The sequence below is a fragment of the Triticum dicoccoides genome, chromosome 1B (assembly GCF_002162155.2).
Source record: "Triticum dicoccoides isolate Atlit2015 ecotype Zavitan chromosome 1B, WEW_v2.0, whole genome shotgun sequence".
NCBI classification, from domain to species: domain Eukaryota; kingdom Viridiplantae; phylum Streptophyta; class Magnoliopsida; order Poales; family Poaceae; genus Triticum; species Triticum dicoccoides.
The window spans coordinates 696,236,317-696,307,599 of NC_041381.1; the positions used below are offsets into that span (position 1 = coordinate 696,236,317).

Here is a 71,283-nt window from a genome sequence, read left to right on the forward strand (position 1 = left end):
GACTCCAAACACTCGCTTCAGTGTGCCTAGCATCGGAATTTGAATTGCACAACCAGACAGAGACACGTCAAAAATATATAAACTTAAGACTTAAGACATACAAAACTGGCACATTCGTGTTGCAGGAGTCCATACACTACCTAGGCGGCTAGGCACCTACTCCCTCCGTTCCGAATTAATTGTCTTGGATTTGTCTAGATACGGAGGTATCTAGCACTAAAATGAGTCTAGATACACCCGTATCTAGACAAATCCAAGACAAGTAATTCGAAACGGAGGGAGTAGCAGTATAAGAAACTTCAACTGAAAAAGGAAAAAAGAAACTGGGGATATTGGTAGCAAGAACCAACGTACAAAAATGACTTGCACAAAGGACAAAAATACACATTCACTTTAGAGAACCGTTAATGCATAATCACCTGGAACTGGAAACACCGTAGGGCAGGAACATTTTCAGAGTCTTCGTGTGGCATTTTGTCAAGGGAGCTGACAGTATACATGATCACTGCTAAGCAAAATTCTCTAGACTGCCATCTTGTCCGCAAGGTGATCACACCTCCACGCTACCGAAACCACGATCAAACTCAAAAAGCTGATCTGATGACGAGTCCATCAAACCTATACAAACAAGATGAAAAGCTCAGACATCATATAATATTGTCTGCCCGAGTTTTGCGAGATGAAAGGATCAAATTTTAGGTAGATCTTAGCTGAATTCGAAACATGTGACTGCAGACACTCACTTCAGTATGCAGAGCATTGTAATTTGCAATACAAGTTGGGATACATAGCCAGACAGAGAGGCACGTGAACGAATGCAATCAGCCTGAAAAGCTCATACAGAATTGGCACCTTTGTTCTGCTGGAGTTCATTTACTGCCTAGGCACCTAGCAGTATAAGGCTGGTCACAGTGGGGAGGAACTTAGGAGTAACATCACACACTCCAATACAACTTTGCTTATGTGGCACGTATTTAATGAAGAGAGAGGTGCTTGTGGTAACTAGCTAAGTTACCGGAACATCACACACTCCAAGAAACAATGAGTCTATAACCTAATAAATACATCATTGCATGACACTACATAAATGTTCCTACCCACTATGGTGGTAGACTGGTAATAACATAGTCTAGGGAAGTGTGTAAGTTACTAGCTTATGTTCTTGCCCATTGTGACCAGCCTAACAAACTTCTAGCTAAAAATAAAAGAACCTGGGGGTTGGTAGCCAGAACCAACACCCTAGGTGCCATCTGCCATCCCAGCACAAAAATGAGCGACAACCATGCATGATATGAGGTTGATTTCAGTTGCATGTGCAATGAAAAACACCCCCTTGATCTTATCAGGTTGGTTTCAGATAAAACAGCTTGTGAGCACAATCTGTTCTTATTATTTACTCCCTCCATTCCTAAACATTTGTCTTTTTAGAGATTTCAAATGGACTACCACATATGGATGTATATGTTAGATCCATGGGATCGACTAGGCCATGATATTCGGAGTAGATCGGTGTGTCTGTGATATGTACATGAGGGAGTACAGAGAGATGGAAGGAGGAGGAGCAGCTACCTTCTCCTTGGCTCTAGAGGAGCTCCCGGTGCCGGTGGTGAACGGATGGGAGCTCGGCGTAGAGGTCGACGGTGAAGTGGATGGTGGCGCTTCCCATCGCTTCAGTGCCTCCTCTGGATCGGATTAAGGTTAGGAGTGGGGAACAGTGGCGGCGACGAACCTCGTACCTCGTGCCCCTGGTCCCCACCTCCTCTTTATAGCACTGCGCGACAGGGGCCCACCAGCCTTGCTTGGGCTGGACGCGCCCGATCAGGGCGTCGGTCAAGGGCCCAATGAGCCGTTGGGCCCATTGGTGGAGAGATCAACCTAACATTCTCCCCCTTGATCTCATCATTATACTTTTAACTTTATACTTTGAAATAACTCTTTTCAAAGTACTCGTTCCATCACAGATTTGCATGTAGACCATATCTCATCATCACGGTTCATTCCCGATAGAATCAACACCTACAACACACTCCTCTGTTTTGAAACAGATTCTTTAACCTTGGGCCCTTTTATTGTCCGGAAATCTTAGACTATACCATAAAACCCATGTCGACTGTGTGTTCTCCTAACACACGGGGCGGTAAGCCTTTAATAAGCAGATCTGCAAGCACTTCTCTGTTGCTTTTATGCTTCAAGCATTTCTACATAATTCCGGACTTTCTCCTTTACGCACAACTCTGTGTCAGTGTGTTTGGCCTCAACACTTGACTCGTTGTCATAGGAGCGAAAAACTTAAAATAGTTATCGCTGTTGTCAACCATTATCAATTCCGGGCATATGTTTCTTTAACCTTTTCGCCTGTTCCTCGGCCTCATATCATGCTATACATTATCTTTACATCATATTAATGATAATTGATTCATTTTTTTAGAGTTTTTCCACACAAAAACTCCAAGTGTGAAAGTCAACGACAATTGTGGATTTCGCTGTATATTTCACGAGTCCTGTCTTTGTACTCACAATCTTTTCAGAGCACTTATTTCTTTCAGCATGAGGCCAATATCCTTGACTCCATTCCAGTGATATATATCTGGACTGGACATTACCTAAACAACCCGGTTACGTGAATTGTGTCACGGTAATGTTATACTTTAGCATTCATTAAGCTTCCAACAGCTGAAGCATATGGTACCATATTCATTTGACCTATTTCGTATTGACTTTTGGAACACTAAAGTTCCCAAAATCATTACCCTTTACTATAAGAACAGGTGTAGGTTTTCTCGTGTGCATACTTTAGAAACTTTCCTTAGCATGCCCATGCGACACTCCTAATATCCCTTTTATTCTTTTCTCGGTGAATCTCGATCCTTATAACGAGAGTCATTCTTTTGAACTTTGAGGACAAGAACTTCTTTTCCTCCTGCAGTCGAATTAACATCACTACTAACAAGCAGAATGTTATCCGCATGTACAAGATATAGGAAATGAAATTCCCATTCTATAACTTTATACAAACACAATTGTCCTCTCATTTTCTTTAACCCAAAACAACATTTGATTGCTTTAGTACATAAAAGACTTCTTCAGGCAGTATCCCCTGTGTTCTTTACTTTCATCTGATGTAACTCAGATCATAATATCTTTCATCTGATGTAACTCAGATCATGATGTGCTACCAACACTCATTGTAATCTATTTAGTGTAAAATGCGCAAAAACCTTTCGATTTTAGTCGTGTTTTACACCTTTACATATTTCCTTTGGAGTCACATTATCCTTGTAGACTCTTTACAACCTACTGTATAGGCTCCATTGGAAATTACTCACGAGTCCCGAACATCATCAAAATTCACCAATTTCATTTCATCTCACATAGTCTCTTATCATTTAGATAAGCAGAGACTTCTCAAAGCTCGATTGAGCGCTTTAAATGAGGTGGGATCAACCTCCATTTGATTTCACTTACATAGACTTTATAGTAATCAGAAGTATCTGATTTTCTCATTCCTTGAGACCATCTGCGTCTCAAGTACTGGCACTTCTTTCATATGGGGCCGTTGTTGCTCTGTCATTGCCAAGAGGCAAACTAATTGTATAGTCTTTCACTTCTAAGAGGCAATAGGTTTTACAGGGACCTTTATCAAAAGATCCATGTTTAATCATTCCTCCTTTATAGAGCTAACAACGGGTGTTGTATAGGTCATACAACATGCTCCCCCAGATACAATCTATTTGAGTCGTAGGTATCTTCATACCATGCTCCCCCAGATTACTCCTGTAAGGACATATTTATCCCGTAGGTGTTTTGGTGATTGATGACAATACGTTTGCGGACTAATCATGTGCCTTGAGTTTCTCAGATACTTCATCACTAGGCACGAGACGATTCGGTGCCCCTCGGAGACTATTGAAGTCGGCGTTGTTCTACGTTTCTCTTTGGTGGATTTGAGTCGTAGGAGAGCCGTACTATTAAGAGGGGGTCCGCATCGGAAAGGTTTGGGTGGAATCAACACATACACTTGTCCTACCTTTCCTTGCACTTTGGAGCTTCCCTTCGTTATCTTGGTTGTGCTGAAATCTGACGACTACTGGTGTACTTGCGGTAGTACCGCAAGTACCAGTGGTAGTACCGCTGCGGTTCACGGTAGTACCGCTCACCTTGAGCGGTAGTACCGCGACTCCCAGGCCTAGTGCCGCTTCGGTACGGTAGTAGGGGCGGATGTAATTTTTTACATCCGCGCCACCCACGGTAGTACCGCTCGACTAGCGCGGTAGTGCCACGGGGGCCCACGGTAGTACCGCTCCCTAGGAGTCGTAGTACCGTGGCCCTCCTACCTAGTACCGTAGTGTCACGGCAGTAGCCGCGGATGTAATTTTTTTACATCCACGCCCGCACGGTAGTACCGCGCCTCGCAAGCGGTAGTACCGCGTCGGATTTTTGTACCACCTCAGTTTCAGCGGAAGTAGGCACGGATGTAATTTATTTCATCCGCGCCCTTCCCAGGCCGTGATTTTCCTGCCTTGCGGTAGTACCGCAAGTGGATGCGGTAGTACCGCGCAAGCGGTAGTACTGCCCCCTTGTCAGGCTAGTTCCGGCCTGTGCTGCTGTCGCGGGAGTACTGTGATCAGCCACGGTAGTACCGCACAGCCTCGCGGTAGTACCGCTACCCTGGAGCGGTAGTACCATGTGTCGCGGGCTGAACATGTGGATAACGGTTGGATTTTTTCCACGACTATATAAGGGGTGTCTTCTCCCTCTAGTTGACCACCTCTTCTACCTCTAAGCTCCATTGTCTCTCCCTAGCCAATCAAACTTGTTGATTTGCTCGGGATTGGGTGACAAGGGTCCGATCTACACTTCCACCACAGGATATTTGATTCCCCCCACTTATCCCTAGCGGATCTTGTTACTCTTGGGTGTTAAGCACCCTAGACGGTTGAGGTCACCTCGAGGCCATATTCCATTGTGGTGAAGCTTCATGGTTTCGTTGGGAGCCTCCAATTGTTGTGGAGATAGCCCCAACCTTGTTTGTAAAGGTCCGGTTGCCGCCTTCAACGGCTCCAATAGTGGAATCACGGCATCTCGCATTGTGTGAGGGCGTGAGGAGATTACGGTGGCCCTAGTGGCTTCTTGGGGAGCATTGTGCCTCCACACCGCTCTAACGGAGACGTATTTCCCTTTAAAAGGAAGGAACTTCGGTAACACATCCTCGTCTCCACCGGCTCCACTCTTGGTTATCTTATCCCTTTACTTTTGCAAGCTTACTTGTGCTATCCATTGCTTGCTCTTGTGCTTATTGTCTTTGCATCATATAGGTTGTCCACGTAGTTGCACATCTAGACAACCTATTTCATTGCAAGGTTTAAATTGTTAAAGAAAAGTCTAAAAATTGTTAGTTGCCTATTCACCCGCCCCCTCTAGTCAACCATATCGATCCTTTCAATTGGTATCAGAGCCTCGTCTCTTTATTAAGGACTTTGTCGTCCGAAGAGTATGGTTGACACCAACGACGGTGCGGAGGAGCACTCCGGCGTGAATCCCGTCTCGTCTTCGGCCGAAGGGGGAACCTCGGTCTCTCGTGAGGAATTCAATGTGGCTTTAGACACATTGAAAACCTCCATGACGGCCGAGGTTAAAAGCATGTTTTCTGAATTCCTAGAGGGACTCAAACTATCTACCTCGCCGATGAAAGTGGGTGATCCCACTAACAAGGTGACGGATGCTGACCCCGACAAGGGGGAAGCTAATAGTGAAAAGAGTCCATCTACTAGTGGTAGAAATGGCACCGGCATCTTTGGCAATGTGGAACCCCCGGTGTATAGAGGACCGATCCCCTCTACTCATTTGAATCATGCCGGTCCTCCTCCTAAATATGTGAAAAATGAAGATTATGATTCTTGGGTTTATCGCTTCAAGCGTCATTTAAAACATGGGAATACTAACCTTTGGAGAATTATTGAAGAAGGTTTCTATCCTCATGATCCAAGCAACTTCACCCCTCGAGAAGAAGTGGACGATCAATTCAATGAGAGTGCTCTCTTCATCATCCAAGATGCAATCCTTCCCGAAGATCTCCCTCATCTTCGACCTCATGTCATGGCTAAAGAACCATGGAAGTGTGTCGAGCGTATGTATCGAGGAAGTGCTAGCATCCAACGCTCCAACTATGAAGTGGTGCAAGATGAAGCCGATGAGTTTGCAATGAAAGAGGATGAAGAACCTCGTGAGCTCTTTCGAAGAGTGACCAAACTTGCGGTCGCACTCCGAGGTCATGGAAGCAAGGACACGGATGATAACTGGATCAAGCGCAAGTTCCTCAAGGCCATGATGCCCTACAACAAGGCCATGTCCTCCGTCATCCGCCAAAGACCGGACTTCCACTCCATGACCTCTGGTGAAGTGTTGGATGAGTTTGTTGCAATGAACATCTTGGATAAGACCGCCGACAATGCGGTGCTCCGTCCTCAAAGGGCAAAGAAGCCCAATCTTGCCTTGAAGGCCAAAGTTAGTGTGGAAGAAGAAGAAGAAGAGGAAGATGAGGAGAGCAACCCCGAGGACACGAAGTATGATTATCATGAGCACATGGCTCTTGCCTCAAGACAGTTTTGGAGTAAGAAGAACACAAGACCCAACTTCAACAAGAACAACTCAAGTGGCCTCAAAGGGAAGCAACGAGTTAGAACTTGTTTCAACTGTGGCAATGTTAGCCATTTCGTTGTGGATTTTCCATACGAGAAGCGGGAAGACAATGGAGGCAAGTTCATCCGAAAAGACAAAGCCAAGTCCTTCCCCAACAAGAACAACCTCACCAAGAAGACTCCTTCTCGCGGGTTGGTGGTTCAAGAAGAATACCGTGAGGATGACGATGATGATGAAGATGGTGAAACAATGGCCATGGCATCCGTTGCCATTGTCACAACTCCTCGGGTGTCTCTCTTCGATGCACCTAACGAGAACATCACCGCCAAGTGCCTCATGGCTAAGGCCACCAACAAGGTAACCCCCAACATCAAAACCACCATTATTCCTAACCCTCCTTCAACAGATGACTTGGATAATGGTAAGGGGTCTAATGAGGAGATCAATGAATTTGAGTCATTTATGAGTATAAGCTCAAGGGCAAATCCAAGAAGCACTTTGTTGCTCTCTTGGAACAACTTGGTGAAGCCAATGACATGATCGAGGCTCATGAAGAAACCATCCTTAAGATGGAAAGTCATAGTCGTGACTATGCCGATGAGATATCGGATCTCTCTAATGCTCTTGAGGAAGAGCGTGGGCATCGTTTGGCTCTTGAGGAGTCACACAACGATGGTCATGCTAAACTAAAGAAAGATCTTGATCATGCTCTTGTTGTGTCTCGTGTTCTAGCTTCCGAGAAGGCTAAACTTGGGGTTGATCAAGTTAGACTCACGGAGAAGTTTGATGTACTTGACAAGGCCCACAAGGTCTTGAAAGGTGCTCATGCCACCCTCAAGGAGTCTCATGCTCAACTCCAAGTTAAGCTAACCAAGGAAAAGGCCACATTTCCTCACATGGTCTTAATTGATAATGCAAATGCAACTAACCCATGTTGTGAGCATGTGCATCTTGTGGAGGAAAATGCCAAGTTGAAGGAACAACTCGAGAAAGGTCTTGTGTCATGCATACAAGGCGAGAAGAACCTAAATGACCTTTTGAGCAATCAAAAGGAAGTTGTGGGCAAGGAGGGAGTTGGGTTCTCACCCAAGTCCAAGAACAAGGAGAAGAAGAGTAAGACCAATCGACCTCCTCCGCTCACGCAAACCTTTGTGAAGGAGGGAGAAGGTGCTCCTAAGGAGAAGAAGAACAATGGGAAGAATGGTGAAGCCAAAGAGCGCAACGCCATCTCTCCCAACAAAGCCGGCGACTTTAACCCCTCTTATGTGTTGTGCCGTGCTAGTGATGGACATGTTTATGCTAAATTTGTTGGTTCTCCTTATGAGTACATTGAATGGTCTATTTGGGTTCCCAAGACCCTTGTTACTAACATCAAAGGACCCATTACTCAATGGGTACCTAAAACCAAGCATTGATCTCTTGTAGGTGTTTGCTTCCGGTGGGGGATCATGGTTTCTCGATAGTGGAGCAACAAATCATATGACCGGGAGCAAGGACTTGGTGGTGGACTTACACAAGATCCCATCTATGCCCACCAATGTCGAATGGGGTGATGCCTCACATTCTAAGGTATTGGGTCTTGGCAAGGTTGTCATTTCTCATGATCTAACGATCGATAAAGTCATGCTTGTTGAGTCCCTTGCGTTCAATTTACTTTCCGTTCGTCAACTCACACTCATGGGTTTTGCCACCTTCTTTGATATCGATACCGTGGCCCTCTTGTGGAGCAAGACTCTTAAAGTAGCCTTTGTTGGGCATGTCGAGAACGGTCTCTATGTGGTTAACTTTTCGGAGCAACCCACTAAGACCGCGACATGCCTAATGGATAAAGTTGATGTGGGATGGCTTTGGCATCGCCGTTTAGCCCACGTCAATATGAGATCTTTGCAAAGTCTTCTCAAGGGGGACCATGTTCATGGACTAACGAATGTTAGTTTTGCCAAAGATCGTGCTTGCAGTGCTTGTATCGAAGGAAAGCTTCATGAGACGGCTCACCCTCCCACGACTATCATCTACTCGAAGAGACCCTTGGAGCTCCTGCACATGGACCTCTTTGGGCCTCCATCCTTTGATAGTCTTGGGGTTAGAAAGTATTGCTTGGTGATAGTGGATGATTATTCAAGATACACTTGGGTATACTTCTTCAAGAGGAAGAGTGAGACTCAACAAACCGTCATCAACTTTGCAAATGAAGCTCAACGTCAACACAATGCAAAGATCTTGACAATAAGAAGTGACAACGGCACCGAGTTCAAAAACTACACCTTGGATGAGTTTCTTAGTGATGAAGGGATCAAGCATCAATATTCTGCACCATATACCCCTCAACAAAATGGTGTTGCGGAGAGGAAGAACCGGACGTTGATGGATGCGGTAAGGACCATGATGGCGGAGTTCAAGTCTCCATACAACTTTTGGGCCGAAGCCATCAACGCAGCTTGTCATGCATCCAATCGGCTCTATCTCCGCAAAGGCTTGAACAAGACTCCGTATGAGATACTCACCGGGAACAAGCCAAATCTCAAGTACTTCCGAGTGTTCGGGTGTAAGTGTTTCATTCTCAAGAAAGGTGTTTGTTTGTCTAAATTTGAAGCTAGAGCTCATGAGGGCATATTTGTTGGTTATGCTACAAACTCTCATGCTTACCGTGTTCTCAACAATTCCAACAGACTCATTGAGGAGACGTGTAACGTAGAGTTTGATGAAAATAACGGCTCCCAAGTGGAGCAAAGTGGTACTTGTGATGTAGGTGATGAAATTCCTCCCCAAGCCATAAGAAGAATGGGTATTGGTCATATCCTACCCATTGAGGAACCCCTTGTGGCCGAAGGAGAAGGACAATGCTCCACTCAAGTGGAGCCATCACCTCCCCAAGACCCACACGCTTCCGAAGAACAAAGTGAAGGCCCTCACCCTCATGAACAAGACCAAGGGCAAGATCAACCTCAAGATGGTGGTGAACCACTAAATGATGCCCAAGGTCAAGTTCTCCCCCTCGAGCAAGTTCAAGATCATGAACAAGCTCAAGACGACGCTCAAGATGATCAAGTTAACCTTCCTCCTTCCACACCCGAGGAGGAATTAGAGCGTCGTGCCGCGAAGATTGCTTCCAAACTCACCACCCAAGGCCATCTCATGGAAAACGTGGTTGGAAGCCTAAGAATGGGGGTAAGCACTCGTAGACAATTAGCTAACTATTGTGAATATCATGCGTTTGTCTCTTGTGTTGAACCCCAAAAGGTATATGAGGCGCTCGAAGACTCGGATTGGCTCAATGCCATGCATGAAGAACTCAACAACTTCGAGTACAACAAGGTGTGGAGATTAGTGCCAAGACCTTCGGGGAACCACAACGTCATTGGAACCAAGTGGATCTTCAAGAACAAGCAAGATGCTCATGGGAACATCATTCGCAACAAGGCAAGATTGGTAGCACAAGGCTACTCCCAAGTCGAGGGTATCGACTACGGTGAAACCTTTGCTCCCGTTGCTCTTCTTGAATCCATTCGTTTGTTGATTGCATATGCTTCCCATCACAACTTTAAGTTGCAACAAATGGATGTGAAAAGTGCTTTTCTTAATGGTCCCATTAATGAGTTGGTTTATGTCAAGCAACCCCCCGGGTTCGAGGACCCCTACTTCTCGGATCATGTGTATCAACTCGATAAGGCACTCTATGGCCTTAAACAAGCCCCACGTGCGTGGTATGACCACCTTACCGAGTTGCTACAAGATCGTGGATTTGAAGTAGGACAAATCGATCCCACTCTTTTTACTAAGAAGGTCAAAGGGGAGTTGTTTGTATGCCATATGTTGATGATATTATCTTTGGTTCTCCTAACAAAGCTTTCAATGAGGAATTTGCCGCTCTCATGACCTCCAAGTTCAAGATGTCTTCGATGGGAGAGTTGAAGTTCTTCCTTGGTTTTGACATCAAACAAAGAAGAGAAGGAACCTTCATCAACCAAGCCAAATACACTCAAGACATGCTTAAAATATTCAAGCTAAATGATGTCAAGCTGGCTTCTACACCAATGCCTACCAAGTGCCAACTTGACATAGATCCCAATGGTAAAGCGGTGGATCAAAAGGTATATCGCTCCATGATTGGCTCCTTGCTTTACCTTTGTGCATCTAGACCGGATATCATGTTGAGTGTGGGGATGTGTGCACGGTTTCAAGCCGCACCAAAGGAAAGCCACTATGTGGCGGTCAAGCGAATCTTTCGATATTTGGCTCATACCCCAAACTTTGGCTTATGGTACCCAAGAGGAGAAAATTTCAAGCTTGAAGGTTTCACGGATTCCGATTGGGCGGGGGACAAAGTGGATAGGAAGTCCACTTCCGGAGGGTGCCAATTTCTTGGTTGCTCTTTGGTAAGTTGGTCTTCCAAGAAGCAAAGTTGTGTGTCTCTCTCGTCCACCGAAGCGGAGTATGTGGCGGCCGGTAGTTGTTGTGCTCAACTCCTATGGATGAGGCAAACTCTAAAGGAGTACGGTGTCATTTGTGACAAAGTGCCTCTTTGGTGTGATAATGAAAGTGCCATCAAGATTTCCCTCAACCCGGTACAACACTTCAAGACGAAGCACATAGAGATTCCGTATCACTTCATCCGGGATCACATTAGGCGAGGGGAGATCGAGCTCAAGTATGTCAACACTCATGATAACCTTGCAGATATTTTCACGAAGCCCTTGGATGAAGCAAGATTTCGCGAGTTAAGGCATGAGCTTAATATCATTGATTTGAGCAATGTGACTTGAACCCGTACACCCCCCACCACACTCAACGTGTTGTATAGTTTAGGTGTAGGCATAAACATAGGGGGAGTGTTGTTCTCTCAATGAACTCTTCCTCCCCCCATCATGCATAAATCGATCACCTCTTTCACATTAGCCATTTTTGATGGTACTTGTGCTTCAAAGACGAGTTTTGGTCATGGGCCCAAGGATAATTCTTCGCGGTGCCATACCATCCAACTCAAACAAAGGTGGCTTCGGCCACCGCCCTCTCTCCTCGAGAGGCTTTGTCTCTTGGTGGTTTCTTGTTGTCTTTTGCCTCTGGTTTGTGCGTGTTCTTGTGGTTTCTTGAGTGTGAAAAGTTTCCGTGCAAAGGCTTTTTCTTCTCGTGTTGAAACTTGCGGTGACTTGAGCTCACGGTACTACCGCGGCCAGCTACGGTTCTACCGCAGCCAGCCATGGTACTACCGCTTGCGGGAGCACGGTACTACCGTCACCACGTGGCAGTAATTTTTTACTGCCGCCTGGTTGAGCGGTACTACCGCGTCGGCGTGGTACTTCCGCCCGAGCAGTACTACCGCGATGATACGTGGTACTACTGCGCCCGTTCGAGCGCGTGGGGATAAGGACGGGCAGGGGGAGGTTAACTCCCCATACCCATTCGCTGTCCTCTCTCTCCACGTTGCCTCCTTCTCTCCCTCGCTCAAGAACGGAGCCGACGTTCGTCGCCGGATCTCCTCCACCGGCTGCCCTCCCGTGATTCCGACCGGTGGGATCGTTCCCCACCACGTGCTCTTGCTATGGACCAAGGTTTTTCCCCAGTCCCTCTCCGTGTTGCTTGTGTTTGGTGTTTCTAGGTTTTGGGGCAGGCTTGTGTGATCTTGAGATTCTTAGGCTTAATCTCTGCAAGAGTAGGATGAAGGAGCATGGTATTGCATAGGATTTATACTTGTTTTGTTGTCTTGCGCTAGATCTGATCACCGTAGCACCGCCATTGTTTCGCGGTTGTTTTCAGATTCAAATCTCCAGTTAGATCTGACGCGACGCGGTACTACCGCCCGTATGGCGCGGTACTACCGCCTGCATGGTACTACCGCCCTTCTAGAGCGGTACTACCGCGCTCTGTGCTACTTCCGCTCCAATCACGGTACTACCGTGACCTCGCACGGTACTACCGCGTTTGGCGCGGTACTAATATTTTAGTACCGCAGACAGTGGCAGTTCTACCGTGGCTCTTATCTATCGCATGCCAACTTTCTCGTATGCCTTCTATGTGTTTCTTGTGCTTTCTCATGGCCTTTGCATTGATCTTTTTCGCGTCTTTGGTGTTTTGCGTGTGTGTCTCAGGTGGTGGCTCTCGCCGGTCCAATCCCAGTCGTGACACTGGCTCCAAACGCCTGTGCAACCCAGGTGAAGTACCAGAGGGCTCGTCTGCCTCCAAGCGCAATGTCAAGCACTCAGCTAGCAAGCAGAAGGAGCCCGCTAAGGGCATGGATGAGATAGCCCAAGCTGATTATGTCCGTCTCAGGCAGCTTCACCCTTATGTGCACCCGCATTCCACTGTCAGAGGCTGTGAGCTGTTCTGGAACAAGCAATAGACCAACATGTATCTGGATGTCATCAAGAACAAGAAGAATACCTATGTGGAGGTGAAGTGGATTGATATGCATCACATGAGGAAGGACAAGTTCCGTGACTACTTTGGAGAGGCTCTGGACTTGGAGCAGTTTGGCATTGAGCATGTGTTAACCTTCCACCTCGACTATGACCCCGATCTTATCTGTCAGTTCTTTGCCTCAGTCTACTTTCACTCCAATGAGGAACGGAGGATGACCTGGATGACCAATGGTCGTAAGCTGACTGCTACCTGGAAGGAGTTCATGGATCTTCTCCAGGTTCCTGATGATGGGCTCGACACTCCAGTGGGTGTTCGCCCCCATGCTAATCCTGAGTCTGCCAACAAGGACAAGCTTACACCATTCATGGTTGAGAAGGTGCTCGCCAATGGCAAGACAACCTTGGTGCTCAACTCCTTTCTGGATATCATGTATCGCATCTTCCGCAACTCCTTGTTCCCTCGCATCGGTGACAAAGACAAGGTTCATGCTTATATGGTGGATATGATGCTCATTTGCGAGGAGGCTCGTTCGACTCAGTCTCAGCCACTTGATATCTCACACATCATGTGGTGTGAGCTCCGGTTTGCAGTGTTCAATCGCAAGGTGCCTATCTATGGGCCCTATCTGTTTCTGCTGATTTCAAAGACTTGGGAGAAGTTGTTCCCTGATGAGGAGTTCCTTGCTCCAGACTGGGTTCGCCATGAGCCTATCTGTCTGCGTATCAAATCCAACTGGGCCAACACCACTACTCGTGCCGAGGCGACTGCTGCTAGGGCTGCTGTTGATGAGGAGGATTCTGGCGCCGAGGATGTTGCTGAGGGCCGTGCTGCTAGGCCTTCCCAGAGTGCCTCTATGCCATCATGGGCCAAGAAGCTGAAGGACAAGATGAAGACTCTTTTCTGCATGCAAGCCAAGGGGCAGTACAGGGCTCACGTCGCGTCCAAGGAGAGTCGTCGTCGGGACAACAAGATCTTGCAGGTCTATGGTGAGGCAGTGTCTGGCGGGTCTGAGGAGCACATCACTCCAGAGGCCGAGTGGATGGAGAAGCAGGGATACAGGTGGACTGAGTCTGAGGAGGATGTCGAGGAGACCATCCCTGCTGCTGAGGAGACCGACGGAGAGGGCTTGGACGAGTTCCCTGCTTGAGCCACCTCTTGTGTGTAGGTGTCCTCTCTGCCTTTTTGGCGTCTCGATGCCAAAGGGGGAGAGAGTGTAGGAATTTGCGAGTGTGTCGTGTGTTTGCTGCTTTCTCGTTTGTGTCATGTGTTTGCTGCTTTCTCGGTTGAACCTCGGTAGCTTTACTTCGTCTGGTGTAAGACGTTTGCACTCTATCTTTTATAGCGAGCTTGTGTTATATTGTGCTATCTTTATGCTATGCTATGTTATTTATCGTGCCTTGGTCTCTAAAATATAGGGGGAGTGTTGATCCTAGTCTGTGTGCTACGCAGTCCAAAGCATTCATTTAGAGTGCACACACCTAGGGGGAGCCCGTCTATATTTTAGAGAGGTGGGGTTTGCCCTTGCTCTAAATCATCTTATCTTTGTGCAAATCCCGTGTTGTCATCAATCCACCAAAAAGGGGGAGATTGTAAGGACATATTTATCCCGTAGGTGTTTTGGTGATTGATGACAATGCGTTTGCGGACTAATCGTGTGCCCTGAGTTTCTCAGATACTTCATCACTAGGCACGAGACGATTCGGTGCCCCTCGGAGACTATTGAAGTCGGCGTTGTTCTACGTTTCTCTTTGGTGGATTTGAGTCGTAGGAGAGCCGTACTATTAAGAGGGGGTCCGCGTCGGAAAGGTTTGGGTGGAATCAACACATACACTTGTCCTACCTTTCCTTGCACTTTGGAGCTTCCCTTCGTTATCTTGGTTGTGCTGAAATCTGACGACTACTGGTGTACTTGCGGTAGTACCGCAAGTACCAGCAGTAGTACCGCTGCGGTTCACGATAGTACCGCTCACCTTGAGCGGTAGTACCGCGACTCCCAGGCCTAGTGCCGCTTCGGTACGGTAGTAGGGGCGGATGTAATGTTTTACATCCGCGCCACCCACAGTAGTACCGCTCGACCAGCGCGGTAGTACCGCGGGGGCCCACGGTAGTACCGCTCCCTAGGAGTCATAGTACCGTGGCCCTCCTACCTAGTACCGCAGTGTCACGGTAGTAGGCGCGGATGTAATTTTTTACATCCGCGCCCGCACGGTAGTACCGCGTCGGATTTTTGTACCACCTCAGTTTCAGCGGAAGTAGGCACGGATGTAATTTATTTCATACGCGCCCTTCCCAGGCCGTGATTTTCCTGCCTTGCGGTAGTACCGCAAGTGGATGCGGTAGTACCGCGCAAGCGGTAGTACTTCCCCCTTGTCAGGCTAGTTCCGGCCTGTGCTGCTGTCGCGGTAGTACTATGGTCAGCCACGGTAGTACCGCACAGCCTCGCGGTAGTACCGCTACCCTGGAGCGGTAGTACCGTGTGTCGCGGGCTGAACATGTGGATAACGGTTGGATTTTTTCCACGACTATATAAGGGGTGTCTTCTACCTCTAGTTGACCACCTCTTCTACCTCTAAGCTCCATTGTTGCTCCAAGCTCCATTTTGCTCGATCTCTCTCCCTAGCCAATCAAACTTGTTGATTTGCTCGGGATTGGGTGACAAGGGCCCGATCTATACTTCCACCACAGGATATTTGATTCCCCCCACTTATCCCTAGCGGATCTTGTTACTCTTGGATGTTGAGCACCCTAGACGGTTGAGGTCACCTCGAGGCCATATTCCATTGTGGTGAAGCTTCGTGGTTTCATTGGGAGCCTCCAATTGTTGTGGAGATAGCCCCAACCTTGTTTGTAAAGGTCCGGTTGCCGCCTTCAAGGGCTCCAATAGTGGAATCACGGCATCTCGCATTGTGTGAGGGTGTGAGGAGATTACGGTGGCCCTAGTGGCTTCTTGGGGAGCATTGTGCCTCCACACCGCTCTAACGGAGACGTACTTCCCTTTAAAAGGAAGGAACTTTGGTAACACATCCTCATCTCCACCGGCTCCACTCTTGGCTTATCCCTTTACTTTTGCAAGCTTACTTGTGATATCCATTGCTTGCTCGTGTGCTTATTGTCTTTGCATCATATAGGTTGTCCACGTAGTTGCACATCTAGACAACGTATTTCATTGCAAGGTTTAAATTGTTAAAGAAAAGTCTAAAAATTGTTAGTTGCCTATTCACCCCCCCCCCCCTCTAGTCAACCATATCGATCCTTTCAACTCCATCTTCACTAAGAATGGCGTATCTTTAAACTTTATTATTTGGGTTTATTATGTTAAAATTTTCTTCTTTATGACACTTTAAGCATCGTCTTAGTATTCCTTAGTTTTCTTTTCTTTAGGGGTATTATTATGATCATCGTAATCCCCCAGACGATCACATTCTTCATTAATGAATATCTCATATTTCTTTCTCCCCCTCAAAATGTGGCAAGAACTTTTCTGCCACAATTTCGAAAAACCATTCACAACTCTTATGAATTGAGGGAACTTTGAGTATCTACTTCATTTATCTGATTACTTCATTTGTAATGAAGTTATCTATAACGGGTATGGGAATACTTTTTCCTTATTCCATATCAAAAACTCAACAGAGTTCTTTATCATTAGTACTTTTGCAAGTCACACTTGCATATCATTCTTATCTTTAGGTTCGTCTGTAACTTTTATTCTCTTCGGAGTCATTGAGTGCAAATCTTCTTTGAAATATGCATACAAATACAAGGCTATTACTTAAGTCTGTTCACATAATTTTGCAAAGCTTCTAGTGCATAGTACTTGATTGACTGAGTACATGTATGTTGTGGCATGCATATTACTCTAAATATTCTGTTGTGCAAAATTAATCACACAAGTCTAATGATTTAGTGAAAATGGATTTAGCCAATACTCCCTCCGTTCCTAAATATTTGTCTTTCTAGTGATTTCAACAAGTGACTACATACGAAGCAAAATGAGTGAACCTACACTCTAAAATATGTCTATATACATCCGTATGTGATAGTCCATTTGAAATCTCTAAAAAGACAAATTTTTAGGAACCGAGGGAGTAGTATTTTGACCATTATATTAATGTACACAAGTAACACAACTCATAGCTAATTTTGTCAAATTATGTCCACTGCACATATTTGCTACTTGTAAACTTCGTTGGGATTTTTCCCGAAGAGGAGGGATAAAGCAGTACAATAGAGATAAGTATTTTCCTCCATGAGAACTAAGGTTATTGAACCAATAGGAGAACCAAAAAAATCCTTTCAACATCACCTACACACACAAAACCAAATGCTTGCACTCAATGCGGGCAAGACGGTTTTCAATCCCCTTAATGAAGGTATTGACATTTGAATGGGCACACTTGATTTGAGAATGTAGCTTGTCTGGCTCTCTTTATGGATGACAAGAAATATAATATGACGATGTCCACAGATGCTTGTACGTGGCGGTCCGATGACCCGCCTTCTGCCACGGTCGTCCTCGATGTCGTGATCCACGTCCCGGCATTCTCGAGCATCGCCTCGGCGTCAGGGCCGGCCATGGCGTCTTGCATGGTGTCGCGCATGGCGTCTCTCCGCACAGGCACGCGGATGCGTACACGCGCCTATGAGAAAAAAGATATATTGTTTTTATTAGGGAACTTGTGATTGCCAATCAATTGTATAGATATTGGTAATAATAAATGGCATAGCACACAGGATTGGCGATTTGTTATGAGGGAATGTCTGATTTTGTTTTGGAAGGTTATCGAGAAAAATCGTATGTCTGTATTTTAGGAAGGTAATTTCACATATATGGTATGATTTTTGAATCCTAATTACCTTATTATTTGCGTGATTGAATTGAATCAACACTTGTCAAAGCAAACATGAAACAAGATCCCCTTAACAGAATTTGGTTTTTTAATAGGAGGCAGAAAAAACCAGTGGGAGGGGGTGGTGGGAGGTGGGACAAAAAACCGGGTGAAAATAAACCATATCAGACTACCAACTGCCACATTAAAAGTAGAGATATGCGTGGTGTGGTTTGGAACATGCTATACTATACTATATATGTGACTCGCCGCATTTGATGATACTGCTCACAGATCTGCAGCTGGATTTTCAGTTCAGCTTTTATACTCTATAGTGAAAAACTACAATTACAGCCACAATAACAGCTTGCATACACACAAACTGAAATTAATTATAAAATTGTGTGGAATTAAATTTTTATTTTATTTACTACGCTTCACGGTCTAGTCTAGTTCTGCACCATCACACAGATTTCATCTCCTCCATCGATCCACGTGCCGCTGAAATTCATTACTCTCTGGTACGACTCTGCAGAAGACTGTGGCGATCGTGACAACAACAACATCAGGTACTAGTTTACTCGTGTAACAAGGTTGGCAAAAACATTAAAAAAACAAAAAGCAGTAAAAGCAGGGAAAAAGATATCCTTCTGTCTTTTTACTTACCCATCACAACGATCAAGATATCATTCAAACATCGGCCACGACCGCCATCGCCAGTGCCAACCCGAGCGTCATGGCCGTCGCGGTGGCGGTGACGGAGTATAGTAGGACGTAACATACTCCCTCCATTTCCTTATACAAATCCACTATGAAAAATACATTTTGCATCTATACAAGGCCATAAACAGTAATCGAGACAAAAATTAATGATGTTTTTTCGTACTAGCAATTTGTTTAATACTTGCATGCATGCAGTCATAATCACACTCTACTACTCCGTTCCATTTCCTTCCTTGCATGAAAGCGGTGTATTAATGATCTCGGTTAACAAAAAGAAAAGTTGACTTGCAAATCAGGCATTAAATTTTACCTTGTTACCTATAATTTGAGTTTGTGGCCTTGTATAAGAGAATGGAGGGAGTAACACTATTATGGGGTGGACAGGGGGCATTTGCCCCCCCCCCCCCCCGCCGCCGCCACTTCACCATGTTGTATTGATTGAATAGTCATTTATGCTAAAGTACATGGTACATGTATCTTATTATTATTATTTGCAGCATATAATCAGTCTGTACAAGATATACGCGCTGTCCTGCGCGCTCTGTGGTGCTACAGCCTCTGATGGCCACGCGACAGCTCGTGATCATCATACCGATGTTGGCAGCTCAGTTATACTTTCGGAGTGGTGCGGGTGTTTTTCGGCAAACTACGAGCGCGCAGTGCATGACTTGACCGTGAGGTCCGTTGCCACAGAAAGAAAATATACTGTATTCGCTGCGTACGCCCGTGTCGTCGAGGGACTGATGCCGGTGTGGGACTCACAATGCCCGGGTAGACTTTTATTCAGAACTTTGGAGATTGTAACTTTGGAGATCCAATAAAAAGCAGAACTTTGAAAATAGAAAGATTGGTATTTTGAGAATGACGACCTTCAAATTCCATGGTTAAGAAAAAATAGCTTGCCCCAGTCGCTTTAGACAAGGCGTGATCACACTAGTAGAAAAGGGGGCATTGGTCCAGGCCGGGTCAGCCCATTAGTCCCGGTTCAATCCAGAACCGGGACCAATGGTGGCATTGGACCCGGTTCGTGAGCCCCGGGGGCCGGCCGGGCCACGTGGGCCATTGGTCCCGGTTCGTCTGGACCTTTTGGTCCCGGTTGGTGGGACGAACCGGGACCAATGGTCCTCGCTCCTGGCCCACCACCATTGGTCCCGGTTGGTGCCACGAACCGGGACCAAAGGCTGCCTTTTAGTCCCGGTTCAAGCCACCAACCGGGACCAATGAGGTGCCTATATATACCCCCTCGCGTAAGAGCAGAGCACACTGCTCTGTTTTTTCTGGCAGCCGAGGGGGAGAGGGCTTGGTGGTGCTCTACCTCACCTCCTATGCACACAAGGTGTTCGATGGAATGCCCGAGCCACACTACTTAAGTTTCTCCTCTCCAAGCTCGACCTTCAAGCTCCATTTTCCTTAATATTTGTCTAAGTTTAGCGGTCCGTCACGCCCCGTACCCGTCTTCACCGCCGTCGATCACCCGCGCCGATCTCATCGCCGGCACCCCGTGGTGAGCCTCTTGTTCTTATCTTCTTTCTGAAAGGAAAAATATTCTTACTTGTATATTTAGATAGATACTTGTATTATTTTCTTACTTTTATTATTGCATCTTATATAGTGCGATGGTTTTGGTATCCGCCCCCGTCGGCCCTCGTCCTGTCTATGATTCGGATGTGGTATATATTATCTTTTCATAACTATTAGTTCATTTATTGTTTATGAAAATTATGGCGACCGACGTGACATAGATTTTATTTATCTATGAGGTTGTTGAATCGGAAATTCCAACCGACCGTATTGTCGAGAGGTGAAATTTAGTTGAAGAAGAAAACAATTTCTTGAAGGAAAAAATAAGAAAAATTAAGGAGGAGAAGATGATATTGGAGTTGCATCTACAACGCGACTTTGAAAAATAAGCGGGGCTACTCTAAAAGACAATATGAAGTGCGTAAGCAATAATATTCACAATTTCATTTTATTACACCATCATTTCTGTTGAGTTTCATTCATATATGTATTAACCCCCTTCTTCAAATTAGACGTGGCAGATGCGGGATGAACTCCTAGAACAAGATCGCATAAAAGCAATTCAAGAGGAATTGGCGGGATTCTTTCTTGACCACGTCATCAATAAAGCCGGAGAATATCATGTGGAAATTGATTTCAATTGCTAGGGGATTGTAAGAGATTTTACATATTGTATATGTATGTAGCCAGTAGCGTCGGATAGATAATACGAAAACTTATTGTTCGACCAATCTCTCGAAGAAGGAGAGGTAGATCGATCACTTCTCTCGGTATGCATGACGAAGTTCTGTACTTAATGGTTCCCTTCATTTTCTTACTAGCTAGCGTGTCGAGGGCCTCTCTATATACAGTACGTAGCGTCGACCAAGCACGGACATAAGAGAGGACACTTCTCTCTATTAATTAGCTAACTAACACAATATATTAAACACCTAAATTAACCCCCCAAAATCCCCAACCCCCCCTTTCAAAAAAACAAAAACCACGGCCATTGAAATGCTGACGCGTGGATGCCTTTTGGTCCCGGTTGGTGCCACCAACCGGGACCAAAGGCCCTCCTGCCTGGGCTTGGCGCACCGGCCACATGGAGACACATCTGTCCCGGTTCGTGTTAGAACCGGAACTAAAGGGGGGAGGCATTAGTAACAACCCTTTAGTCCCGGATCAAGAACCGGGACTAAAGGCCCTTACGAACCGGGACAAATGCCCCCTTTTCTACTAGTGTCATCCCCGTGTGCGAATGCAGGAAGTTTGATTTGCTAACTACTCCCTCCATTCCTCAATATAAGGTGTATTATTTTTTCAAAAAGTCAAACTTCTTTAAGTTTGACCAAGTTTATAGACAAAAATATCAATATCTAGAATACCAAATCATTATCACTAGATTCATCATGAACTATATTTTTACATTTTATATATTTAGTATTATAAATCTTCATATATTTTGCTGTAAACTTGGTCAAACATAGATAACAGTTGACTTTTTAAAAAACTAATACACCTTATATTTAGGAACGGAAGGAGTATGATACAGGTACTTAACTAGAACTCCCTCCGTCCCATAATATAAGAACGTTTTTCAATCTATGTTCTTATATTATGGGACGGAGGGAGTACTTCAGATGGTCCCATAATACAGTAACTTAACTAGCTAATGCTCCATAAAAACTGCAGAAAACCGGTACTTCAGATGGTCCGGTACCTTGAGAAGCTCCACTCCCGATTCTTGTCACATGACTCACCTACAGGTTCCAAAGATGCTGCTAGCGTCATTGCACATGGAGCCTTGCCCCCCTTCTTCTACTCACGTACAACAGCATGGACCGCTACATCCTGACAGTGACATAACTTATGTTTCCTACTACCAGGTGTATTTACTCCCATATCTCATATATCACCATGTGATACTATACATATACTACTTTATTTCTGCTAATAAATTTATAAACATAGAACTTGCATGTATGAACTCGACAAATTTATGAACATAGAACTTGCATGTATGAACTCGTTACCTCAAAATGGAGAGCAAATATCAGCACACAATATCTTGAACTATGCCATCTCCTCCTTGTTTGCTGCTAAAATTATCCAAAATACCTAATTACAGGCATAATTAAGAAAATTAAAAGTTGATCCAAAAGAATTAAACTAAGATAGTTTCGAGATTTTTTTTTACTACCTACGGTTTCCTAACTCTACCACCTAGGTGATCTAAACATAGCACACAAAATAAGAGTCATCGTAGCGACCCGACCTAAATGGATCAAGTCTCTGTGCATCAGTGTCATCCCTGGATCGGTAATGCTGACACACACAATACTCGAGGATTTATAACAGAATTGCAATCACACACTTATTACAATGAATGTCTCAAAAGAGAACTTATTACAATAATATGGCTTAAAGCCATTTAAATACGATAGCAGCGGAACGCTTGGAAGATAAAGTGAGTCCGTCAACTCCAACGACATAGCTGAGTGAACGACAACGACATATGACACCTTACTCGTCGTCTGAAAAGTCTGCAACATGATATGTTGCAGCCTGAAACGGGTCAGCGCATGGAATATGATGGCAAAGTAACACATAGAGTAATGAACAGAATAAATGCTATCACTACATGCAATATGGCTGGTGGAAAGCTCTACGGTTACAGTTTTCTTGCATAAAGCCAATTTTTCCCTACAACAAAGGAATAAATTTATTTAACTATCATGGTGGTTGTTAAACATAGAGAAGGTTCTCCAACTCAATCCCAATTAATCATCATCAATTACTCAATCAAATTAATTTACTTTAGAGTGATGAGATCCAGTAGTCAACTGCTTCACTCCTACGCATTATCCTTTCTTTGAAAGGCAAGATTAGGGAGCCAACTGAGTGAACAGACGAAGTAGCTTGCTTTGTACTACCGACATCTTAATACGATATTCTTTGCTACCTTTTCCAATGACAAGCCAGACTTCAGAACTGACTGGACACCAGAGTCGATAGCTTACTTGGACTACCGAAACTACCAAAGAGCAGCTCTCATTTTTCTACAGAGGAGGTGGATTTCAGTGATAGTGAAAAAGAGAGACCAACAGAAGCCCTATCTGGGCGAAGCAAGCCAGTGCCAGTGCAAGGAGCAAGCTTACCTGCCTCTGGAGTAGAGTGATCCAGTTCCGGCGCCATCATAATATGACATTCTAGGGTTGGCGCACCAGAGAAGATCCCGTAAAGGGTGGTACATTTTAACATGATAATCCAAGATCCAGATACTCAAGATGTCCAAAACCAGGGACACGGCTAACCATGATTAGTTTGTACACTCTGCAGAGGTTTGCGCATTTTTCCCCATAAGACTCGATCTCCTCTGTGGTATTTCTCGCACTACAGGATGTTTGAGAAATGGATAATCGAGACACAGTCTTTCAGAAACATTAACTCTTTACTCTGGATGGACAGTTACACCTACTTTCCCCTACATCTGCTAGCCCACCACTGAAAGAGGTCATGCAACATACTCAACTATGCTAGAGCTCATAATAGATTGTGGCCGCACACGGAAGTTTCTAGTATGAATAACCTTATGATCCCTTTGAGCCTGGGTGGCGGGCCTTAGGATGATCACACGGAACCCCGAGATATCCTAGGACAACACTGGATTCTCCAGGTGCCCACAAGAAATCCACCCAGATGTAATTTTAATTAGCCACCTTAAGTTAACCATTAGTTAACAATACTCACATCTGTTATGAATACACTCACCCAAACCACGTCTACAAGCATAGCATAGCAATCCTGAGCATAACGTAGAAGTAACTCTCAAAGGTTTGAAAATAAACATGGCAATAGGTTCTACCTCATCATCTACTTCCCAAACCCACATGTTATTCAGATCCTAACCATGCAATGTTTGAGGATGTAGACTAATGCAAAAAAAACTAAGTAATAAAGGGGTATGATCAAAGTGTTACTTGCCTTGTTGATGATCTGCAAAACGTAGAGACTCGTAGTAGCACGCTTCGCACTCCGGAAATTCTATCGCAATCAAACAATAGCATACATAATCACTCAACTAAATGCACAGGTAAAACTCCAATAAGAAGATCTAACCAGAAAGTTCAACTGAAGAACACCGTTTTGCAAAAAGAATCAAAACAAACGGAGAAACGAAACTCAAACTACGAAAAAAACAAGATCCGATTACTAATCTGGACTAAAGTTAAATTTTACAGTACCAAAATCTTGTTCAAGTTAGTTAAACAGAAAGAGAGCTTCGAGACGAATATCTAGGCGCCCGAATCGCCTGATTTCGACAAACGAGCAAAACAATAAACTAAAACAAAGATCTGGGCTGAAATCGTGATCGAAAATAATCGTGGAAAAACTCTGAAAGAAGAAAAACTGACGAATAGGCTAACGAACGAAGGTTCGCTGTCTGCGGCTAAGTGACGAACAACTTTCGTTAAAACGAACATACGGATAAACGTCCGCTAAATAAAATAAACCGACGAGAACCGAATAAAACCGATCTAAAAAACGCAACTAGGGTCTTAAAAAAATGATCAGTTTTTACCTAAATCAAAAAAAAACGGCGGCGGATCCGGCGACTCCGGCGGCTTGATTCCGGTGGGCGAGGCGGCGACTCCGGCGGAACTAGGCGGCGGCGGCGCGGCGTGGCAAGCGGCGGTGGCGGCGCTCGGGACTGTCCCGTTGGAGCTGGCAACTGTGCAGGGCGGTTGGACCGACCCGGCTCGGCTGGGCCGTTGGCCCAGTCGGGCGCGCGATTATTTTTTGAAACATATTCCACCGAGAAAAATCCTAAATAAATAAAAATAAAAACCTAAAAATGTCAAAAACAATTTTCACCGTCTAAATAAAATATTTAGGACAAGGTGAACATTTTCTTGGCCTAAAATGCACTTTTGATAATTATGCATATTTTTCTAATGCAAAGAAAATAGCAATAAAAATCCAAAAAGAACTAAAATTTGATTTTATATTTTTCCTCCAGTATTTCTTTTATTTTGGAGAAGTCATATTATCCCCTCTCATTTATTTTTGATATTGGAAATATTTAGGAGAGAAGAATAATTAAAACCACAACGATCCTCTTCTCAAAATTTGAGAAATCTCAAATATGAAAGTAACGAAATCCCCAACTCTCTCCGTGGGTCCTTGAGTTGCTTAGAATTTTCTAGGATCAACCAAAAAAGAAATAAAATATGAGATGCAAAGATGATCTAATATATAACATTCCAAATTGAAAATTTGGAATGTTACAGTCATGTAATTAATAATGCAAACACCAAAGTATTTTTGTTCTTAATTACAATAGTAAGCACATGTTGCATGCCAAAATGAAAAACGCATTCAAAGGACCTAACGCCGGTCTACAATATCTACAAATAGTTACTGTGAAAAATCCTCATCTAAACCTCATAAACTTTAAACAAAATTACTAATTACAACTTAACGGCAACACGAGCTAACAAAACCGTGCATGTGAAAGAAAATACCATAGCTGGACAGAAGTAATATTGATCTACAACGCCTTTAATTACATCTTCTCGAAATTCCTACTATAAGCGCAACACATGTCATCAGGTGACATTTCTAAAATTTCAGTAGTACGACATGACATAGCTAATTATGAGCTCAATAACCAACAAGTTTATTTCGTGCATGCACAAAAGCTGCATGTATTGCATAGCTCGTACCTCGATGTTCAATTTCTTGGTTTACTTCTCACGACAAATCCCTGCTCCAAATGACTCTACAAAATGCCTACAACAGCAGAGGATACATAACTAGGGACTAATCAAACAGAACAAAAAAAAGTGTGCATGCGAGTGAAAAACACAAAATAGGATAGATCTTACCTTGATCTATCTTTTTCTTAAACTACAACATCTTCTAAATCGGCCTTCAAACCGGTCAAAATAGCAGTCAAGGTGGCTATTTTCTTCACTGCTTGTACACTCGTGCAGGTCATCTATAACGGGAAAAAATATCCTGCTGCAAGTGCTTTTTTGGAAATTGCACGTTGCTTTCTGTTCTCCTGATCCTGCTACCAGCCCTCCTAGTGTGAGAACATTTGGGCATGCAGCCGCAAGATGTACTGGTAGTTATCCTAATCAAAGCACGAACACTTGCAAAGCAGTGGGAACTGCAGACATTCTTTCTTATCTTTACTTAACAGGATGCACTCGTAAAGTCTGCTCTACTTAATGGTCGGCTGGGATCAATTCTCTAAACCTAGAGTTCTGCACGATACACGCACGGCACGACTAAATGCAGCGCACTGCCGGTGTAATTGTCCTGTGACTTGAGAGAGTCAAGAGATGGATCAAAATTATGCGGTTATCTTTCTATCCGGCAGAAGCTAGATGAAGCCAACACACAACAGCAGTCGGCACCTCAAAGCTAGATCAAGCCAATAGCAGCGGCAGTTCCAGCATCATTACATCAAAGAATAAGAATCCTCATCAAATCATGGCATAGCGACAATATCATGGAGCAAAGAAAGTTGTATCTTTGCCTCTGTGAATTAACTGTTCTTCCAGCCCAACGTTTACAGCAGGCAGGGGCCAACTGTAAAAGATGTTCTACTGCATGAAGAACGGGATTACAAAGTTATCCATCTTCTCTTTTCTCTCAAGCTCCTCCTTCTCAGCAATCTGCTTCAGCGTAGTCCACCCTTTTCTTGCCCGCTTCCTTGAACTGCCAGCTGCCTGATTAGTAGAACCACCTGGAGCAGATTTGGTATTCGAAGCTGACTTGCTATAACTGCCAGCAACTGAACCACAATTCTGCGCTTTGCTGTTCAGTGTACTTCTAGTCTTCAATGCTTCTGCTGAAGCTATAGGCGCAGCCACTTCCGCCAGTTTGTTCTTCCGAGGAGTAACAAAGTTTGACCCAGCTAGAAATTCTGCTTCAGAAGTGACATCATGTTCGCATGTACTAGTATTTTTAGATGCCACAGGCTCAATTCCATTCACACATTTATCATGTGCGCTTTCTACTTCGATTTTCTTCAGGATGTCTTTGTGTGCAGCCGCTAACTGACCACGATCCACCATTGAGAAAACTGCCCCTTTCTCCACTTTATAATCTTCAGGAAGATTAGATTTAGGCCCATTACCTTGTTTATCCTTTTCAAGAATGGATATTTTCAGCCTGGATGATTCCGGTTACGAGGCTGCTGTCACAGAATGCTCGATCCCCTTTTTAGTAGTTACTGTTGGCACGTTCATATGTTCTGCTTTCAACATTGTGCTAACAGGCTTTCTTGATGATAACAGTCCCTTCACGATGCCTTTTCCACTACCCCGTATCAGGTTTTGGTCTCCACAGAAATGGCATGCATAGGCAACACTGTTTTGGCCAGGATTTGACTTCTTGCGCCGTTTTGCTTTATTTTTGTTCTTCTTTATGCGGATTGTGCAGTTGAAGCCTGGCTGTAAGATTGATTCACATCTGCAATATTTGAATTGTCTTTCTTCAGAGGTCCATATAAGGCTTATTGATATGGACACAGGTACAAAAATAGAAAATAAAATGCAGCGCAACTAACAAACAGCATTAACCACGTACATAATCTATAAACGTTGAAGAATATCGTAGACCCTTCAACCTGCCCGCTGATAAACTTAGTGTAGATTGGAGATGTTCTTTACAGAGTTGGTGCTAGTGTTGTGAGTTCATATATTCTGAAGGACCTTTTTTGCAGACTTGCTAACTGAAAGGAGTCTGAAAATGTACTGGTGTGAGCTAAACACATAAGTCCAAATATTCCTCACACACAAAAGTTTTTATCAGCATTACTACAAATGTAAGGCGCATAAAAATAAATTGATACATCAATATATACATAGCATTATAACAGATCTCAAAGGTTAAGCAAGACAGACAAACTATGCGGTAATTTGCTCTAAGCCAGAATACTCATACAACATTATCAACACAGTTTTTTATTTCCAGTTCTTCTTTGCTAGTAAGCTCACATTTTGACAATACAAAGATCCAGAACAATCAGCTAAGGTGCATTACGGTAAACAACCAATGTAACATGCGAAATGTTGGCCCTGCAAAATGGACAACCAAATAACCTTCCCATGTAAAAGTGGAAAAAAAATTGAGGTACATCTAATTTGCTCAGTAAGACAGTAATTATTCGGATAATAAGCCTGAAGCCATCCCATTTTATTCCAATCAAAGATTATCAGCAACAGGCCAACAATACAACCATCATATCAACCTAGAAAACATCTACCATATTGCTCTGGAAAGCTCATATAGACATGCTACTTTGCTAGAACAAGCATTTTTCCGAGAACAATGTAACGCTAGTATGATGCACATGTCAAACACAAATAATTATAACTCCAATCAAATATTATCAGAAACAGGTCGACAATACAACCATCATGTCAACCTAAGAGACAAAACATGTGTATTGCTCTGGAAAGCTCATATAGACATGCTACTTTGCTAGCACAAGCATTTGTCTGAAAACAATGTAATGCTAGTATGCTACATATGTCAAACACAGATAAATTATAACAGAGGTTAAAAAGTTAAAATGCGAAGATAATAGTCAGATTGATACGGTCAAATAACTAGACAAACGGATGCAGAATTCTTAAGGCCACACGGTAAGCTCTAACTCTCACCTCTGGCAAAGGAAGGTGGAAGCACCTATGGGGATCCCGGCCGCCTCGGCGTCGGTGGCGAAGCGGCAGCCCAGCAGCGCTCCGATCGAGCCAACTCCCGCCTCGCCGCTTGCCCACGCCCCCAGCCGCTGCAGGTGCTGGACCCTCAGCAGGGAGGGCGTGTCGGCTTGCGTCTTTCCGGAGGTCTCCTCGCGGAGCGACACGGCCTGGTTCATGGGCCTGGATGCCGAGGAAGGGCCAGCGCTGCCCGGCTTCTTCCCCATGTAGAAAATTTTCTGGTTACACAGAGGGTTAATTAGTCAGACAAATCTGGGTGTCTACTTCGACACAAGATAATGGATGTTGCACTAACATTTCCCCACATCTAAGAAACCCTAAATGGCCTAATAGAAATAAATCCACTCAGAAGACGCTTAAGATGATACTAAACAGTAAAGAGAGAATTTATTTATTTTTAGCACCACGGTATTGTCATAGTACTAAGCACATGTGTCTATAGCATTTGTTTCCCACGAGAAATTATAATCGTACATTGATGAATGAAATCAAACTAATCCCTGCGAATTCTCTGTTCTACTCTGATGCTATTTGGTGGTAATTAGCTACAGTATCAATTTGAGTTCAAGATATGAATGAATAAACAGGAAACTGTAAATGAAATTACCAAGAACGGCGCCAGTTAGGGGAGCCAGTGCGGGAGGCGGCAGGCCGGCAGGGAAGAGCGCAGGCGCGCGGCGGCGAGGGGCGTCCGGCCGGCAGCACGGTAGGGCAGCAGACCAGCAGCCTGGGGCCCGGGGGCGCACTCGCAAACAGGACCTGGGGAGGGGGAGGCCGGAACGTCGACGGGCAGTTGACGGCGGCCGAGCAGGCGGCGGCGCGTGCGTGTTAGGTCTCTCCGCCCAGTCAAGCCAAGCTTTGGGCCTCCCTTTGACAGCTGAGTGCGCTGAACTCTGGGCCCATGAGAAACTCTCTACAGGTGGGGAAAACTTCACGGGCCCGGTCTGGACCCACTCCGCCGGGTACAAGATTTCCGTTCAGTAGTTTCTTTTCTGTCATCCATGCTAGATTGCACCATGCCCCTGTCAAGTGCAGATCTTGGGGACACATATGTATGAACATGGATGACAGAGCCAAGGGCTGGTTGTTCGCCATGAGTGAGTCCCTTGATCTCCTGTCTAAATACATATGTGTCGCCATGTTTGGTTAGGCCACCCGGAAGACCTTTCTTTCATCCCTATAAGAGTGACGGGTCAGTAATAAAGCTTTGTGAGTTTGTCTAAAAAAACTAAACTAAAGTTGCCATAAAAACATTCGATTTGCCATGGGCAAAATCCAGACGTTCCGGATTTATCTTTTCCGTATTATTTTTCTTTCTTTTTCTGTTTCTGTTTTTTGTTCCCCATTTTATTTTATTTTTTATTTTTTACTCCCTCTGTAAACTAATATAAGAGCGTTTAGATCACTATTTTAGTATTCTAAACACTTTTATATTAGTTTACGGAGGGAGTATTACCTATTGTTTCAATTTACATTTATTTTATTTTATTTCTTCAATTATTTTTACCTTTATTTCAACTATTTTTACGTTCTTCTTTCTTTCATTTTTTTTTGGCTTTTTATGTGTCTCGTCGGCCATCAGTAATATTTTAAATTATTGCAATAGATATCTGGATGTTCAAGGTCAGGTAATTTTGTGTTCGGCATTTAAATCTTATTGTTTCATGAACATATTAGCATTGATGAAGCTATCATTTTTACCTGACTTTTGTAAACATTATTTATATCAACACACCGATTTTTTTCAAATTGGCGAGTTTTCAAAATAAATGAATGCTTCCATGCATATCAGTATAAAAAATAGTATCCGTGCTTAAGTGGCCAAGTCAAAATTTATCCAACTAATATATATATATAACAAATACTCAATATAGGTGATGGTGATATACATCCATAGGTACCATATGATGTTTTGAGATTAATAGTTACTTCTTGGTGTTACTATTCAGCATATGTGGTGAGCTGTCTGAAAAACAAGTTCTTTCTTTGTGTAGACTCAATCTTCAAGCTTGAAATTCTTGCTTTCGTCATATAAAATCTTTTGCTACCACGTGACACTCATGGTAAGCAATCCAAACTTGATGAAACAAAAATATAAATCTTTTGTTTTCTATCTATATCGATGGATGCAAAGCTCCTGATGCATGATCTTGAAAAATAAAAACAACATGGCGGCGCTTTGGATCCTAGGGTACTTTCTTCGAGGATTAACAAGACAAAAAACTACCAGGTGCAAATTTTCCCACAGAAATGGCATATGTTGTGATCTGGGTTGTAAAAAGGCACAACATATGGCATTCTTCATGACAGTTTGCTCGCAGTTACAAGACATACACGTGTTTGCGAATTTTGTACCTTATGTATTTTGAAAAGGGGAAAAAAAACATTATGTACGTACGTTATGCCTCAAGTCGCTCTAACAAAACATGAACCAGCAAACAATTGGTTGAAGTTTTTTTTTTACATGAATTGGTTGGAGTTTTGGTTCCTAAGTTCACAAACGTTTGGCAAATGAACTAGAGTCCAAAAAGTTGTCAATCATCCAAACAAATACCAAGTTTTCGGTCATGTCGAAAAAATCATGCAGGGTACACTTTGGTGACAGTCCAAACATACCAGACTGACGACAGAGCACATAGAAATATGAAATTTCCTCGTTTGAATTTGTGACATGTTGCCACAAAAGTTTGCCCGTTCCCTGGAACTAGCAAACCTGATGCATAGCTCCAAGACAAACTTCACCGAATATACTGCCGAAACAAAACATGTATGTACCGTTTTGACAGTGACAAAGCATATCTTGTGCTACTGAAAAGCCTCGAGAGAAACTCAAGGCATTGCAAAAACTAAAGCGAGCCATGTTCATGGCAACCAACACCATCCCATTTCTCCTGAGCCTATAGAATCCAGCCAGCGATTGGCAGATAAAAGGGGTGAAATTTACAAACATCAGTTCGGTTCAACAACGGATTACAGACAAGCAACTTCCAGGAACGACACTGTCAAACTGACCGGTCGATACAACCCTCTGTAGCTTCCGCATGGGAAACCGCGTCCACGTTTACAAGTTTCACCGGATATTTATATCATCCCCTCATTTGAACCCTTGTGTCAATAATGTGGCATATACTCTATATTCCTATCGTATGCGTGCTATGTATATAACTGTACCATATACCTACGTGTTCCTACAAACTACTGGAAACAGAGTTCCTGGTCTTCAACCATCGTCGGCGACGTCTTCCAACCTCTGCCCGATGATTACAGGCTCATCCCTGACAGAATCATGGAGTTCTTCGACGCAGAAGGCCCAGAACAGCTTGGCGCGATAGCAGAGCGCACTCAAGACCCAGAACAGCTTGGCGAGATAGTCGAGCGGTTTCAAGACCCAGAACAGCTTGGCGAGATGGCAGAGCACGCAGAGGCCGATGCAGCCCAGCCACGCGAAGCGCTGCACCGCCGAGTTCACGGCGGCGGAGCAACCAAGACTTGGAAAGACGCCCCCGGCGAGCACGTAGGGAACACCCAGAGCGGCGAGCAGTTTCGTCGCGACAGGCACGAAAATATCTCGGAAGAAGCACGGCAGAGGCATCATCGCCCCTCGAGGCCAATCCAGCTTCGCCCGAGTAAGCCTCGGGACCCGTGATTCGTCGGTTAGATAGGCCAGGAATGGTGATAATGGCCAATGAACCTTCCAAGATATGCATGTAGATGACTGGTCAGTTAAATAAATATTTCCCTGTTTTCGACCTAAATACTACTATAAACTAGTAGAAAGAGCGATTATTTTGTGAGTGCTTGGGGAAACATTTGAGAAAAGGAGAGGTGGACTAGATGAGTTTAACAACGGGCATAACGACGATAAGCAAACTCTAGAAATGAAAATTTGAGCGTTCTTGTTTTTCTTTTTTGTAATTCACTTTAGGACTGTGATTAATATTTGAGTGCAATCTAGCAAATTATTCCTTATCTAATATTGTCAAGTTTAGCACATACAGTACAATAATGTAGGCTAAGAGGTCACAAAGCGACAAGGGAAGTTTCAACTCACCCATTTTACCCAGATTTTCAGCAATAGCCACCCCAGGAACCAAGTGTAGAACAAGTCTAGAGCTGGAACACCATCATCAGGCCCAGCGAATGGTGATATTAACGATAAATCAACCAGCAGCCCGATCAGGAAGGGAATGATGACAAACTGAGAGCAAACAGCTTTGAGTTATTTTACGGTATCATAAAAGTAAAAAAGGAGGAGGAATCGGCTTGAAGTAAACTGCTCACCCATAAGAACACGATAAGACAACGATTCAAAGCTACAAGGTGCTTTCTCCCAGAAGTCATGTAGGCAAACAAGTCTCTTGAGGAGGCAATAATAGTTGATATGATGCCAAATCCAACAACCAAAGCAAGTAGATCTAGCAGAAAATATTGCACCAATAAGCCAAAGCAAGGTCAATATATTTACTTTGTTTACAAAGGAAATCCATGAAATAAACATTACCATTATTGGACTTCAATCCACCTGTAAATGGCAGCTGAGGGATGGTAAATAACAGTGCACGCCCCACTGAGATTGTCAAAATAAGCACAGCCGAATTGCATATCATAACAGTCAAACACCCAAGTATCACATGCAGGATTATACGAAGTGAGACTAATCTCCTTGTGCAAGGGTAAGTATTGGGAACACCTCTGCATCTGCAAAAAAAATTTAATTAAATGGTAAGTATAAAATATGAGAAGACAGGTACATCCAACAAATTATGAGGTGTTCTTGTGCTGTTCTGAAGAGTAGTTGGTTTTTCTCGATCAAGCGCAAACATAGATGTGCTTTAGTTTTCCCCCTGTCTTGCTGTGCAATGGATGCTGTTTCTTGTACATCTAGTGTACTTGATCTTTGGTGCGAGGACAATCCGTCTCTTACAAAAGTAGCCTATAATTTCCTTTTATGTAATTTGTTTGTAAGAATCACTGTGGTTTCATTAATGAAATCGGTGAGTGATCCCTTATTTCAAAGGAAAAAAAAAAGATTGACACTACACAGAGCCCCAAAGGAACATGATAAATCCCTCGTGAGAAGAGACATATCTTGGAATCAAAGTGACGCACGCCAAAAGCCTAAAACTACTGCGTGTCCAGTAACCATCAGAATCCAAGTCTCATAAATCAACAGTGAACACTAAACTTCGATGAAAGTAAAAATTAGACCATGTCAGAAAAAGACACAAAAATACGGGGGTTTACCTTTTATCCTTAGCCTCATTAGTGCTTCCATATTTATCTCTTGGTGTGACACTGCTCCCACCGTCATGACCAAAAGCTCCATTGGGCAAGACAGTCAACGAAACTGACAGGCCAAGAGTCTGTCCAGTGGGAAATGTATAATGCATCACCTTCTTCACTATCCACTCAAAGCCTATGAGTGCATGCGTATGGCCAATGAGAAACCTAACTAGAAGAACACCACAAAGTGAATCTGTGTAGTTCTGTGGTGCTGACCAAAATGATGTGCCCTTTGTAGGAATACTGAAGTAGCTGCGGATCACAAACATTACAATAAGGTGTTGAGTCACCAAAAAATGACATCTGGAACAGAAGCTGAATACTTACATGATATCTACTGGGAACTTCCCGGGTGCCAATCGACCGGCAATTTGAATAGGAACAACAATGACCATAGCAATAAGGATGATGCCAATAAAAAGACCAGGAAGTTTCTTGAAATAAAATTTGTAGAACGGATCACGGATGTTTACATTATGGTCGACAAAAGGAGATGTAACTCCTGGCCTCAAAATCTAGTAACAGAAAACATCACTCGTTATAACCCTGAAACATCCATTGAATACACTATTAAAATGATGAGATGACAAATCCGATGCGACCAATACCATGGAATGAAGTCCAGAGAATATGGAGACTAGATCCAAAAGTGCGCATCCAATAAGCCATTGAAGAGCAGTAGAAACGTAAATCGAAGCAAACAGAGGTTTAAACCTTTCAAAGATGGTTGCATCAAACATTTTTGAAGTGCAGATATCAAGTGACCAGGCAAACAACAGTGGCCATATTATAGCTGTGTTTATGAGATTAAGAGAAATATTCACAACAATGATAAACTTTAGGATCCCGCTGAAGAATATATCAAACAGACTCTCGAAGAAAATGCAGTCGCCCCTCAAGTATTGATGAAAAGTATGCAGCCCAGCAAAAGTTGCTCCCAGTGAGAAGATAAATCCATATCCAATTAGGAGGGTAGAAGGTGTTGAAGCATATGAGTCAACTTCAGCTCTGCACAATAGAGCAATCCTTCCAAGTGTGAAAGGGAGAAATGCAAATATACAGGCTAGAGCCATGTCACCCATTACCACCTGATTACATATGCATATTGTTAGAATTTTGTAGATATGTAAAAAGAAAAGCAGAAAAAAAATGTGAAGCATCTATTCCAAAAGCATGGAACTAAGCCAAAACCATGTAAACAAAGCCCGGTTAGGATTGGCCTAAAAAATACTACATTAGCACAATGAATAAAGTGGAAAAATGAACAAGTTAAGCAGTTGTGGAACTGGACTAATAAGCAGAAAGGGTTCAAACGCTTTCAGACTCTCTGCTGAGTGGGCTGGACCTTTTCTGTCTTACCTAAACTCCCCTGTTTAGGCCCCTCCCTTGTTGCACATCACCCCCACCCACCCACTCTCCTTTCTCATGTATATACGTGCACAGTTTCTCCTTGTTGGGGCCTCCCTTACAGTTTCCCGGTCAAGAAACACCCAAAAGAAAACTCTGCACCTATACTTGAGAACGGTCCTCCTATCTATGTATTTATCAGTACTGATTGACAGCAGGCACAATTGCAGGACAGAAAACAGAGTAACACAATTTCAGGGCAGAAAACAGAGTAACACAATTGCAGGGCAGAAAACAGAGTAAGGAAGGGAGTGTCATCTTATTTGTAGTTGCATTAGCCTTGTAGAAAAACTCATACAAATTTCTTGGATATGGACATCCAATGTGGGGAGCCATGACAATAAGATGTGCTAAATGCTACTCCCTCTGTTGACAAATATAAGATGTTTAACTTTTTTCTGAATCGGATGTATAAAGACACGTTTTAGAGTATTTGTTCACTCACTTCAGTCCGTCTGTTTGTCCACATTGAAATGCCAAAATATAATACTACCTCTGTACCAAAATACTTAGTAGTTGGGGGAACTTGGTACAAACACACTAATTGGGGTAGTACAGAACACAAACACACTAATTGGTGCTTTACTAGTATGGGGAAAATGTAGGAGGATCACATCACCATAACATAAAAAGACTAATACTAATATGAAGTAGCAGCAGCCAGCAGATGTACTACACTGGTTGAGGAGCAAGAAGAAGAAACATACCGATAAGGAAAACCGAAGGACCCGCAGCGTGACATGTTGGCAGCGGCGCAGACGTGCCCCGTAGCTTGCACGAACCGTGTGTTCCGCCTTGAGCGCGAGATGAGCAAGGACGGCGGGGCCATAGAGGCGGATCGGGAGCAGATGCAGGGCCTCGTCACGGCTCCTGGCGAGCGCGAGGCGCCATGTACAGAGGCCGGCGAGCGCCCAAGCGACCAGGGCTGTCAGGATGAGGTACAGCAGAGCTAAGAGCAGGCACACGGGCCTCGCCGGGGCCGGGGTTGGAGCCGGGGCGCGTGCGGCGTAGATGGGGCGGACGGAGATCTGGTGCCCGCACACCTGACCAAGGAATCGGGCGCACCGTCAGACACTGCACGGCCTAGGAAATGCTAGTATGAAATGTTCTTCAGATGCCCCCCAAAAGAATCACATCATCGTGCGAAGATTTCGCGGCGGAGTCAAAGTGGAACGGCGACAGGAACTGAGCGCGAGCACGGCGGCGGGACGGATCCGGCGCCGGAGTCAGCGGTAGGCGACGAGGGGGCGGACCAAATTCGGGGCATGATCCGTCGGGGGAGGCGGGGGAGGAGATGGAGATGCTGTACGTACCTCGCACAAGGATTGGCGGCGGGCTTTGAGCCACCGGATCTGGCAGTGGTCGTGGACGAAGCGCATGCTGCCCTTGCAGCCGCAGGGGCGGCGCAGCGGGCGGTCCGCGTCGGCGGGGTGCCGGCAGATGCGGCACTGCTCCTCCTCCTCCGTCGCCTCCTCGCCCGCCGCTGTTCTCCGCAGAGCGGCCACGGCGGCGCCCATCCGTGCCGTGCCGTGGAGCTTGGAGAGAGAGAGATGGTGGAGCTTGGAGAGAGATGGTGGAGATAGTAGTGGGGGTTTAGGAGGAGGGCCAGAGGGGAAAGGAATGTCTCGGCCGCGGAAAGACGGGGGAATGCTCGTCCAACTCAGCACTGCACTGTGACGTGGCACAGACGCGGAAGCTGACGTGGCGGGAACATTTGCACTTGTTTTTGTAGAGATAGATGTTAAGAATAGAATAGTTGCTTATTGATTAAGCTAATTAGGATTAAGTTAATTGTTAGATAGGTTGCTTAGTCCTCAAGCAATCATGTACTTCCTTGGCTCTCAAGGCAACTATGTAATTACTTGGCTCTCAAGTAACTATGCGTTTACTTGACCGCCAAGCACCATGTGTACTTCCGCCTGGGTATAAATACCCCACTTTTATCATCAATAAAGACTAATGGATCATCTTTCATTCAAACTCTTTCGTTCTTTACTTTTCACTTAAAACACGTTACCATGCACTTTGCTCTCCCATCGAGCGATTTGGCCGGACAAGAGAAGAACAGATCTTGTTGATCCCCAATGATCCAAGGATTAAATGCCTTGATCAGGGGAAGAAAAAGCAATCAGCCGAAGAAACAGATTCGGCAGAAGCAGAAAATAGAGCATTGAAGAAGTTTATTAGCACATGGAAAGACACGGAAGCAGATTCAAAGTCTTCATCTAATTGCCACGCAATCAGGTGCTATTATCTAATTTTCTTTTCACTGATTCCTGCACACAATCGATTCTACTGGGAGTAGTTGGCTTGGAGCATGGCAGCTTTGTCCTCGCCGTACAGCGCGGCTCGCAGCCCGGCGGCACGAGCGCGGACGCTAGCGGCCGGAATCGCCCTACAGCGCACTAATCCTCCTCACGCGGCTGTAGCCTCCGGCTGACTGCTGCCAACGGGCGTACGTGGAGGCGCGGTCTCAGACTCCGACAGCGGCGGCGCCATCTGGCGAAGCAGCCCACGGCGCAGCAATGGCCTTCGGCCTCGGCGCGGCGCGGAAACGACACGGCCGGGATGCCCTTCAGTGGCGCGATGTCCATGGCCTTCGGCCCGGCGGCGGTTCGCACCACCCGGCATCCAGCACGCCATGACATCCTTCTCAAAGCGACGCTACGGCGACGGCAAATCCCTAAACGCACGGGAGAAGAAATTGGGGAATCTTATCCCTTTTGGCTCCGTTTTCAATTTAGTCCTTTCTCCCAACGACGTATAAATCCCTGTAAATTATTGTACAACCATCAGGCTTTCTATTTTCCGGATTTTAACCTTCAGGTTACTATTATTCACTTTTTAAGTCTTGGTTTTTATACACACGTTTGGACTATACCATAAGTTCTTTCCAAATGGCATAAAAATATAATTATGCATCATTTACATCAAGTAAATATCATTTGAAGCCTCATGTTCATATATTACATAAATATGTAATTTATTAAGTCTTGCATGTATATGTCTTACCACAGCAATAATAATGCAAAAGAATGTTTTGCGTATATTTAAGGCATCATCTTAGGACAACAACTGTTTGCACAAAAATACTTTTCCTTGCAAATCATAAGAATTATTATGTCATACTTAATATGACTAGCCCAAATTTTATTTGTGAATCACAAGGTATTGGTGGCATCTACTGTATCATTTGCAGATTATCCATCACTACTGTGAGGTCTACATCTTGCCATTTGAACAAGATGACTACCTTCGAAGTACTTTTCCAAATATTAATATTATATGTGACTAACTTAAGATATCATAAGGTAATAGTGGCATCTACTATAAATTTTTACAGACTATCCACTATTACTGCAAGGTCTACATCATGTCACTTTAACAGATGATTACCTTCAAAGTGATTTTCTTAAATATAGCATAACATAAGATAATAGAGATATGAACATCTACTGACAAAAGTCAGACTATGTTTTCTATTACTGCGAGATCTACACCGCATCCGGTGATTATCATCAAAGTGTTATCCTATATAAATTGAGGTCTACACATATGGCTATAAGGCATCAGCCAAATTAAAACTTGCTCATCCGAAGCACTTATTGTTGTTGTTCACTAATTTTTTTACTCTCATAGTATATTATCTTGTTCACTATTGTTGTTGCTCATCCGGTGATTATCTTGCATACTTGTTATATGCCGAGGTGGTATTTTTGTGCTAACACGAACTATTCAAGCCTCAGCTTGCTTGAATATGTGATGGAAAACTATGCAAATATTTGCATATACCAGCGATTACCTTCTATTACATTGGTAAAATACATGGTAGAAGAGCCTATGTCACTATTTTTAATTATAGTGTCGTCCATCCATCAAGATGGATACCATAATTTATAGCAAGTGTCTCAAACACTGTTGCAATGTCCACATCACATTGTGGTTATACTTTCATAGTGACTAACCAATGTCGAACATGCAAATTCTATACGATTTGGCAGTGACTCTAACGTCACACACTTCCTCAAGAATGAAGTCCAAAATATTAACAATGATTTCATCACATGCGTTGTATTGAAGGATACACCTAGGTTCACCAAGGATCACCTCGGCCATGATTGTTCTCAAACAAATCATTTTCATTGCTTACATTTTCAAATGCACGATATTCATAATTAGGTGGGAGAATTTATTTTAAGATGATTCATGACATCAGTCATTGTATCAACCCGTGGCATTGTTGCCACTATAACTCCACCGACGGGATAATATGTCATGGTTATTCTCTTAATAGCTAATGAGCACATCGCGGATGACCACCATTCAGTTTTCAAGACCTCAAGTCTATCGCAGCTCACAATTTTATTACTTAATCAACTTCAAGTTGAGTTCTGGTGATCAAATATTTTCCTATATATAGATCCAGTTGAAAAGCCCTTCATGCACTTTACATCCTCTTAAGATGGTACTACCATTTTTATGATGAATAAACATGAAATTTCTTAAAATCATCATATTCACCCAACGGGTGCTATACCATTATTTGAAATTCTTACTAGTACCGAGAATACTATGCAAGTTTGTGGTTACAAAAGAGAACCATGAGGAATTGGAAGTAAAGTGGAGGCTCATAGACAACCAAAGATAGAATTATCTCTTAATAGGAATCTGTCGTTTTTCAAATGATCAAAAGACAACTCTCAAGTTTGTCAAATGTGTGGTTATATAACTATTGTACCTATGATTACCAAACCCCCAAACATATGGTCGAACCACATCACAAAGTTATTAAAAGGCCAATAAGTTCAATGGGATAAACCTGAAAATTTGCAAATAACAACCAGATTCTGGTAAAGGATTGTTCTCAGAATCTTCATCAGAAGGAGGACCACAATCTAATGCAGAAAATGGAGGATAAACTCATTTGCACATGTCAGAGACCTCGGGTGATCTCCTAATTATCCCAACATATTATTAGCATATACTTGTACTACTACATGTAGTAAAATGTCTAATATCATATCCATTGGATACAATATTCGATAATTTTGTATGTATGTTTCAATTCGTACTCAATATTGTTGCGTACACAATGATTTTCTAAGTATTAATGAATTAAATATTAGGCTTGATAGCCTTAGCCATCCTGGTTTGGGGATGATTAGAAAATTATTTGACAATTCTGTTGGTCACAACTTATCAAGTTACATATTTTCCCAAATCATCAATTTTTATGTGCACTGCATGTGCCATAGGGGAAATAAGTTTTAAGGCACTCTCACCTTAAAATTCTAAGCATGACACTTATTCTTCCTTGAACACATTCAAAAGATATGTCTGGATTGCTTAACCATTATCTGGGGTAATTTAGATACTTCATGGTACTCATATACACATTCATAAAATGTTTTAAGTGTGTCTCTTATCACACACAACCATGCATGATCTTACTAAAATTTTTTTTTGCTCAACTTATCAAAGTAAGAGCAAATTCTCCTGAAAACAGGATCTATAAACCCATTCAAATGAACAATGTTGTTGAACTCATTCAATGAGCATTTTTTTTTGCATTAAGTACTTTATGTACATGCTCAGAATGGTTTAGCTAAATTTCTTATCAAAGAGAGTTAAATGAATTACATGACCACTTTTAAAGAATTGTAAATTTACCAGCCTCTTGCTGGATACATACGGCCTTACACACCGTAAGTATGATCTAAATCATACCAACTGCATATCATACTACTTTCCCCTTGTAGCAATCTCGTGGAAATCTACAAAGTATTTCCCATCTGCGATAATTCGGTTACATATCGATATCACCACTCCGGCATACATCAATGGGCCCTCACAGAAAATTAGGGATCTATGTGACGAATAACAATTTATCCGTCAATCAAAATTATTCATAGCCCGTATGTCGATTGCATCAGCAATAAGGATATTTTTCGGCATTAGGGGGAGATAAGTACCACAAGGAATGTCGAAAAAAATATATTTAGAAATGTTATTGACATTCAATCCTTATATCCACGTACTCAAAGAATCTAAACTAGAAGTTTAGAGAATCATATATTTGCAACACATTGCAAATCTGCCACATACATTTACTGATAACAAGGTGTTACTAAATTCTATATTCCTGCAGCAAAGTGTTAGAAAGAGTGGAGGTACCTGATAAACCACTCTTCTCCCCAAATGAGAGCAAAAGGGGGAGAAAATCTGACAAGACGAGATACAATTTCTCATATGCTTCCGCGGAAATAGAGGAAATCAAATCCTCAACCAGTAAATGTAGTTCAACATCAAGTTGAAGGACACCTCACTGGATGCTCATCATCCAAAGCCCGACATAAATGTGCACAAATGTTTTGGTGTCGGGACATCGAAACACCTTGACTCCATTTGTTATAGGAAATCACAAGGAGTTAAAAAGGAATAAATATTTTATCCACAAACTTCAATGACTCCATCAGAATCATATAAACTAAAGACTACATTTGTCGACATATATTTCTTCTCAAATTGCTAAAACCTTTTGGGCCCTGAACCAAAATCCATGGTAGAGTGCCTCTTGCACTCATATTGGTTCACATAAAAGGAAGCAAGTAATGAAGAATAGCACTCGCTGTGCAAACGAGTGGTATTTACCACAGTAATACCTACTCCTCATAAGTATCTTCCACATGGAATGCAAAAAAACTTCTCATTCATAGACAAAGTCAATGAGGTGGTGAGAAAGCGAGGCTTGTAGCAAAAGGGTTCACGCAGAGACCCGACATCGATTACGATGTAACATACCCTCTTGGTATGAGTGGAATTATGTTTCGATACTAAATATCATTGGCAATAAAAATAATAATATTATCCATGCAGTTGATGGATGAAGTGGCTACATACTCATATGAGTCACTTATTTTGGAAGTCTCTATTGAAGTCCCTGAAGGGCTTATACTTCCAAATCCAAAAGCAAATCGCAACAAGTTTTGTGTAAAACTTCATAAGTCACTCTATGACTTGAAATAGTCGAAAATCATATGGTACTACTGACTAAATGAGTTCCTTCTTCAAAAGGATTACTCGAATAATGATGATTGTTTATGTGTTTAATGAAGGAATCCCAAATTTGATATCCTTTCATCACCTCAGTGTATATTGATGACCTCATCATCAATGTCTATACAAGACCTAAACATACACATAATCATCTCTAGACGGGAAATTTGGATTTAACCAAATTTAGCTTACAACTTGAGCATTCTCTCAAGAATACATACCAGTCTACATATATCCAAGACATGTACGAGAAGTTCAATGTGGATATATCATACCAATAAAAGACATGTAATATGGTCATAGTACCCCTGATAGGGTACAAATCCATTCATACCTAGGGGTGATAATGAAGTGATATCAGGACCTGAAGTTCTATATCTCACTAATGTCAATGCACTCATATCATTGCAAACTTCGTCAGGCCTGACACTATATTTGCTATCTTTGTTCAGAGTGCAACCCCTAACAAAAGGTATATGATTGATATAAGAAATATTAGCTTATATCTCAAGCTCACAATAAATCTTGGACAATTCTATCAGGAAAATAAAAATATGACCGTAATATGATGTAATGATATTAGCTCCTTATTTGATCCCAACAATGCCATACCAATGACTAAATTCACTATAATAGTTTTCTCATGAAAGTCATCTAAATATACTTTAACGACTATTTCCACTTATCATTCTTTAAAAGCATTGCAAAATATGCATGGCTCAGTAGAATGATTAACCACACTCGAAATCATGTGGTTAAAATTCATCAGAATCACATAACTTGATTTTATCAAGATTCTACCCCTTGTGTTACTCAATACCTACAGGTTATATGAAGAGCAATATCATAAAACACATTGCTTGTAATCACTTATCCTTACGAATTACAGAAAGTGAGGAAACAAGTTGCAAACAAAATATTGTGAAAATCCTACAGATTATTCACAATGCCATGGTCATGTCAATGGAATTGGTATGACACATCCTCTAGATTTGCAAACTTCAGGGGGAGTAATCTCCAAAACTATAACCTGTTAACAATTGTAAGATTGCATATGTTGTACTCTTTTTCCCTTCATGAGTTTTTCCCTAATGGTTTCTCATAAAAGGTTTTTAACGAGACAATATAAACACAAGTGCCTGTATATGTCATACATTTTCTCCTTGTATTTTTCTCAATGGTTTTAAAGGAGTTTTCAATGGCATATCATATCACACTCTTTTCCCTTATGAGTTTTCTATCAAAGTTTCTCATAATGGGTTTTAATGAGGCAATATCTTATCAAAGATTATACGTCATACTTTCTATTTTCTCTATCGGGTTTTTTAAAGAAAGTACTGAAGACATATTAATTGTTCTCTAAACTCATCGATGATTTTTCTCCTTCTTCAAAGGTTTTTCTCATATGAGTTATCAAGAGACAATAATCATTATATGTTGCATCATTTTCTCCTAATTATTTTTCCCACTGGGTTTAAAGGAGTTTTAGCAACATATCTGCACTATTCTCCTCATATTTTTCCTACAGGGTTTTTGGAGGAGACATTCAAGATTATTCAAAGAATTTGTCAAGATGATGGATGTACCAAAGAAGAGGCGTTGTACAAGGGGGAGTGTTAAGAATAGAATAGTTGCTTATTGATTAAGCTAATTAGAATTAAGTTAATTGTTAGATAGGTTGCTTAGTCCTCAAGCAACCATGTACTTCCTTGGCTCTCAAGGCAACTATGTAATTCCTTGGCTCTCAAGTAACTATGCGTTTACTTGACCGCCAAGCACCATGTGTACTTCCGCCTAGGTATAAATACCCCACTTCTATCATCAATAAAGACTAATGGATCATCTTTCATTCAAACTCTTTCGTTCTTTACTTTTCACTTAAAACAATAGAAATAGAGATACCGTGTTTTATTTGTTTCTTCATTGTCGACCCACGAGCTAATTTGAGCGTCACGCCTCTCCCTGGGTTTTCTAACACAGTATAGAAGTAGATGCTTTTTTTAGAGAGATCGCCACATTTATTAATTTGAAGCAAAATTCATAGGGATACAAAAACCGTCAGATGGATGTAGAAACCACAAATGGTGACCCTGAGGAAGCAAAGCATAAAAATTTACTCCCTCCACTCGGAATTACTTGTCGAAGAAATGGATGTATCTAGACGTATTTTAGTTCTAGATACATCCATTTTCGAGACAAGTAATTTCGAACGGAGGGAGTACAAGATTGTAGGCCTTTTACAAGTGGAGGTGAATCAAGAAGGAGAGGATGTCTTAAACTTCGCTCTAACCTACTACATGATCGTAACTAACACTCTCTTTAAAAAGAGAGAGTCTCATCTACTACTAGTGGTCAACACTAGCCAGATTGATTTCGTCGTCTCAAGAAGAGAAGACAGACATGCTTGCCTTGATTGTAAGGTGAATATCTGAAGAGAGTGCTGTCCCTCAATACATGCTTGTGGTGTTTGACTTCCACTTTGGAATCCGTGTCTAGCGAAATAAGCGCCTTGTAATAACCCTCTCACACAAGATGCTCCCACGTCAATACAAAACAAAACAGGACGTAAGGGATAGCCTCACCATGAAAGCCCAGAACCTGGGTAAACTCCTTGTGCAAACACCCCTTCGGCCGTCAGTTGGCGTAAGGCACAGGCTGTGTCGCCCAGAGACCAACTCCAGATTGGATCTCTTTCATAAACCCCGGCGAACTTGCGTTGGGGCAGAGCTTCACCTTTGCCTTCCTCACCTTCATTGCGGACGGTGAAGGACGGGTCGACACCAACCCGCCACCCTCCCCGGCTCGCACCATCTTCTTCAGGACGCTGACCTTCGCCATCGACCTCTACGGCGACCACAACCCAGAAGAGTGCATCTGGGGCGGCGACATCTTGAACGATGGTGCCACTTCCACAAGCCTGATCTCTCTTCCGGAAAGGGAGCGTGATGACGATAGTTGGATGAGCCCCACCACTACATCACCATCAGACGATGGTACGCCAGCGCAGGCCATCAATCTGAAGTAAGATAAGAATAATACTCCCTCCGTCCAAAAAATAAATGTCGTTAATTAATTATAAAATTAGTAAAAAGTTGTACTAAATTACTAAATCAACGACAGTTATTTTGGAACAGAGAGAGTATATGACAAGACATGTACATCCAATCTTGTTTTGTTCTGTTAATGAGCTTAAATTTAAACTCGGCTTGAGTCGTCAGTCACCGAGTTAAACCGAGTCACTGAATTCTACTCCCTCCGTCCGGAAATACTTATCATCAAAATGGATAAAAAGGGATTATCTAGACGTATTTTAGTTTTAGATACATCTCTTTTTATTCATTTTCATGACAAGTATTTTCGGACGGAGGGAGTACAAATCTGCTAACGTCGGACAACGCAGGATCTGGGTCGCCTCAGATTGTGCAGAGACCGTTTATAGCTCTATATAGTGCTCTCCTGATGAAGATCAAGTGGAGGGCCAGCATTTTTGCGTCCGTGAATTTCAAGGATGAAAAACAAAACCTCAGAATTGTAAACCATTCTCGAGAGAGTTTTCGTTATTCATAATTAGTTTCAACATAGTCTTATACAACAAAGGATAGTCTTCAGCACCACACAAACACACACACACACACACACACACTGCCTTCTCGTTAGTAAGAACAACAGCTTAAATATAACAAATAAGTTTGTGCTTCATCGGGTCGGTCTAAAATTATTCAGCACATAATGCAGATATCATCTCATCCGGGTCTGACAATTTTCACCGCGCACCATCCACATCACCTGCAAACACATAAGAAATAAAACATGCTCAACTTGGCCTGATCGAAAGAAAACCAGAAATCAATCAAGGAGTGGATAGGCTGTGCATAAAAGAATGAATAAAGCAAAATTTTACATTGACACACTACAAATACAACATGCAAGAAAATTTGCACAGAAACATGATGTAGGGGTACAATTTTCCTAATAAGCATAAAAGGAGGCAAGCTAAAGTTTCATCTCCTCAAAGATATGAAGCCTGGTCTAATACTAACATATAATCAGCAAGAAGTATTCACGGATGAGACAGAGAATTGAAACAAAAGTGAAGGCAAAGCATACGGTGTCAAGAGATCGGCACCTGTGGTATAAAAGCCAATGTAGGGAAAGATAGTTGCAGGGACTTGAGCCTCAAAAACTTTGTTGCACCGCATTGACTTGAGCTCCACTGCAAATACACCCTCTCTCGTCCACATATAAAACATATCATCGTCCTCAATGAGACCCAATATCCTGACCGGACGCCCACTGGCAGAATGATTATTTACCAACGGCACCGATGACACATTCGGTGGAAGGAATGCATCCAACTGAATGGTCCTGCGCAGCACCCATTCCATAGCACCCTCCGGACCTGTCTCCCGAGCCCATAGGCGCAGGTTGAACTCCGTCAAGGCAGCAAGGCCTAGCCCACCGTCCTCTGCCTTCATGATGTGGACATTCCTTCTGTAGACACTATGTGTATCTGCTGGACACTCGATATGGTATAATTTACGCGTATCCAACTCAAAGGCAAGGATATACTTTGCCTTCAGCGGCCAGTACAAGATGTTCCCAACAAGGACACTAGGCCTTGAATCAATATCAGATGGTGTTGGTGAAGAAACCATCTGGTGCCAGCTGCTACTCTCTGATGAGTATCTACAGGCATAGGCGTAGCGTGTGCAAGTGAATACCCACACTACGAGAAAAGGGCAAGAGTGGCAGTCACCACTGTCCTTGTGGCCAGCTGCACAAAGCACTGTAGCTTGGCTCTCAGGAACAATACCATGATTAAAACGCCGATCAGCATCCGGAGTAGCCGGTACATATTGCCTGTTGCCAGTCATGGGGTTCCATACCTGGAGCTGAGTCCAAGTTGAGCTAACGAGGAGGACAAGGCTGTGGCGGCAGCCAAGGACCTGCCAGCAGGGGTCAGGTAGGGAGAACACTGCCGTTGAGACGCAATTAGGAGGGTCCCCTGTGGGGATAAAATGGGGGATGCTAGTGGAGTTGCTGAAGAAGCAAAGCACAGGAAATTTCTGATGAAGTGTGCGAAAGCGGCTGACGAATTGGCGGTTTTTGATGAGGCAGTGCCATCGCTTGCAGACAAGGGACGTGCGAATCAAGCAGGTGGGGTGTGCTGGGAGGCAGAGAAATATCTCGATGAGCAGATCATCTGGCAGCTGGCTTGATGAGGCAGGGAACAAGCCCGAAGGGTCCATCATCTTCCTGATCTTAGAGCAACTCCAGCAGTAGTAATATTTCAAGGTTTGTTGATTCTTCCAATCATACGGCCCGGTATCTCGACTTACTTCAGTTTGCTTCAGAAACACATGCGCAACCGCTTTAACCTCTGCTTCTCAACTGCTGCTACAATTATTCTGGCAAGAGGTCCGGAACAATTGACTTGCGCATCAACAAACTCTGCAAGTACACAGGGCATTGAAATTTGTTAGCAGCAAATTCACAAATATAAGGCCTGTACTGAAACAAATAAACATGTGTTCTGACGTTTAGCCCATATTTTTCATGTCCGCTTGTATCCAGTTTAGGATAATCAAATCCGGCAAGACGTGTTTAAAACAACACATCTTGCCGGTTTAAACACAGAATTACTAGAACCAGATTCGGGAAACAGAAAACCTAGAACAAAAACCTAGGATGCATAAGCCGGCTGTCCGGATGAGCATCAGTAAGCAGGAGTGAGGATAAGCCTCTGTATTTCCAGCGGCCTTTGTTCGATTGCTATTTGAGTTCGGTTGCTACGCGAAACAACAAAAGATTTGCAGATCCACGATGTCCTACATAGGGTTGATACTAACTAGCATAAAAATCTGAGTTCAGATACATGTTGTCGATGCATCGGAGGTAAACTGAAAATTTCTAATCCGAGCGCAAATTTCATATGCGAAAATCAGAGTTGATGCGTCAGAGGAAGGCAGGGCAGCCGGATGTGGGAGGGAGGAGGAGAGAGCGGCTGACCTGGTTGTCGGGGCGGGGCGGATGGGTCCAGCGGTGGGTCGCCGGCGGCGTGGGAGTCGGCGGTGGGTCGGCGGAACTTGGAAGGGGAGGGAGGGGCGGAGGCAGGGCTCTTGTTGGGGGGCGTACTTGAAGACTTGCTGGGCTTGGACGACATGGGCCGTGACCCATCTGGACACGAAAGAGGAAACCGTGCAGCAGCCGAGAGGACCGTTTGTTCAAAGGGTCTGTCTAGGACACATCTAGTTCTTTTTTTTATGTCCACTCTGTTTGTAGTTTTTTTTGTTCTAGTTTTTTTTGTTTCTTGTTGCTGCATTTTTTTTGTTGCTGCATTATAGTATATTTTTCGGAGCTTAGATGTGACATTCTTAAAAAATATCTAGATGTGAATTAGACAAACTGTTGTTCAAAAAATAAAAATGAGAGGAACTCGAAAGGAAACATAATTGGACGTGCTAAAAAAAGGAGAGAAAGATAAATGAGCTTGCGATGAACAGTAAAATCCAAAAAATATTTAAAGTAAATTCAGAAAACTCTTAGATGATTTTGCGGCGAACTTTGTTAAATGTTTTGAGCGCCTGCAAAATTTCGTTATAAAATGACGTTAATGGAAGTCGTGGCAAAGAAGAAAAAAACATAGTCAGCACTTCAAAATAATCTTGAAAATAACACTTTTAAAGCACCGATTTTGTTTTTCTTCATAACTTCGAGGAATGTCGTTCCATAATGAAATTTTGTGTGCACTCAAAACATTTGTCAATGTTAACAAATTTTGAACTTTTTTTATTTTGTTTTCAATTTTTTCAGATTTTACTGTTCAGCTCGAGCCCAAAAACACCATGCCCGATTCCCAGTCGTATGTATCTTCTTACTCTATAAAAAAAATCTTTTTCTTCCTTCAAGTGTAGCTGCTCCCCACAAGCCATATGATTTGTTATGAAAAGCTCCTCACAAGCGTAGCTTTACCATTTTAGATACATTATAACTGAGCACCTTTTCTGCCCTCTCAGGCCATTAGCATTCGTGGCCGTTGGATCGTCACTTTTGGACATTTTCTGCCACCCGATTGTCTCTTAATCGCACCCCAGTCGTTTTGTTCGATCCTAATGAGCGCTAACCCTTATTGGGTCACTGCTATGGTTGCTTTCTTCGGCTTCTGGGATTAAATTAGGCTTAACAGGCCTGTATCGTCCCTCGTGTGGAGGCTTCTCACACGCAGCGGCTGGGGCAAGCACGACCCATCGGGAAAAAGAGCAGATGTGTGAGACGTCTCTCTTCCCATCGTTGCTCCTTCCTGCAGCCACTCCTGCGCGTGGCGGCCAGGGTTAGCCATGTTCGATCCTCTGACGCGGAGCGGTGCGAGGCGAGCTGATGCAAGCAACTGTTGGGGCAGGGAGACGGGATTGGTAGCGACTGAAGATGGTCCGCCGACATAAAAGCGGTGGCACCATTGTGCGCCACTCGCCTCAAGGGAGAGAGATTGGTACGAGCGGCCATCCTTCAGGAAGAACTATATGGGATCCGTCCCCGTTTACCCGACCTCAGTCTCTTCCTCCTCGTCTAGCAGGTCATAGGCCCTATTTAGATCATGGGGTTAGAGCTAGTTTGGGTTAGTTGGGGCTCAAATAACCCAAAAGTATCCAAACATAAAGGGTTAGAGTGGGTTAGTTCCATCTAACCCAACTATCCCGGTGGAGAGGTGTTTTTTTTTGAAACGGAACACCCTTGTTTCCATTACAAAGACAATCTGGCTAAGTCGCCAGTTACAGAGTTTTGTACAAACTCAGGGAAGTGGCCCAACCAGGTCTCACATCTACCACTCCCTAGACCATGACCATACGCTGCTAAAGAGTGTGCTGCATTGTTACATATTCTAGGACATACATTCAGTTTAGCAACATCAAAAGCAACGTTCAACTGAAATTTTATCTCCTGGAACAATGATCCTAAAGTAGATTTATCATACTCTTCGCTTGTTGCCGCCTGTTTCAGCACCATGGAATCAGTTTCAAAGATGACTTGGTTACCTCCCATCCTTGCCGTGGCATGGATTGCATATAGCATGGCTAAAGCTTCAGCATGGAGTGGACTGGATACAAGTTCCAGGTTTCCTGCTCCTGCAGCCAAAAGTGTGCCTTCATCATTTCTCAGAGTAAAACCCCAACCTCCAGAGTTTGATGCTTCATGAAATGCACCATCAGAATTTATTTTAAGGAATGTACTTGGCGGAGGAGACCATTTTGGCGTGGCGGTCTGTTTCTGCGCACTCCTTCGTATCTTAAGATTCCTGAAAATATTGACATGATAGTAAATAGAGGCAACAATTTCATCAATGGTTTTCATCGTGTCGCCCACGTTAGCTTTATTTCTTTCATGCCACCATAGCCAGAACAGGACACACACCTTTATGCTCTCTTCCTCTGACAGATGAAATACCTCCTCAAACAAGCTGAGAGGATCATTGCATAGCACTCACTTGCTTCTAATATCTTCCATCTGTGATGCGCGCCACAATTGTTTCACCTTTTTGCATTTTAGGAAGCAATGACAACCATCCTCATCATATCTGAAGCACACTGGGCACCTAGTGTCAATATCCAGTCCCCTGTTTTTCAACTTCATTCGCAGTGGTAGACTATATGTTGCCATACGCCAAATGAAGTGGAGGACCTTATTTGGGAGAGGTAAAGCCCATATTCTCTTCCATTCGAAATCAGTCGCCTCTCCATTACTTCTTGAAGTTGACGTTTGCCCATGGCTTGATTCCCGTTCTGCATTGTCCACTGCAACCTTATAGGCTGATTTCACCGAGAAGATCCCCTTCTTGTCAAAGTGCCATGCAATGGAGTCATCAAAATGATCATGAATGGGGATCTGCAGGATTATCTTTGAATCCTCTGCATTGAAAGTTTGGTGCACAAGGTTAGCATCCCAACTATTTATTTGTGGGTCTATAAGATCCGCAACCTTCGAAATCACTTGTCTCCCACAAAATGAGGTGACCCTTCTTGTAGTTCCTCTTGGGAGCCAGGGATCCGTCCAGATTTTGATGTTTTGCCCATTTCCTACTCTCCAAATTATACCTCTTTTCAGCAGTTGCATACCTTTCAAAATACTACGCCATGAATACGAAATTCCCTTTTTTGGAGTCGCTTCGATTATGCTGTTCCCTGGATGATATTTGGCCTGCAGTACTTTGGCGCATAGTGAGGACGGATTCTGAAGCAGTCGCCATGCTTGTTTAGCAAGCATGGCCATATTAAAAGCATGGAGGTCCCTGAATCCTAATCCACCCACTCTCTTTGGTTTTGAGAGCTTCTCCCAGCTAGTCCAGTGGATTTTGTTTACTTTGTCCACCTGGCTCCACCAGAACTTACTTATCATGGAACTAAGTTCATCACATAAACTTTTTGTTAGGTCAAAGCAGGCCATAGTGTATACTGGGATCGCTTGAGCTGCTGCCTTGATTAGAATTTCCTTTCCTGCTTTGGATAGTAACCTCTCCTTCCAGCCTTGTATCTTATTCCACACTTTTTCCTTTATATACTGGAAAGCTTTAGATTTCGCCTTCCCAATATAAGCTGGTAGTCCAAGGTATCTCCCTTTCAAGCCTTCTGTTGTAATGCCCAATGTCCCCATCATCTCTCTTTTGTGCATTTGCTTAGTGTTCTTGCTGAAAAGGATGGCTGACTTGTCCTTGTTTATTACTTGTCCGGAGCAAACCTCATACTTCTCTAGAATATCATTAATAGTCCGGGCATTTTCTTCATTTGCCTCTAGGAGCAATAGTGAGTCATCTGCAAAGAGTAAGTGACTTACACTTGGTGCTTCTCTACATAGTTTGATCCCTTTCAAATTCCCTTTTCTTTCAGCATCATATAACAGGGCGGAGAAACCCTCCGCACATAGTAGAAATAAATACGGTGAAAGTGGGTCGCCTTGGCGTAGGCCTCGTTGGGGAATGATTATCTCAGTTGCATCTCTGTTTACCTTCACTTGATATTTAACCGTCGTCACGCACTTCATCACCAAGTTGACCCATTCTCCTTTAAATCCCAACTTTAGCATCATTTCCTTTAGAAAATTCCATTCAACCCGGTCGTATGCTTTACTCATGTCAAGTTTTATTGCTGCATACCCCTTCCTGCCGCTTCTCTTCCTCTGTAAAAAATGTGTTAGTTCATAGGCCAGGAGAATATTATCTGAAATAATACGACCTGGTACAAATGCACTTTGATTGGGTGAAATGATATGAGGCAAAATACATTTCAATCTATTAGCAATTACTTTGGAGATCACCTTGTAGATGACATTGCAGAGGCTGATGGGTCTTAAATCCTTTAGGCTTTCTGGATTTGCATTTTTTGGAATTAACACGACCATGGTGTCATTCCATCCTTCAGGCATTTGGCCTCCTTCAAGGACATTTAGAACCTCTTCAGTAACTTTATCGCCGACTAGGTGCCAGAATCTTTTGTAGAAAACAGCAGACATGCCATCAGGCCCGGGTGCCTTGATATCTCCGATATTGAACAAGGCCTCTTTAACTTCTTCCTTTGTGTATACAGCAGTAAGCCTTTCATTCATTTGTGCATTTACCCTAGGTGAAACTGTCCTCAGAATTTGATTGTTGTCTGGTCCTGCCACTGAGGTGAACAGGTTACAGAAATAGCTAGCAACATGCTCTTTTAACTGCTCTGCACCCTCTACCCACACTCCATCATCTCTCCTTAACCTCCTGATTGTATTTTTCTTTTTTCTCTCCGAGGCACAAGCATGAAAAAAGCAGTGTTTTTGTCACCATCTTGGAGCCATTTAACATGTGCTCTCTGCCTCCAAAACATGTCTTGCTGCTGTTCTAATCTCTCTAGTTTTTCCCGTAGAAAGTGTTCTCGGTCTATTGTGCCCTGGTTTATTGGTGCCCTTCTCGTCTGCTCCAACTCGACTTTAATCGCCTTTATCTTCTTCTCCAAATCACCTAGGACGTTAGTATCCCAGCTCTTTAGGTCTCCTGCCACTCTTCTAAGTTTTTGTGATAGGCTATTTTCGCCCCTGAAGTCTGCAGTATACCATGCATTGCTTATGACCTCCTCGCAACCTTCTTCCTGTAGCCACTTCGCCTCGAATCTGAAACCAGACTGACCATTTCCTTGGTGCCGCATGGCTCTATCCGTTCCTTGTACATAGACAATCACTGGTCGGTGGTCTGAGTGCCTCGGATCCCCTATTATTACCTTGTATGATGGAAATCTAGTACACCAATTCTGAGACCCCACAGCTCTATCAAGTCTCTCTTTTATGTATTTACTTGCTTCATGGCTATGATTTCTCCAAGTGTACTTGTCTCCCATGTATCCCAGATCACGCAGACCACAATCTACCAAAGCCATCCTAAACTGCTCCATTTGTTTAGTAGCCCGAGATGGGCCACCTTTCTTTTCATGGCTATATAAGACTTCATTGAAATCACCGGCACAAAGCCATGGAAGTTTTATTTGTTGGTCTAGAGTCCTCAAAAGCTTCCATGTTTTATCCCTTTTTTCTGTCGCAGGCTCACCATATATGCCCGTGAATCTCCATTTAAAACCATCTTGTTCCACTATCTTCACATCAATATGATATCTCGAGTAATTGTGCAATTCAACTTTCACATGTCTCTTCCACATTAAAGCAAGCCCACCGCTCTTTCCTTCACAATCCCTTACCACCATATTTGCCATTCCCAATAGGTATTTTATCCGTTGCATCCTTCTCCCATCCAATTTTGTCTCGGATAAGAAAAGAATATCGGGGTCCACCCGCTTCTGGAGGTCCAGAAGCCCCCGAACTGCTGGGCCATTCCCCAAACCCCGGCAGTTCCCAACTGTGATCCTCATTTTGCTTCGCCGGGCTGTCCCTGCAGCCCAGCATTCACAAATTCAGAGTTTGTATTTTCTTCCTTCTCCCCTCCCTTAGCTTCACAAACAAGATCCCTTCTGATCTTCTTTAGCATCTTACTTTCTAGGTCTATGTCCATCAGATCAGCATTTCTCTTCTTTGGTTTGGTCTCAAACCCTTGCTTCTGCAGCTGCTTGTTCTTTTCTCTTTCAATACGCTTGAAAGTGCTCTTTACTGCCCTTTTCACCTCATTATTTTCATACTTATTTTGTACACCCTCCTTTGGCTGAGACTTATTCTTTCCTACCGCTGCATTCTCCTTTGGTGCTAGATTAAAAGCTATATCAATAATTTCCTTTTGCATCCTTTGGGAGACCACTCCACTTGCGCTGTTAGTACACAAGCCATCTTCTAAGCCTTTATTTGGTTCGTCCACAAAATGTGTTTTATCACCAGAGAACAGTTTCTTGCCCTCAAGGGACCTAGATTGAACATTTTGGATTGCCTTCAGTGGGCTCATAACTTCTTTCTCCTCCCCTCTTGTTGTTCTCTCTCCATCCCTGCCTATCGACTCATTTTTCCTCCAAGATGGACCATCACTCCCATGCTTACTTCCTTTGCTGCCTGCGCTGTTTGTTACCCAGAATTCACCTCGGTCACTTGAGCTTCTGCTCCTCTCTTCGCTTGAGCTTCCTCTTAAAATTGTTGCATGTAACCAGGGTCCAAATTGCCTAGCACCCTCTCTTCTGGTTTTAGTTGGACATGCCTTCTCAATGTGGCCAATTATGCCACAACTGTAGCAGAAATCTGGTAGGTGTTCATATTTAAAGGAGACGAGAGGTGCTTATTTGGGTTAAAGTGGGTTAGAAAATAACTCTAACTCTAACACCGACATCGACCTCGAGCGGTAGCGCACCTCCCCGACCTCAACCTCGAACAACAGTGCCACCAAACTCAGCATCCCCATGTGCGCTACCGCCCAACATGGCCGTCGCTCTGCCGCCCTGCTCCATGCTGGCTACAGGTATAACTCGTATTCCCCCCCTTACGCAGTATGCTTCAGACCAAATCAGGGGATCCCAACATGGCTGTAGACGACCTCATGCAGTATATTAGGAACAAGAATATATCTTCATTACGTGAGAACATTGACCAAAATACAAGACCCCGACACTGATCATATATACACTCAGATTGAATCATGTGAACACCATAGTATCTGCAAAATATATCTTTCCTACCTGTCCTCTGAAAAAAAAGATTGCAAAATAGTAGAGCGAAAACAAGTATGTTGGCCAAACCAAACAGATAATTCAAAGAGAAATACAAAGATATCAAATCATGTATATAATAATTCAGAGAAGATTCAAATTATATTCATAGATAAGATGATCATAAATCAACAATTCATCGAATCTCGACAAACACACCGCAAAAGAATATTACATCGGACGGATCTCCAAGAACATCGAGGAGAACATGGTATTGAGAATCAAAGAGAGAGAAGAAGCCATCTAGCTACTAGCTATGGACCCATAGGTCTGTGGTAAACTACTCACGCTTCATCGGAAGGGCAATATGGTTGATGTAGATGCCCTCCGTAATCGAATCCCCCTCCAGCAGGATGCCGGAAAAAGCCCCAAGATGGGATCTCACGAAAACATAAGGTTGCGGCGGTGGAAAAGTAATACCGCATATAGGTAGGTATGGTCATGGTGGACTCATCTGGAATAACTCGGGTTTTATTATTTTGATGCACAAGCAATATTTCCGCTTAGTACAGGCGAATGCTAGCAAATAGGTTGGGAAGCGGCCAGCTAGAGAGCGAAAATGATCATGAACATGCATTATGCATAGTGAACATTAAATACTAGCATGAGTAGGATATGAACACCATGAACATAAATATCATAGAGGCTATGTTGTTTTGATTCAACTACATGCATGAACATGTGCCAAGTCAAACCACTCGAACATTTGGAGGAGGATACCATATCATCATACTACATCACAATCATTTTAACACAATGTTGACATCCAAGATAAATCATTATCCACTCCTAGCTATTTAAGCATGGCATGCGAAACTATAATATCTAAATGTTATTGCAAACATGTTTGATCATAATATGATGAATCATGGATACTAGGTTAAACATGTTTACAACATAACAAGTCGAGTTCATACCCATTTCTCTCTGCCACAACCAGATCACCAAATATCGTCATTATTGCCTTTCACTTGCATGACCGAACGATTTGAAGATAAGAATAGTGCAAGAGTGATGTGGACTAAGCTGGAATCTGCACACATTTTATTCAAAGGAGAAGACAAGGTAATTTGGGCTCTTTGTTAGAACAACACTAATGCATATCAAAGCCACTCAACATTTTCATCGTGGTCTTCTCCTTGGTATGGCTCAATAAACGGAAAAGAAATTCAGAGAAACACATTGAAATATTTTTGGAGTTTTTAGTTTTTCTAGAAGAAAGCAAATTAAAGAAGAAAAAACAAAAACGAGAAAAACTATTTACACGGAAAAGCTCCCAACAAGCAAGAAGAAGAATCGAGACATCTTTTTGCGTTTTCTTTTAGTACTGCAACTAATTAAATTAGAAAGAAAAACCGAAAAGAAGCAGGAAATATTTTTGGATTTTCTCAAAGGTTTTCAAACACTCAAGAAGAAAGCGAGAACATAAATCTAGCATGGATAATACAATGAAAAAGTATGGACACCGACAACCGGAATGAAATGTGTGAACATGAATGTAATATCGGTGAAAATATGTACTCCCCCAAGCTTAGGCTTTTGGCCTAACTTGATAATCACCGTCAGTAGCCTGCGTAGTAGTCGGAGTGATAGCTCACGGAGGCTCTAGGTGCAGCCTCCTCAACCCACTGAGCAGCTACAACCTCAGCGATGTGTGCGCGGGCCTCGCTCTCAAGAACATAATATCTTCCCTTGTCGTGATAATCAAAGAGAGCAGGAGCAGGAAAAAAGGTGTGCACCACAAAATCTTTATTAAACAATAGGTTATAAATATAATCAGTGGCCTTGCTCTTGAGGAACTTATGGCGCTTGATGGCATCAAAATCTAAGTACTGGATGGGCAAGATAGGGTCATTCGGCCAAGGTGATACGCCCAGCCCCCTTGCTAGACGTGAGGTATAAATCCCACCATAAAAATTATGCTGCAATCCTGCTTGCCTACGATGCATTTGCCATTAAAGAGTGCAACGTATTTAATCGATGGGAAATGAATGATCTTTATTCTACCTTGTGTCACTCCTCTAGTTTCACCATAGCAGAGGCTAGTTAAGAATGTTCCGTACCCAGATCTAGGTGGTTCGTCCAGCGAGCCCCAAAAGGGAATTTTGCAGTGGTAAGCAAATCTCTCTAGAGGTATGGTAAATGGATTGTCATACAGTTTAAACGACACCCTAGACTCACGAGGATGAAATCTAAATTCTTTAGTAAATGATTCTATGAGGCTGAGATGTTGGTTGCACCTATCTTCCAGGTAGGGACCGAGCTCGGTGTTGTGAACATATTGCTCAAATTCTTCTTTAACACCCGCTCTCACCATAATATTGTTGCATGTCCATAGGCAGGATTTGGTAGCTACTTCTCGTATCGAACTTGCGCTTGGTTCAACATAAGGCCGATGCACCGAGTCACTACTAGCTAGATGATGCCTCCGAAGACCTCCTCCTCGAAGAACTCCTAAATAATTGCATTTTTATTTGCGAAAAAACTAGGAAAAGATTGTGAAAATTTTTGTCAACAAAACTTCACAAGATTGATAGCAACTACTCATAAGGGTCCATAGAGGCTATATTAAGCTTTCAAACTACTTACAACTCTAAGAATTCAACATGCAAGCTCATCTACGACAGCACCAAGAGTAGCTAATTATTCAAAATATAACCCACTAAAGCAAAAACTAATTGGAGCAATGGAGGAGTCACATACCAAGTAGCAATCCCCCAAAACAGTTTTGGAAATGGAGCTTCGAGCAAAGAGATCGAAATTCGCGGGTTTGAGAGCAAGAACACGAGAGAGAGAGAGAGAGCAATGGTGATTTTTTCTGGAGGTAGGAGATGACACATGCTAAAGAGATAAGTGAGGGGGTCCACGTGGGGACCACAACCCACCAGGGCGCCTAGGGCTGCTGGCGCACCCAGGTGGGTTGTGCCCACCTGGTGCACCCTCCTTTGGTGTTATTTGTACTAAAAATTCAGAAATATTCAGAAAAAACCGTATTAAATTTTCAGGGCATTCTGAGAACTTCTATTTTTGGGTCATTTTTTATTGCATGAGAAATTCAGAAAATAGACAAAACATGGCATTTTATTTTATTTAACTAAGAAAAATAGAAAGTAAAAGTTGGGAGTAGAAGATTGTGCTTACTAAATTCATCAACTTCATACCTCTAAAAAATGATCCATTAATAAGGTTGATAAAGTCTTATTAACAACCACCTTCGATTAGCATGAAATCGAAGAACTTTCATAAAACACTAAGTGACCTCAACGGGTTATGCATGTTCCCAACAATAGGAACTTCATATTTCTTTTTGGTAGTAGGTAGAGGTAGTTGAAAACTTCCAATAGTGAGTGTCGGAGAATTTTCAATAACATTAATACCATTCACTTGGAATTGTTTCTTCGGAAAGTGCACCATATGTCCATTACCATTGATATGAAAAGTTACCTTGCTTTTATTGCAATCAATAATAGCCCCTGCAGTGTTCAAAAAGGGTCTACCAAGGATAATTGACATGTTGTCATCCTCGGGCATCTCAAGTATAACGAAGTCAGTTAAGATAGTAACATTTGCAACAACAACGAGCACAACCTCACAAATACCGATAGGTATGGCAGTTGATTTGTCCGCCATATTTGCAAGGATATTTCCGTAGGTGTGAGTTTATTCAAATCAAGTCTTTTATATAAGGAGAAAGACATAACACTAACACCAGCTCCTAGATCACACAAAGCAGTTTTAACATAATTTCTTATGATGGAGCAAGGTATAGTTGGTATTCCTGGGTCTCCAAGTATTTTAGGTACTCCATCCTTAAAAGAATAATTAGCAAGCATGGTGGAGATTTCAGCTTCCGGCATCTTTCTCTTATTAGTGATGATGTCTTTCATATATTTTGCATAAGGGGCCATCTTTAAAATATCAGTCAAGTGAGTGCGCAAAAAGACTGGCCTAAGCATTTCAGCAAAGCGTTCAAATTCTTCATCATCCTTTTTCTTAGTTGATTTAGGTGGAAAGGGCATGGGTTTTTGAACCCATGGTTCTCTTTCTCTTCCATGCTTTCTAGCAACAAAGTCTCTTTTATCGTATCTTTTATTTTTAGGTTGTGGGTTATCAAGATCAAGAGCTGGTTCTATCTCAACATCATTATCTGGTTGTTTATCATTGTCTGATTGAGTGTCTTCATGAACATCATCATTATCTTTTCATTATCAGTAGACGAATGTTCATTACCAGATTGAGTTTCAGCATCAGAAATAGGAACATCATTATTATTATCAGGAGGTTTTTCTATTTCAGGTTCACTAGAGGTATGAAAAGTCCAATCATTTTTCTTTTTCTTCTTCCTTCTGGAAGGACTAGGTGCATTACTATTAATTCTTTGAGAGTCTTGTTCAGTTCTCTTAGGGCGTCCCTCAGGATAAAGTGGTTCTTGAGTCATTTTGCCTCCTCTAGTTGGTACTCTAACAACAAAGTCAGTTATATTATTATTCATTTCACTAAGCAACTCTCTTTGAGATTTAGCAACTTGTTCTAGTTGAGTTTGAATCATATAAGCATGTTTTCCTATACCTCTTACATCATTAGTGATTCTGAATAACAAGTCACTCAAACGAGCAATCATATTGGATTTGTATTTCAATTGTTTCATAACATTTTCATTGAAGTGATCTTGTTTTATAATGTAGTTGTCAAACTCTTAAAGGCATTGACTAGGATGTTTATTATAAGGGATATCACTTTCATCAAATTTCATTGAAGAACTTACCTCTACCACCTTGGTGGTGGTGTGTCAAGTCCATGTATCTCTTCAATAGGAGGTAAATTTTTAACATCCTCTGCTTTAATACCTTTTTCCTTCATACTTTTCTTTGCCTCCTGCATATATTCAGGATTGAGATATAAGATTGTCACAACCCTAGAATTATTTGCAGATAGTTGCATCAGTGAGCATCATGCATCCTGTTAATTTCAAGAAACTTGAAATGAGGAAAGTGAAAGCCTCAGAAATCAATTTAAAAGAAGGGCAAGAACCCTTTAAATTGCATTCATTGTTTCCAAAATGCCTTCATAAATGTTTGATAATTTTGGCAAGGCTTTGAGACCAAACCAAAAATAGTGAACATTTTATGGAATATTTTGGGACATTGAATTTAATTCATATTCTATTTGAATTGGAATTATATTCATAATCTATAATGAATATATTTTCACAATGCCCTGAGATATTTTATGTATATGTGGAGAAGTCCATTAAGTGACTTCAAAAATATCCTAGGGAGTTTGGCACTGTTTTCAAATTTGTTTGAATTTGAATTCAGTGGCAATTAAATAAAACAAAACAGAAGAAAAAAAATAAAAAGAGCAGAAGACCTACATGTCGCTTACCTGTCCAGCCTGGCCGGCCTGCTACTGTGCAGCCCCGCCCACAGCATCGTGCCAGTCACCCTCAACCTCCTGCCAGGAGGATGAGACGCGCGTGGCCACCGCGCTCGAGCATGCGCCCCGCCACCTCCTGCTTACCGCCGCTGCCTCGACGCGCCCAGACGACGCCACGACACACCTGGCTCCCTTTATCTCTTCTCCCTCAGTCGTTGCCCTCTCTCCCCTCCTCTGCTCTCTCCCCGAGCACCACCGAGCGGAGGTCGTCGCTGCTGACATCATTCACCGCAGCCACAGCCACCTCCTCGCCCTCCCCCGTGTCTGGAAGATCCGGCGCGACTTCCTCTTCCTCTTCGCCGAGCCATGCAAGCCGAGGATCGCCACACCGTCGTCTTCGAGCTCGTCACCACCGCATATGCTCGCCGGACTTCGCCGGTCGATTCGCCGTCTCCAACGCCTCCCCGAGCCCGCTGATCTACTTTGCGTGTCCATCGTGAGCCACTGCGTCGAACCCCCGTCTTCCCCGCTTCATTTACTCCTTGTAGACATCGCCCCTTTGCTCACCGTAGCCGCCGCCGCTGCACGGGCTCGTCGCCGGTGAAGCCCCGGTGACCAAATGGTCCCACGCGTGCGTCTGTTGCACTCACAACGCCCCGTAGAGCAACGCTAGCGCGACAACCAGCTCGTTTGCAAGCCGCAGTGCCAATCCCGCACCCACCCGAACTCCGGCCGCTGCCCAACTCGCTGCCACCGCCGCTACAGGCCACCCCAGCTCCAGTCGCTGTCACCAGTGGATGCGCCCCTCCTCCAACTCCTGGTAGAGCCAAACCCCGTCGCAAACCACCCTCTGTAGCGCTGTCCCGAGCCACTCCGATGAGCCTCCGCCGCGTGATATGGTCGTTGCCGGTCGTGCTCCGGCGAGTGCCGACGTGGCGCGTCATTAGGACTAACCCCCCTAATTAGCCACCCACCTCACTGCCACTGACAGCGGGACCCCACCACTGGTCAAACCCAGTCAGCGCTGGATTTGACCGGGTTTGCCCTGCGTGTCACTGACCAGTGGGCCCCACTAGTCAGGTTTGACCTGGTCATTACCGTTGACCTTCTGACGTCACGCTGACGTCAGGCTGACGCATTTAGCCATTTTCTGGATTAAAACAATTCAGGAAATTCCAAAAAATGTCCAAAACTTCTAAAATTCATAGAAATTCAACCATAACTCCAAATGAAATAAATTATATAGGAAAATGGTAAGAAAAATCCAATGTATCCATCTGTACTGTTTTCATGCATGTTGGAACAACTTATGGCTGCTGTTTGGGCCAAATCATATAAATGGCATTTAAACCTTCACATATGGAGTTTGAATTTGAACCTAGGGTTCAAACCAACTCCATTTAACCTGTTGCTAGTTGCATTAGCTCAAATCACAGCATATTGACATGTCATGATCATGCATCATATTGTGCATTGCATTGATTGTGTTCTTCCTTGTTTGCCGGTATTTGTTCCCTCTCGATAGACGTGTTCCGGCGATGAGTTCGATGAAGAACTATACTATCTTCAGAAGTGCCAGGCAAGCATAACCCCCTTGTTCATTCCGATACAATGCCACTCTCTCTCGTCTGCTCTCTTTTACTGCATTAGGACAACAACGATTCAACTGTTACATGCTGCGGTAGTTGAACCCCTTTCCTCTGCATGACCTGTCATTGCCACAGTAAATAGATGAAACCAACTAGCATGAGTAGGAGTTGTTTGAGCCCTGATGTGCCTACTCATTCATGCTTGTTTGTGATGCCTGCTATTGCTTAGAGTTGTGTAATGAATTGGAGGTGTGTGAACATGTCCTACTGTTGAGAGCTAAGTGTGTGAACACGATTTGGTAAAGGTAGCGGTGAGATGCCATGTAGGAGTACATGGTGGGTTGTCTCATTGAAACCATCCTCAGAAACTGAGTTCTGTGTTTGTGATCCATGAACAATTGCTACCACACATTGGGTTCCGGTAACTCGACCCCTCTCGACTTATTAATCAGCCTGATCTCTGCCCAGGAGTTGCAACTAGTTTCTGGTGTTTGTAGGTAGTGCTAGTAGTCTACCAAGTGGCACCCGGTACAGGTGGGCTTGGGACAGACTAGGTGCAGTGGCACAGTGTACCAAGTGGCACCCGTATGGTGGGCTTGGGAACCCTGCTCACATCGTTTGGGGCCGTGAGCGACACCCCGGCCGGATCTCCTCGCGGATGGAACCCGAATAGGCGATAAACCTGGACTAGAGTCTTGCATGATTAGTCAGGTCGTGGCCAACACCCTCGCCAGGCTTCCGCTTGAAGGTTGCCGAGATACATGATGTGTACATGGCGGTAAGTGGCGAGAGCTTGTGTGAAGAAGTACACCCCTGCAGGGTTAGTATGATCTATTCGAATAGCCGCGTCCGCGGTAATGGATCTCTGGGTTGCCTATACAGTTCATAGACAAGTGAAAGTGGATACTCTAAAATTCGCAAGATAAGCGTGAGTGCTATGGATGGCGTTCTCGTAGGGAGACGGGAGCGGATCCATAGTGGTGTATTGATTGGTGAATATGTGGACTCGTGTGCACCACCTCAAAGAGTTGCTTGCAGTCGTAGTTCAGGTTAGCCACTGAGTCAAAGCTGGCTTGCTGCAGTTAAACCCCACCATCCCTTTATTGATACTAATGCATGTGTAGATAGTTCTGATGTAAGTCTTGCTGGGTACATTTCTACTCACGTTTGCTTAATTTATGTTTTTGCAGAGAGACTTCCGTCTCACTAGTAGTTCCACGTGGACTTCGACGTTTAGCTTGTTACCTCAGCTACAATCCTGTGCCCTCGGTGGGATCTGGTAGATAGTCAGGCTTCTCAGCCTTTTGATTTGTAGATGTCTGTACTCAGACATGTTAAGCTTCCGCATGTGCTTTGACTTGTATGCTCTGAATATTGGGTCATGAGACCCATGTTTGTAATATCTCGCTCCTCGGAGCCTAATGAATAAATACTTGAGTTGTAGAGTCATGTTGTGATGCCATGTTGTATTTGCACATATCGAGCATATTGTGTGTATGTTATTCAAATGCTTGGTATGTGTGGGATCTGACTATCTAGTTGTTTATCCTTAGTAGCCTCTCTTACCGGAAAATGTCACCTAGTGCTTCCACTGAGCCCAGGTAGCTTGCTACTGCTCCGGAACACTTAGGAGCGCCGGCATGTGTCCTTCTTCGTTCCTGTGTCTGTCCCTTCGGGAAAATGTCACGTGGTGTCTAAAAGAGTCCTGCTAGCCTGCTACAGCCCGGATCCTCCGGAGTCCTGTTAGCCCAGCTGCTACAGTCCGGATTCACTCGCTGATGACCGATACGTTCATTGCTGGGTCATGTATGCCTGTCCTTGTAAGTTAGGGGCACTTTGGGTTCACGACTAGCCATGTCAGCCTGGGTTCTTTGTCATATGGATGCTAGCGACACTATCATATACGTGAGCCAAAAGGGGCAAATGGTCCTGGGCCTGGTAAGGCGACACCCGTGGGAATACCGTGCGTGAGGCCGCAAAGTGATATGAGGTGTTACATGCTAGATCGACGTGGCATAGGATCGGGGTCCTGACAAAGATACCCCTTTTCTTCGAAGTGGGTTTAGACGGTGGTTCAGGAAGAGTCCAATCATCATAATTGTTCAACATATTATTCAATAATTCCTCAGCTTGTTCAAGAGTTCGTTCTCTGAAAATACAACTAGCACAACTATCTAGGAAGTCCCTAGAAGCATTAGTTAGTCCATTATAGAAGATATCGATTATTTCATTTTTCTTAAGAGGATGGTCAGGCAAAGCATTAAGAAATTGGAGAAGGCCCCCCAAGCTTGTGAGAGACTCTCTTCTTCAATTTGCACAAAATTAAATATTTCCTGTAAGGCAACTTGTTTCTTATGAGCAGGAAAATATTTTTCAGAGAAGTAATAAATCATATCCTGGGGACTATGCACACAACCAGGAGCAAGAGTATTGTACCATATCTTAGCATTGCCCTTTAATGAGAATGAAAATAATTTGAGAATATAGTAGTAGCAAATCTTCTCATCACTAGAAAATAGGGTGGCTGTATCATTCAATTTTGTAAGGTCTGCCACAACAGTTTCAGTTTCATAGCCATGGAAAGGATCTGATTCAACCAAATTAATTAACTCTGGGTCAATAGATAATTCATAATCTTTATCATCAACAAAGATAGGTGAAGTAGCAAACTTATGATCACATTTCATTCTAGCATTCAAAGATTTCTCTTTCAGTTTGCATAGTAATTTCTTAAGATCATCTCTATCATTGCAAGCAAGAAAATCTCTAGTTGTCTCCTCATCCGTAACATAACCTTCATGTATCTTAGGCAACTCATATCTAGGAGAGCTATGCCTAATAGGTGTTTCAAGATTTCCAGTTTCAATAATTTCATCAGTTTCAGCATTCTCAATATATTTAGCTCTAGCAATTTGTTCATCAAGAAATCCACCTAGTGGCACATTATCATCAAGCAAGGTACTAGCATCATCATGAGTAACATTCATAGAAGAAGTAGCACCATCAATAACTTGCGACATATCAGGATAAATAACATGTGGTGGTGTTGCAAGTCTACTCAAAACAGAAGGTGAATCAAGTGCAGAGTGTGATGGCAGTTCCTTACCTCCCCTCGTCCTAGAGGGAACGATCTTGGTTTTTGTATCCTTCAGATTCTTCATAGTGATAAATCGATAATCCCAAGTGACTCAACAAATATAGCTATGCTCCCCGACAATGGCGCTAGAAAAAGATCTTGATAACCCACAAGTATAGGGGATCGCAACAGTTTTCGAGGGTAGAGTATTCAACCCAAATTTATAGATTCGACACAAGGGGAGCCAAAGAATATTTGTATGTATTAGCAGTTGAGTTGTCAATTCAACCACACCTGGAGATTAAATATCTGTAACAAAGTGATCAGTAGCACAGTAGTATGATAATTTTGAAAGCAGTGATAATAGTAGCAGTAACAGTAACAGTGATAACAATGATTTTGTAGCAAGTGTAATAGTAGCAACAACAATAGTAACTTAGCAAGGACAGTATATGGAAAATTCGTAAACGTTTGATCGGTGAATTAATTGGATGGTATTCATCATACAACAGTCATAACCTAGTGTATGATCGAAAGTATGTCTAGAGGGGGGGTGATTAGACTACTTGACCAAATAAAATCTTAACCTTTTCCCAATTTTAGTTCTTGGTAGATTTTTACAATTTAGAATAAGTCAAGCAATCTTAACATAATTCAAGAAATCATGCAAAGAGTATATGAGCAGCGGAAAGTAAAGCATGCAACTTGCAATAATGTAAAGGGAAGGGTTTGGAGAGTGCAAACACAATAGGAGACACGGATGTTTTTGTCGTGGTTCCGATAGGTGGTGCTATCGTACATCCACGTTGATGGAGACTTCAACCCACGAAGGGTAACATCTGCGCGAGTCCACGGAGGGCTCCACCCACGAAGGGTCCACGAAGAAGGAACCTTGTCTATCCCACCATGGCCATCGCCCATGAAGGACTTGCCTCACTAGGGTAGATCTTCACAGATTAGGCGTTCTCCTTGCCCTCACGAACTCCTTGGTTCACTCCACAATCTTGTTGGAGGATCCCAAGTGACACCTAACCAATCTAGGAGACACCACTCTCCAAAAGGTAATAGATGGTGCGTTGATGATGAACTCCTTGCTCTTGTGCTTCAAATGATAGTCTCCCCAACACTCAACTCACTCTCATAGGATTGGATTTGGTGGAAAGATGATTTGAGTGGAAAGCAACTTGGGGAAGGCTAGAGATCAAGATTCATATGGTTGGATTGGAATGTCTTGGTCTCAACACATGAGTAGGTGGCTCTCTCTCAGAAAATGGGTAGTGGAAGTATAGGCACGATCTGATGGCTTCCCTCACAAATGAGGAGAGGGTGGAGGGGTATATATAGCCTCCACACAAAATCTAAATGTTAGACACATTATACCAAACTCGGTGGGACCGAATCAGAAAACTCGGTCGAACCGATTCAGTACATATGTGACAGTTAGGCAATTTCAGTGGGACTGACATGTCGGTGGAAAACGACACCTATGGGATCACAAGAATCCCTACTATGGTTGTGGGGCGCGGGGTCATGAGAAGAGCGGGATCAGCAGTCAGCACAAACACACAGGTCGTTTACCCAGTTTCGGGCCGCAAGGATGCGTAATACCCTAGTCCTGCTTCGATGTGTATATCCGTGTTCTTGGAGTTCTTGAGCTAGCTACAACGAGCGTAACTTGTCCAAGGGTCCGAATCCTTCTCTTGGATGCCTTGGGTCTCCTTTTATAGGCAAGGGGATCGCCACAGTGGCACACAGGAGGTGGCATTGGGGGTACTATGGCTAAGCCTATCGTTTGCTATTACGGGACATGACGCATTTAATGCGCCTTCTGACGTGTTCTCCTTACTTTCCGCCGCTTCGCCCTGCCTCGACACGCTTCTGGGCCAGTGGGGTGGTCAGCGCCATGTAGGCTGGCAGGCTGCTGAGGTGGCGCGGTGGTAGGACCTTCACGAAGGTTTGCATGCCACCATGTAGGCATGTGCTGAGTTGGCCTGGAAGCCTCACGTTGACACATAGGCGCCTGCCTAGCTAGTGGGCTGGCAGCTACATGGGAGCGGTGGTGGAAACTTGGCGGGTGCGGGCCTGGCTATGGCCTTGCGGGTGTCCTCGGCAAGGGCCTTGCCGGGGTCCCGACAAGGGTCTTGCCGTGGTGTTTTTTTTGACCAGGAATAGTAGGAAAGGCTCCTACTGTGTTACTATATTATAAGAGTAAGCAAACTGTACAACGGGTATTTACATAGTGGGGGGGAGGTGGAGATACAACTTGCCAACTTTGTGACAAGTAGACTAAGAAGACTAAGAAAACAGAAGGAAACAACTAAAGGGAGTGTACAAGGTTCAGCACAAGGAGCCTATGCTCCTCTTTGACTCTATGTTGAAGAAGCCCAAAGTCTCTCTTGAATCTGTCCAGCCAGGAGTTGAGGGAAGGTGTTATTGCTCTAAAATGTTTATTATTCCTCTCCTTCCAAATACTCCAGGCCGCCACAATGAATTTCTCTAGGAACAGTGGGGTGGGATGAGTGTTTTTGTGAGCTTCAACAGCTTGCATTCGGCCAAGGAAAGGTTCCCAATTAATCCCAAGTTTGGCCCAGCAAAGCTTACTGAAAGAGCATGTGAAGATCATGTGTTCCACTGTTTCCTCAGTGTTCAATCCACATAAGAGGCAATTGTGGCCATCTCCTATGTTCTTGCTGTGGTGTTGCGGTCGTCCCCGGCAAGGATCTTGCCGGGGTCTTGTGGGTCTCCTCGGCAAGGATCTCGCCGAGGTTCGTCGTCTTCTAATCCTCCCCTGATTTGAAGTGTTTCTTGTCTTCACAAAGATCTGCATGCCATCACGGAGGCTCCCAACATGGTTGGTGGTGCTGGGGAAATTGGGGCTCAAGGGTGGCGCGCTCCGCTAGCGTCGGGTAAGCTGCCCCGGCAAGGTCCTTGCCGGGGCCGTGGAGGCCGCCCCGGCAAGGGTCTTGCCGGGGGAAACCACCTCGCCTTCTTGCTCTTTATGCCTCTGCCTTGGCGTTGCTTTGACCGTCTAGCCACTATGATTCCCTGTCTCTGCCCTGCTTAAGTGTGGTCGTGGGCGCGGGTCTGACTGCCCGTGCACAAATAAGGGGTACAAAGGAGCGCCCCTATTTTAGTACACCGACAGGAGCCCCCGGGCCTGGGCCACACATAAGCGCGAGGCGTTGTTGGGCTAGGACCAAAAACAGTGAGCGGGCAGGCAGGGCCGTTTTACCTTTGGTGATTTTTCCGCCCGCTGCGCTCTCCCATGACCCGTGTTGCATGCGTGACGTGGGGATCATGCGCGCGGGTGATTGAAGCATGCTTGCGTCATCCTGCGGTGAACAGTAAGGAGGTGGCTTGTGTGCCCCTTCGAGACCGCTGGGCCGCTTCTCATTTACTCTCCTTACCTGGGAACTTTCACTCCACGCGTCCCATTACGCCTGTCTCTTGCGCCACGTACGTCGCATGCACGACGCAGGGCAAATGACAGGCGCGCGGAATATGGGAAGACGTGCGTGCATGGGTCGATACCCACACGCCTTCAATTGGGCGAGGAGGGTGGTTGACGGCCTCGCCCGCTGTCACATTAAATGAGCCGGATTGGCTGAGAGGGGCGGCTGAGCCCCGCCCCCGTCCCTTTATAAGGAAGGGAGCGGGAGGGATGGCGCCCCTCAGTCCTTCGCTACCCGGCTCTCCCCATCCATGCTCCTTCCTTCCTTCTGCCGTGGCGAGAGGGTGCGCTGATGCTTCATCGGTGGCGGCGAGGGTCTCTGCTCAACAACGCGTCGCTCCTCCCCAAGAGCCCGTGGTGGCGGAGCCGGCCGCGAGGGGAATGGGGAGGGGACGAGGCCGAGGCCACCACGGTGCTCAGGGAAGAGGAGGACGGGGCGGCGCGTTGGCCTCGCCTCCGCTAGCGGTCCTTCCCCTAATGGAGGGCCACGTCGGGGACAACCCTTGCGAGTTCTTCATTAGGATGCACCGGCCGGCGCACCGTCGTCTTTGTCTTCCGACCCCATTTGCTCGGGAGATGGAGCTTGACCCGCCGCAGGCGCTGAGGCTGCACATGAGGAGCTGCGGGAACAACGACACATGGGCCGACGTCGACTTCCCAGCCCCTCACGTCGTGGGTGGAAGACCTTCGCTCGCATCCACAGCCTGACACCGGGGATCATTCTCTACTTCAAGTTAATGGAGAATGGCCTCCTCTCCGTCAAGGTATTTGGCGATTTCGGAACTCGCCTGAAGTGCTGCGTGGAGAGCTCCTCGGATGACGAAGACTCGTCCTCAAGCGAGAGTGACGAGGAGGACAGCAGCAGCAACGACGAGGGTAGCAGGCGGGAGGATGACGGGTCCGACTAGGTGTCGGACCCGCCGCTCCGGGGCGGTGTCGGCAGCAACAGCATCTACACCGGGCCCCTTCTCCCGCTGGAGCCGGCTCCTTGAACTTCTCGGGGTCGCCTCCTTGGGCGGCTGGCGTGGGAAGGCTGGAGAAGGCAAATAAGATGGGTGGCAGGCCGTCAAACGATGGCACTGACGCCTTCGTAGCATATTGACGGACCGCTGCCTCATGTTCCAGCCCTTCCTCCGGCACCACCACCACCAGCCCCCTTTTAGGCGGCCGCCGACATGTTCCCTGGGCGCCTTCTGCTGCTCGTACCTCACTTAGGCGCTCCTTCTGCCCTTTTGCCTTCTTGTTTTATTTCCTGAGGAGAGGGACAAGAAAGGGATTACGGGCACTTTATCTTTTTTCAGTTTGTAAGCCTACGTGCCTTAGTTAGGTTTAAAACTTGTAACCTCCCTATTCATGTTTACATTCCGTACGAACTGTACCTGTATGGAACGCATTAATGAAAAAAAGGGTGCTTGCCGGGTCTTGTGTGTGTGAGCAAAGCCCATACCAAAGAACAAATCCTTGTTATTTTCGATATAAACACCGTTGCCCGGTAGTAGGCCTTGCCACTCCCCTACTCCGTTCGACCATACTCACGCCTTTGGCGGAGGCAGGGACAAGGTAGGGGTGGGCCCTACGCTCGCTTCCTTGCCGCCGCGGCTACAACCAGATTCCGAACCAAGAAGAAGTTCTTGGGTGGTAGGAATGAAGGGAGCACGACAGTCTCGGAATAAAGCGAGGTTTCATACGTCCCATTCTTTATACGGAAATGCATAACAGGAGATAAGAAAGCTTATCTGGATTTGCAGCCCCCGGCAACCCCAACTTGCCGTGGGTGGACCTTTGTGTCTTCAGCCCCTGGCAAGCTTGGCTTGCCAGGGTCGGAGCACCGGCTTGCTCTCTTCCTTCCCCTTGGCGGAAAACGCTTATGTACCCTGTGAACCAAAGAGGATGGATAGGAACAAAGAGACGCAAACTCAACCTCTATGCTAGGGGTTAGTCACCACTAAGCACTATCAACCCTAACCTAGGGAGAGACTCAATCTAGCATGCATGCTATAACTTAGGGCGCCAGCGCTTCGTTTATTTATGCTGAGGGTCTGCGCCTGGCTTTGTACAGAGGGTTACATGCCTTGCCAGCAAGGCTTGTACAAAAGGTGGCT

At 43.9% G+C, this 71,283-nt stretch overlaps 4 protein-coding genes and 1 pseudogene across 5 annotated transcripts; 1 reads left to right on the forward strand and 4 right to left on the reverse strand.

Annotated features, from left to right (window-relative positions):
- Positions 1 to 10,203: 10,203 nt before the first annotated feature.
- LOC119350993 lies at positions 10,204 to 12,257 on the forward strand (annotated as a pseudogene).
- A 14,227-nt stretch (positions 12,258 to 26,484) lies between these two features.
- On the reverse strand, positions 26,485 to 27,170 carry LOC119349794. The gene has a single exon (XM_037617881.1). It carries the CDS (start codon positions 27,137 to 27,139, stop codon positions 26,666 to 26,668), a length of 474 nt encoding a protein of 157 aa, XP_037473778.1. The 5' UTR covers positions 27,140 to 27,170; the 3' UTR covers positions 26,485 to 26,665.
- Positions 26,485 to 29,678, reverse strand: LOC119349792. Of its 2 annotated transcripts, none has more exons than XM_037617879.1 (3): positions 29,397 to 29,665; positions 28,733 to 29,007; positions 26,485 to 27,536 (listed from the first exon to the last, which is right to left on the reverse strand). In XM_037617879.1, exons 2-3 carry the CDS (start codon positions 28,993 to 28,995, stop codon positions 27,251 to 27,253), a joined length of 549 nt encoding a protein of 182 aa, XP_037473776.1. In that variant the 5' UTR covers positions 28,996 to 29,007; positions 29,397 to 29,665; the 3' UTR covers positions 26,485 to 27,250. The 2 variants fall into 2 exon arrangements, with proteins under 2 accessions (XP_037473776.1, XP_037473777.1); XM_037617880.1 differs by lacking the exon at positions 26,485 to 27,536 and adding an exon at positions 28,086 to 28,144 and having other exon boundaries at positions 29,397 to 29,678.
- A 1,972-nt stretch (positions 29,679 to 31,650) lies between these two features.
- Positions 31,651 to 37,033, reverse strand: LOC119349795 (probable E3 ubiquitin ligase SUD1). The gene is made up of 9 exons (XM_037617882.1): positions 36,793 to 37,033; positions 36,187 to 36,522; positions 34,681 to 35,160; positions 34,400 to 34,587; positions 34,034 to 34,324; positions 33,291 to 33,487; positions 33,071 to 33,204; positions 32,841 to 32,987; positions 31,651 to 32,480 (listed from the first exon to the last, which is right to left on the reverse strand). Exons 1-9 carry the CDS (start codon positions 36,994 to 36,996, stop codon positions 32,010 to 32,012), a joined length of 2,448 nt encoding a protein of 815 aa, XP_037473779.1. The 5' UTR covers positions 36,997 to 37,033; the 3' UTR covers positions 31,651 to 32,009.
- Positions 37,034 to 46,061: 9,028 nt separating this feature from the next.
- LOC119349796 (putative F-box only protein 9) lies at positions 46,062 to 48,640 on the reverse strand. Its single transcript, XM_037617883.1, has 3 exons — positions 48,545 to 48,640; positions 46,662 to 47,986; positions 46,062 to 46,321 (listed from the first exon to the last, which is right to left on the reverse strand). The coding sequence occupies exons 2-3, from the start codon at positions 47,785 to 47,787 to the stop codon at positions 46,299 to 46,301; spliced, it is 1,149 nt and encodes a 382-aa protein (XP_037473780.1). The 5' UTR covers positions 47,788 to 47,986; positions 48,545 to 48,640; the 3' UTR covers positions 46,062 to 46,298.
- Between the last annotated feature and the right edge of the window lie 22,643 nt (positions 48,641 to 71,283).

What these genes read in the sequence shown, in the direction of transcription:
- LOC119349794 (XM_037617881.1), bottom strand. Translation starts at nt 27,139, where the DNA reads ATGGTGGATCGTGGTCAGTTAGCGGCTGCACACAAAGACATCCTGAAG.
- LOC119349792 (XM_037617879.1), bottom strand. Translation starts at nt 28,995, where the DNA reads ATGGGGAAGAAGCCGGGCAGCGCTGGCCCTTCCTCGGCATCCAGGCCC. An exon ending in TCCACCTTCCTTTGCCAGAG is followed by an intron (nt 27,537 to 28,732) that starts GTGAGAGTTAGA and finishes CAAATATTGCAG; the next exon opens with ATGTGAATCAATCTTACAGC.
- LOC119349795 (XM_037617882.1), bottom strand. Translation starts at nt 36,996, where the DNA reads ATGGGCGCCGCCGTGGCCGCTCTGCGGAGAACAGCGGCGGGCGAGGAG. An exon ending in AAGTTCCCAGTAGATATCAT is followed by an intron (nt 34,325 to 34,399) that starts GTAAGTATTCAG and finishes TGTGATCCGCAG; the next exon opens with CTACTTCAGTATTCCTACAA. An exon ending in TGGATTGAAGTCCAATAATG is followed by an intron (nt 33,205 to 33,290) that starts GTAATGTTTATT and finishes ATTTTCTGCTAG; the next exon opens with ATCTACTTGCTTTGGTTGTT.
- LOC119349796 (XM_037617883.1), bottom strand. Translation starts at nt 47,787, where the DNA reads ATGATGGACCCTTCGGGCTTGTTCCCTGCCTCATCAAGCCAGCTGCCA. An exon ending in CATTGGCTTTTATACCACAG is followed by an intron (nt 46,322 to 46,661) that starts GTGCCGATCTCT and finishes ATGTGTTTGCAG; the next exon opens with GTGATGTGGATGGTGCGCGG.